Here is a 72,089-nt window from a genome sequence, read left to right as displayed (position 1 = left end):
TCCTACATCACTTAAAGGATATTGCATTTATATCCTCATATATACAGGATGAGGACATAGCTGGTGTAAACTGGATTAGGTCTCTGAATTCCAGGACTGCTAAATCAAATATTCTTCTTTGTGAATAATTCCTTCATTTCTGTCCTGATGGACTAAGGTACAATCAGAAAAGAGATTCTGGGGAAAAATCTAAAATACCTTTCAAGAAGAAAAAAAAATGCTTGATTTCATATTAAGGATTAGTTCTCATTTGAGGCAAGTTGTTTCACTATGTGTTCCTGACATACTTTCTGTCTAGACCGCACTGAAAGTCAAAGTAATTCACTCTAAGCTTGCAGTGAGTTGACATTCGCTGATGTCAGGTGCCCACCAAAGCCACTCTGTCACTGCCTCCTCAGATGTAAAATGGAGAGAAAATACAACAAAAGGCTTTTGGGTCAAGATAAGGATAAAGAGAGATCACTCGCCACAGGCAAAACAGACTTGACCTGGGGAAATTAATTGATTTTGTTGTCAATCACATCAGAGCAAAGTAATGAGAAGTAAAACCAAATTTTAAAAATACCTTTCTCTCACCCTTCCCTCCTTCTCAGGCTTAAATTTATTTCTGAATTTTACCTCCTCCCCACAATGATGCAGGTGGGTGGGAGATGGGGGTTACCATAGTTCATGACACTGTCTCTGCCTCTACTTTCTCCTCAGAAGCAGGAGTCCTCACAGTCTTCCACTGCTCCAGCAAGGGGTCCATTCCAGGAGGTCAGTCCTCCATAAACTTCTCCAATGTGAGTCCTTCCTACAGGCTACAGTCCTTCACAAAATGCTGCAGCCTTCCTCAGGGTGCAGTTTTTCAGGAACAGCTGCTCTGGTGTGGGTCTTCCATGGGTCACAAGTCCTGCCAGCAAATATTGAGCATGGGCTTCACTCTGCGTGGGTCAGGACCCTGCTCCAGCATGGTTTTCCCTAGTGGTCCCAGCCTCCTTTGGGCATCCATCTACTCTAGCATGTAGTTGCAGGCGGATCTCTGCTCCACACTGAAACAGCTTGGGCTCCAGTGGGACAACCTGCCTCACCACAATCTTCAGGACAGGCTGCAGGGGAACCTTCTGTGATGCCTAAAATATCTTCTCCCCCACTTCTTCAATGACCTTAGTGTATGCAGAGCTCTATCTCTCATATATATTCACTCCTGTCTTCTCTGGCTGCTATTTGCTTCTCTGAAATAACTTCATTTCCTTCTTGGTCATCTTGGTCATCAGAGATGGTACAGATGTCACTGATGACTTGACCTTGGCCAGCGGTAGATCCATCTTGGAGCCAGTTAGCACTGGCTCTCTCAGACATGGGGGAAGCTTTTGGTGTCTTCTCACAGCAGCCACATCTGTAGCCCCTCTGCTACCTAAACCTTGCAATGGAAAACTATTGCTAAGCTTTATATAATGAATCATAGAATTAAAGAACCACAGAATGGTCTGGGTTGTGAGGGAACTAAAAGAGCATGGCAGAGTGGCAACCCAGTAGACCAGGTTTCCCAGGATGTCATCCATCCTTCCCTTGAACTCCATGGATAGGGCACCCACAGCTTCTCTTGGAAACCTGTTCAGGGCCTCACTACCCTAATAGTAAGAAATTTTCCCCAATATCCCCTCTAAACTTTTTCTCTTGCTATTTAAAACCATTATCATTTGTCCTGTGATGCCCTTCAAAAAGTCCTCTCCAGCTTTCTTGAAGCCCGCTTTAGGTACTGGAAGGCTGCTCCAAAGTCTCCTCAGAGCCTTTTCTTCTCTGGGCTGAACAAATTCAACTTTTTCATTGTCTCCACAGAAGAGGTGCTCCAGCCCTCTGATCTTCATGGCACTTCTTTTGACTCAGCCCGACAGGTCCACATCTTTCTTGTGGTGGGCACCCCAGAGATGGATGTAATATTCCAGGTGGGTTCTAATGAGAACAGAGAGACAGGGAGAATCACGTCCCTCAACCTGCTGGCCACACTGCTTTGGGTGCAGCCCAGGATGCCGTTGCCTTTCTGCACTGCAATTGCCAGCTCATGTCCAGTCTCTCACCCACCAGCACCCCCAAGTCCTTCTTGGCAGGGCTGCTCTCAATTTGTTCTTCTCTCCATCTATGCTCCTATCTAGGATCACCATGACTCAGGTGCAGCACTTTGCCCTTGGACTTGTTGAAATTTATGACATTCTCATTGGCCCATTTCTCAATCTTGTCCAGGTCTGTCTAGATGCCAACCTGTCCTCTTGTGTCAAGTGCAGCACTCAGTTTTACGTCACCTGCAAACCTGCTGGGAGTGCACTAGATCTCACTGCCTATGTCATTGAAAAGGAGATTGAAGAGCCCCAGTTCCAAGTCAGAGCCCTGAGGGACACTACTTGTCTCATGTCTCCACTTGGACATCAAACCATTGACTGCAACTCTGAGAGTGTCCACACAACCAATTCCTTATCCACTGAATAGTCCACCTTTCAAATCCATGCATCTTCAACCTGGAAATAAGAATGTCATATGGAACCATGCCAAAGGCCTTACTGAAGTCTAGGTGAATGACATCAATCTGTCTTCCCTTGTTGACTGTTGCAGCCACTCCATCACAGGAAGAACATTGAAAGTTGGGGTGTGTAATTTCTATTATAGAGAACCCAGTTATATATATTGACTTCTCAAGGACAAGCACAATATACTTTGATGTATTTACAAATGGTAAAAGACTATTTGCCAGTCTTTATCCTACACCATTTGAAAGTAAGAATCCAAGAAGAAGAAAAACACACATTTTTCATAGTCAAAATACTAGCTTTGAGTGGGGAAAGTGGCTGCTGAAGAATAAGGTGATATGTTGCATGATGTATGAGTGTCTTAAACAACAAAAGATTCCTTAACAATCTTTCCAGGCTTTGGATCAAGACAAAGAGCATGTAATATATTTTTTATTTTCCTTTTTTCTCCTTTGTGCAGGCATTTAGACATGATGAAAGAAAGAAACTTGATGTCACAGGCTTGAGTAAGCCATTGTGTGGGTAGTTAAGAAAAGTTTTTCATTTCATTTCTGTAGAACTTTTTTTCTCTTCTCTATCAAACTGAGGCATTTAGTTTTCTATGTTCAAAGTGGGCAGCCTCAAAATAGTGTATTGTTATTTCTTTTACAGAGTATTGCAATAATATGGATCAAAAAGATTTAACTTTTATGAGGTAAAACATGGGAGAAAATCAGAAAAAAATGTCCTGTGCATATACATGTGAGGAAAGAGCCTATGGAGATGACTGAGGAAGGGAATGACAGAGTACAAGAAAGACATTGGGTCGAGGGCAAGATCAAACTATACATATCAGAGCAATATTAGACCAGGTATAAGTTATTTTGAAAATCCCACCGCTGACTTTTTTTTCTTTTCTTTTCCCCTGGAATCTAGAGAGACTCAATGCGCTGAGCAGATTTTTAACCACCAAAGTGACTAACTGACCATTTGACCAAGATCCAGGTATAAGCTGGAGTATGTCTCCTACCCTTGGGTTTTGTCTTTCCCTGACTGTAGGCTGAACTCACCTTTGGGCTGCCAGCATCAGAAGAAACATCCAGGGCTACCGGGTGCATCAGGTGAACGCATGGCATAAAGTGTCTGCCCAGGCCAGCTTAGAATAGATCTCCTGAGCGCTGCATCAGGGACTATGTTGCCATTTCTGCCTTGTGCCTCCAGACTTGTCAGGGTGTCAGTGACACCAGTGAAAACCAAACCACATTTTCTGACACTATGAAGACCAAAGCAAGGCAGTTAGAAAATTGGAGCTTCCCAGACCATGAGGAGAAATTGAAAAATTCTCAGCTTTTAGACACTGGGCTTTTGTGATACAAGCCAGTTCTGGTGTAAACAGCAGATTTGTACGCCTGCCAATCTTGAACTAAATCATACCCAATCTTATATTTTGTTACTGGGTGATATTCTAAACATTTATTTTAGTATTAAGGTTCCTTTAAAACATAGTCTGATGCCTAGTCTTTTGCTAGTCCTACTTTTACTGAAATCTAGAGCAAGTATTATAGGCAATTTATGAGGAAGGAACATAAAAAAGAATGTGTTATTATGTGTTCACTTATATGATTCTCCTTGTCACAGTTACAGCATTTTTAGGGGCATTTACAAAGAGTTTACTCCCAGATGTTACTAATGCCACAGGGAAGTGGATTATTTTTTAGTAATACCTTTCCCAAATACCAGTCCCAGTATTGGAATGGAGTATTGAGATTAGCCAGTAGGATTCATTTAACAAAGCAGAACTGCCATTAGGCTGTACGCCTGTGTCCAGCTTACCAGCACTTTGATTCACAGCTTCCTCAAGCCTTCCAGCCAATTAAGGAAGATGGAAAAGGCTAATCAACCTTAATTTGTGATCTTGTTTAGTGTCAGAAAAAAATATATTATTATTTTCTTCCTTTTTCTCCTCTTCAACAGCAGAATATGAGCTTTCCAGAGGAATTAAAGACATGTCTTGCTAACATACTGGCCCTGTATGACATTTCCAAGAAAACACAGTCTGTGGGTTGAGCTAGAATGATCCTGGCAGCTAGTGTATACAATTCAGCAGCAGTCACCATCCAAGAATAGGCAGGGCTGCTGTGTCCTGGGGTCTTGGAGTTGGCATGCTGCCACACTCACTCCTTTCCAAAGAGATAAGAGCATACACAGATGCTTCTGCTATCCTCCCTATCTATATCCAGTACCCCCCCATATTTTTCTTATTTAGTTACATTAAAATGCCAGGATTTGACATATTCATACAAACTCACACCACTTTACAGGGGCACTCCTAAGCCTGTAATTGAAAGTTATCTGAAACCTGCCAACAGCCCCTATTTTCAACCTCCATTTCAGCTATGGCATAGCCAAAGTGCATGTTTTACTAATCTGTTGTTTTTTACACCTTGCAAACAGGTTTGGCAATGCCTTTTGAATGCTTTTTTGAACATGATTTCATCTCTTGTAACCTTCTCCTGTACTCACTGCTTAGGTTTACAACCAGGCTCTGGACACCTCCTTGGTTTTTTGACAAGTTGCAGGAATAGCAAAAAATTTCAAGCCTCTGGCTTAAAAATGAAATGTCAGTCCACAAAGTTGCTGGTAGGGAGAGCTGGTGACAGAAAACCCCAGGGTGTGAGTGAAAGCAGCCTTGTACTTTGACAACTGCAGACTCCAGCCTATTAATTACATTGACCTTAACATCAAAGCACTTTCGGGTAAGAGAGTTAACAGCAGCAACAATGTAAACTTACTGCTTTTGGTGTTATTGTAACGGTTTATATAAATGATCAACTTAAAAAAAAAAGAAGAAAAAAACCCAAGAAAATACATTAATTTCTTCATTCATTCACAGTAGCTTGCATTTCTTCCCCTGCCCTCATCACAGCTACCAATTTCCCATGAAGACAGCAGGTACATGGCAGACTTTGTTAAAAACAGAACATATCTATGAGTTGCTTTGAGTATTTGCATTAGATATAAGTACCAGCCTACTTCTTGAAGGGTTCTGTGTGCTACAGCTGCACCCACCTGTACTGGCTGCTTACTGCAGGACTTCAGTTGTGTAAAGCTGTGTGGTAGGAAAGTGATTCAGGGGAGACAGATCATCATTTATTAGAACATTTTTTTATTAATTTTGTGATTTAACCCCAGTCAACAACTCATACCGCTGCTCGCTCACTCCCCTAGCAGGAGGATCAAGGAGGGAATTGGAAGGGTAAAAGGTGGAAAACTCATGGGTTCAGATGAAGAGAGTTTAATAGGGAATGCAAAAGTTGTGCACACAAGCAAAGCAAAGCAAAGCAAAAGCAAAGCAAAGCAAAGCAAAGCAAAGATATTCACTCCCTATGAGCAGGCAAGTGTACAACCATCCCTAGGAGAGCAGGGCCCCTTCACAGTGACTTGGGAAGACCAATGCCATCTCTCCAAATATTCTCTCCCTTCCTCCTTCTTCCCCCTACTTTATACACTGAGCATGGTCTGGAATATCCCTGGGGTCAGTTTGGGTTGCCTGTCCTGGCTGTGTCTCCCCCCAGCCTCCCATGCCCTCCAGTCCCTTCACCAGAGTGGCAGTACACAAAGCAGGAGACCTTGGCTCTGTGTAAGACCTGCTCAGCAATAACAAAAATATCTCTGTATTATGAGCCCTCTGTTCAGCTCAAATCCAAAATACAGCCCCAGGCCAGACACTATAAAGAAAATTAACTCTATCCCAGCCAAAACCAGTGCAGTTAACTATTTCTCTATTAAGATTTTATTATTAACAGCAGATCAGTATTGTCATGGTTCACTCAATTACTTCATCACACAAACTCATATGTATGCAGTTGCAGTAACAGCTGGAAAGTCAGCTCTTTGCCAAGAAGGGAAGCCATACTGATTTGCCAATATGTGATTGAGCTCCTCATCTAGACAAAGGAGAGAAAATGTGATAAAAAGCTTGTGGGTCAAGATAGGGACAGGGAAATATCACTCACTCATTACTATCATGGGAAAAGAAATTATAAACATATATTTAATATATTACCAATCAAATCAGAGTAGAAAAATGAGGACTAAAAACTAATTCTTATAACCACTTTGCCCTCAGCCATGCTTTCATCCTAGGCTCAACTTCACTCCTGATGTTTTTTACCTCCTCCCCCCAGCTGCACTGGTGGATAGGAAACAAGAATTATAGTCAGCTCATCACAAGTTTTCTGTGTTGCTTCTTCCTCCTCACACTCCTTCCTGGCTCCAGCCATGGGACCCTTCCATGGGAAACGATTCTCCATCAACATCTCCAGTGTGAGTCCTTCCCACAGGCTGGAGCTCTCCATGAACTGCTCCAGTGTACATGCCTCCCACAGGGTGCAGTACTTTTGGAACAGGCTGCTGCAGCCTGAGGCCCCCACAGGGTCACAAGTGCTGCCAGAAAGCCTGATTCAGTGTGGGCTTCACCCTGCATGGGTCCACAGGTCCTGCCAGAAGCCTGATCCAACACGGGCTTGCCACTGGGTAACAGCTTCCTTTAGGCATTCTCCTGCTCTGGCATGGAGTCCTACACAGGCTGCAGGTGGCTGGATCTCTGTACACCCATGGGCCTCCATGGGCTGCAGGAGCACAGCTGCTTCACCACAGTTTTCACCACGGGGTGCAGGGGAATCTCTGCTCTAGTGCCTGGAACACCCCCTGCCTCCCTTTTTCACTGATTGCTGTCTATAGAACTCTTTCTCTCGCACTTTTTCTCATTTCTCTCTCCTGGCAGCTTTTTCTGCTCTCCTATATGCATTATCCCAGAGACACTACTGCCATCACTGATGGGCTCAGCCTTGGCCAGTGGCAGGTCTGTTTTGGAGCCAGCAGCTCTGACTCTGTTGGACACGGCAAAAACATCTGGCAACTTCTCAGAGGGAGAAATCCTCTATCCCTGTTATCAAAAGCTTGCCACCCACACCCAAAACACTGTCCATTGGTAGTGGTGATACGACTGTAAAGCTGACTCAAAGTTTTGCTTTTTCAGATGTATATAGAAAATTCTGCAGGCTTGCATGTGACCTGAGTTATCCAATCTGTTGTTGGTGCTAGCGTGTGTGAATGGCCCCAGATGGACACTTGGTGTCCTGAGTTAAACAGTTCTTGTAGATTCAGCAGACCACTGCACTCTAAAACATCTCTGCTCTGGTGAGACATTTGAGCAACTGCTCCCAGCAAATGCTTTCACTCTAATTGTCCTGCTATTTTCTGATAAGTACTTCTGCATCCATACCTGTAGATTGCTTGTGAGTCTTATTCACAACCTCTCATACAGAAACAGGCCTTTGTGACATGTCCAAGCTAAGACACTTCTGAGAACACACTGTGCAATACTTCCACTGAGTGTACATTATTAAAAAGATTTCACAGCTTTTTCCAGTTTCCTGGCATATTCAGCTTCAGACACTTAAAACCCTTAAAAACCAAGGATAACCACCAATTAGAAGCAAGAAGATCTGCAATATTAGGCTGCTTTTATTTCCTCCTCAACAGTCCTCAGTTCCCAGTGCTCTATGTAACAATATCCACGTGTTATTCTGGGCAAAGTTTTGGTAATGATGAGTCCCAACTAGCTTGTTCTCAGAAGCAGTGATGTGTATAATTTTAAGTCCAACCTAATCTGACTATTATAAAAGACTAGATACTATCTTCTTTAGTAAATGCAAAGTGTTGGGTACCCATTTCAGATCAGAAAATAACTGCACTGTGGTAAAAATGCTGTATGCTGAAACTTGAACTGAAGGTCTCTCTATTGGTCACTTCATGGTCTGATGAAGATGGAGACCGTAATTTTGAAATATGATGATCCTTTTTACCTTCTGAAATTCTACTCATAGAGATTGTGTGTGATGCAGTTTAATTCCTGACACTAGCTTCTTCATTCTCCATTCAGTATTCTCACACTGTGCTCTATCCCTTCACAGAAACTGTCAAACAGCACAGCTGGAGTTAATAAACTGAGGAAGGATGCCCATTACCAGTTACAGACATCCCTGTTGTTTGATGCTTTCAGTATTTCATTATCTCTGCATCAGCACTGGTACTCCTGCAACTGAAAAGCCATCAAAATAACACAGCTTGAAATGATAAATGAAAGCAACAGAACAACTGCAGCACAGAACATGCACTTCTGTGGGCTTTTCTAGGTGAACAGATATTTGTGTCTGTGCTGTGGCAGTTTTTTACTAGCACAGCAAAGGTTTATCCAGATGTACTCATTGGCTTAAAGCCACTGGACTCATTTTACATAGCCAATTTTCTATGACTACTAGGACACTGAAGAAATTATATTTGATTGCTCTTCCTGAGAAATAGATTTTAGAAAGGTACAAGATTTCTTTTTTTTTTTTTCTCTTTCATTAAGGGAGTGAGAGGAAAATACAGTGAGATCCAGGAAAAGACCATATTGCCACAAATAGTTTTACTGAAAAATTACTGTCAGTTGGTTGGAATAAGTCAAATTAACGGTACATTCACTGCTGAACTAAGGTTAGGTATGTGACTCAAGAAGGTACTAAATTCTCAATCAAGAGTTAACATAATGGATCAGAATTCTCTGACCCAGTTTAACAATTAGCTGGAGGTGGCATCATATGAAATTTAAATGTACACTCCAGAGCAGGGAGTTCTTTCATCCTCTTCACAAAATTTCACATGAATTCTTTCATCCCTAATAAACATGGCTAAATTTAAAACAGGAGTGTATATTTCATTTTATTGTTATAAGCATTATCTGTTTAGTGCCAACAGCATATTTCCAGAAACTAAAAGTGTATTTCTCTCACCTTTTTTCAGATCTGCAATGCATTCATATAGATACTGTATATAATTAAACATGTAAAGCAGAGGACTGAAATTGGTAATTAGCCCTCAAGATTTTGTAGTAGTATCTGGGAATTAAGCCACACAGTTCCCATTATATTCCAGAGAAATCATTCAACTAAAATTCTTTCTCTGCTTAGGAAAACAGGGGCCAGCTCCTAAAGCATTCTTAGTCATGGGAGTGTAATTTGCACTTTTTGATTTCATGTATATAGCTTTTTGCTTCAATCTGTATGTTTTTCTATATAAATTAGAAGCTCTGTATTGTAATTTCAGGTGTCCATCCTTGAAGAGATGATTCATCACAGTCCTTCACTGATAAATAGAAAAAAAACCCACAAAAACAAACACAACCAAAAACAAAAGGACAAAACCCCACCACTTTAAAATAAATGCAAAGTGCAAAACAAGGAGACAGACAAATCCTCCAGACCAAAGAGTCCACCATTCTGATGTAAAAACCCCCTGTTCTCTTATTAGTTCAGGTAAATATTTTCTTTTGGTGTATTTTGTTATATACCAAGTGCAGCTTGATATATAGCAGCTAGTAAGAGGGTTTTTTAGTATTGTGGTTCAACACCAGGCAGCAGCTAAGCACTAGACAGCTGCTTGCTCACTCCCCTGGTAGGAAGGAGGAGAGAATCAGAAAAGTAAAAGTGAGGAAACACATGGGCTGACATAAAGGCAGTTTTAAAGGACAAGCAAAAGCTTTGTGCAAGAACAAAGTAAAACAATGAATTCATTTACCTCTTCTCATGGCCAGGAATGTATTCAGCCACACCTGGTAAAGCAGGTCTCCATCATGCCTAACAGTGACTTGGGAAGACAAACACCATCACTCCAAACATCCCCATTTCCTCCTTCTCCCCCCAGCTGTGTGTGCTGAGCATGCTGCCACAGGGCGTGGAACATCCCTTGGGTCAGTTGGGGTCAGCTGTGCTGGCTGTGTCCCCTCCAGCTCACTGTGCACCCCCATCCTCCTCACTGGCGGGTGGGGTGAGAAGAAAAGGCCCTGACTCTGTGGCAGTGCTGCTCAGCACTTTGTTATCAAAACATAAATCCAAAACATAGCCCCAAATAACAGTTAATATGAAGAAGATGAGCTGTGCTTCAGTCAAATTCTGCTCATCTAGTTTTTGGATGCCCATTAATACAAAGATAGGGAATTTCAGAAATTCTCAGAGCTTCATCAAGATTCATCAGAGAGGAAAGTATGGGGATGAAAGAATCTAGGGATGTGAGACAGGCTTGGCAGAATGGATCCTCTGGCTGCAGCTCTGTCAAGGGCTACTACAAGAAAGATGCAGAGGGACTTTTTACAAGGGCATGTAGTGATAGGACAAGGGGGTAATAGCTTAAAACTGAAAGAGGGTAGATTTAGACGAGACATTTGGATGAAATTCTTCACTGAGGGTGGTGAGACCCTGAAAAATATTGCTCAGAAAAGCTTTTGATGCCCCATCCCTAAAAGGAAATACTAAAAGTATCCAAGGTCAGGTTGTATGGTATTTTGAGCAACATGATGTAGTGGACAGTATTCCTGCCTGTGGCATGGAGGTTGGAACGAGATGACTTCTAAAGTCCCTTTCAGTTCAAACCATTCTGAGATTCTATGATTTCATGTATTTCCTTTAATAACTGCTTAATGTCAATGGCATTATCTGAAACTTCTGGTTTCATGGATAGTTTCCACAAGAAACCATCATAACATGGTTTTTACTGTTACTTAGGGACCAGATAAAAAACATCAGAATTAATTTTTAGCAAGAACAATAACAAATATAAATACAGAATACAAATATTATAAAAAGGAAAAAAAAAGGGAAAGGAAAAGGAAAAGGAAAAGGAAAAGGAAAAGGAAAAGGAAAAGGAAAAGGAAAAGGAAAAGGAAAAGGAAAAGGAAAAGGAAAAGGAGATAAATTCTTTCATACCATAGTCAGAATTCCAAAAACAGAAAAAGGACTATGCCCTTATGCACACTGACAAATAACTGGTTCTTCAGGTTTCCCTATTGGAAAGTCAATGAACTAACTCGTGTGAGACTGACTGCAAGCTGCACACAGACACCTTTTATTTTCTCTTTTCCAAAGTTATTTTGAGGTAATTATTTTCTTGTACCTGAACTGATTGCTGAAATACTTCTTCTTTCCCTACTCTGCCCTCAGTCTTTTTTTTTTTTTTTGTTAATCCCCTGCAGGTATTTAGAATTAGCTTTCATGTTGTGCCTTAGTCCTACTTTCCCCAGGCTTTGCAAATTCTTTTTTCTTAATAAACATTTTTTTTATCATTTTTGTTATCCTTTTTTGGAGTCTTTCCAATTCAGCAAAATCTTTTTTGTATTATGGAGCCCAAAACAGCGTAAAGCACTCAAATACAGTTTCACCAATTCTGCACTGAGATAAAAAATTAATTACCTGCCCCCCTTCTCCTGACCTAATTCCTCTCATTATACTGTACATGCTCAATATGGTATTTGCCATTCTGCAGCATGTCACTCTGTATTCTTCTGCAGAGTTTATGGTTTGCTCTGAGTCTGTTTTTTTTTCCTGTAGCCATGGAAATTTCTAAATTAGTCTTTCTCCATGTTACACATTAGAGTCTTTCACACTTCACATTTAGCATGATAAAAGGTCAATTTTGCAGTATTTAGACCCTGATCACAGTAGGGCATATTAGGGTCTTTGCTATATTCTAAGGCTGCAAAAAACAGAAGAAATGGTGTAGTTGGCTGCAGCAAATTCTTCCAACCCTACCATTATGCTGAAAATGCAAATCTCCCTTTTCTGTTAGAACATATTGCCAGGGCTATTTTGAAAAATTACCTGTGTTTTCCTAAGAAGTGGGGCTATAACTTATTTTTTTTTATTATTTCAATATCTACACTGGCCTACTTAGCTATATATATAATGCCATCCATTCACATTCTGTTTTCCTGCATTCTGGTAGTTATTCTTACTTCTTCACCTCCATTTTTATTTTACTTTTTCTTAATTGAAACAAGGAATTTTTTTGCAGAAATTGCCTTTTAATCACATGGATTACATCACCTTGGTCAAGAAAACAGAGTGACTGGCACTGTGCTCAGGGAATATAAGTATCCTTTCTTCCTTTACCAGCTAGGCAGACAGAGCTTAGGCAGCAGTATAAATGCTTTCTATTCCCATGCTGTTACTCCTACAGCCTCCAGGACTGTAACCAACATGCAAAGATCTTTTCACAGCATTGTGCAGCAGACAAAACTCTTTGTTTGTGCAGTTAGGAAAAATCAAATATTTGGCTTAATAGCAGTTATGAACTTGACTCAATGACTTGACTCAAGCATCAGATACAGGGAAACATGATTAAAATATTTCTATGTAGATCTTTCCATCACTGTTTTGTAGTCTCTAGTTAACATATTCTAGTCACATGTGTTAGCAGTACAAAAATGTCTAAATAGGTACACAGATTTAATTTTGGATAGGAAATAAAGCCAAGCAGTGTCACAGTCATTCCTATAGTGCAGAATTTGTTGCCCAAAATGCAGTTTATTTTTCAACTTCATAGCGTACAATGCAAACATCAAAGAGTGCCTGATGAATAGCATTGTATCAGAAATGGTGGGATGTTTAACCTGTAAAAGGTGCACAGCCACATCATTCCATTAGACTTGACAGATATCCAGCCACAAGCACTGCAGACAGGTACCAGGAGACATTACAGCCTACCAGTTTTATTAGTTCAGTTTTATATTGGTGCTGTTGCTCTTGGCCTTACAGTCATATCTCAAGTAACATAGGCTTCTGAAAGGTTGGTGAATAGCCACAGCTCTAAGTTATCTAGGCTTTATTGCTCTTTAGTCAACAGAAAGAGAGAAGCATCTCCCAAGGGGTAACTCATTTTTTCATACACCCTTACATTATTGTTGATTAAATATTTCTGAGAAGCAATTTTCTCTGATGATTCAAGTGGAAGAATAGGCTAATTTGAACCAGCTGACTAACTTTTAGAGAGTGAAAGAGACGTGCAACGAGTGACACCAAGAGTCACTCCAGCAAGCAGTGTGAGCTGTTGCTGTGGGGCTGGAATTCTGCTGTCTTACATCTGCTTAAGCCATGCAAAATACTGCATGATTTACCCTTGGTTGGGTGTTGGCTGAGCTGTGTTAACAATGTGACCACTACCAACTACAGAAGTAATCTGAGCAGATGATGACCCTGGCAGAACTGCTGCTAAGCTCTGATTAGTCAGCAGACACCTACAGTAATTCAGGTTTATGGCTGAAGATCAGCCCTGTGTTCAAGTGTCAGCCTCTCCAGCCACAGCTAATAAGTCTGTCACTGATGAAGCCCGGGACACTAAAACTCATCGGCAGTCTTCTGATCAGCAAAGTGCTCTTATTCACATCAGTTTTCTTCTGATGTGGTACTTTGTCACTTTGAAATCTTAGCACCAATGGACAGTGATTTTACCTCTTGCCTGTAATGAAGCACTAAGTCAGGATGATGTTGCTGTGAGTGCTTTCCCAATACAGAATGGAATATTTGCATAGATTAGCCGGCTAGCTGATGGTCCTTGACTGCTTTAATTTCAAACACACTACTTCCCATTGAAATGCCATACAGGTTTGTTTATTTATTTATTACTTTGCATCACTAGAAGATGCACAAATTCTTTGAACAGACTCCCGAGGCAATTTATTTCTTTCCAGATGAAAAATTCTGTCCTTCTTTGTTAGGAGGCAAGTGTATGTTGAACAATATAGAGGTATCTGAAAGCAGTGGAAGTTATGAAGCAAAGGAAAAACACTAATTTTTGACATTGCCATTGACTGACCTTGTGATACTGTTACTACTGTTTTAGGTTTTTAGCTCATCTCTGATAAAGTTCTGTGATAAGGTACCTGCAAGATAACAAGAATAACCTCTTCTTCATAACATATCTGGTAAAATGATGGATGACTGGACACATGCAGACTTGAGGTTGACCTCTTGATTTCTACTATTTGGTAAGATAAACTGGAACAAGAAAGAGTTAGCATTCAACTCTTAAAATCCCAAAGGTTTTCTAAGTGAAACAGAGGCATAGAGCTTCAATCTCCAAAAATTATTTGGAATTTCATAGATGAAGTTAAAATACCTCCCAGCTTCTACTTTGTGTATATCTTTTTGGTTATAGAGATTATAGACACACCTATTTAAATATATTGCAATAATAAAGTTCATATGTAAATGAATGCATGAAATAAACTTTATGAGCCAGAATCACTACTAATCACTGTTTAAGCTTGTCACTATGAGTAGTTATACCAATACCAGTGAGGTTTTCAGACTCTTTGAGAAATTTGCCGTACACCCACTCTAATCTTTCAAGTAGTCTCAGATAGAAGATATTTTACCCAATCTTCTTAGTCTATAAAGGTTCAGAGAATCAAAAAATCTAAAATCAGGAAAGGTAAAATTTGTCATTAGTCCAAATTTCTGCCAGAACAGAATACATCTCCATACTACATTTACAATCATATTAAATTATTTCATTATTTTATTGATTTGCTAGGTAATTTTCAATAAACCTTCTCCTTCTCTTTTTTATATGGCCTCATTTGGCATTGCTCCCTCAAATATTCATAGACCTGTCACTGTAAGTCCTTGTAAACTTTATTTGGTGAAGATGATGTGTGTTTAACTCTTTTAATGATTTTTTTTTCCAGAACTTAGTGGCTGAAGTTCTCCAATCAATTACCATATTAAAAAAAATCTCCTTCCTCTCTATCAGGCAAGAAATTTAGTCAGAAATAACCTGGAGTGAAAGTGTCATTTCACATCTTTACCTGCTGAAATCTGGTATTACAGAGAACAGAATCTGTTTCCTCCAGAGGGACAGAAATAAATAAAAAATATTATGTACAACATCTGGATGATGATATTTAAAGTTATGTTCCTCAAAAGGAAAGATATTTTACCTTTTACATAATTTACCAAGCTTTATTTTTGTTACCTTCTGCTGGTATGTTCATGAAGTTGTTCAATGAGATTTGGACAGCACTGGGATATGTGGATCATTATTAACACTACTGTGAAAGTAAAAATAATCTGATTGGAGATTAATCATAATGAAAGATAATGCCATTATTTATCTTTCAAGCTCTCATTCTACACATTGCTATATACACCACATTTCTTGTGATTTCTTGAAAAATATTTCAAATTCACCCTAGATTTAATAGGATAGATCTTTACTGAAGTCAGAAGAATTAAACAGTGCCTATTATGCTCACTGCATTAACCCTACCTTCTGTAGAAAACTGTTGAATTTTCTTTGATAGCAAGTTAATTCAACATGATTTCTTGCTTATGAACTCTTGCTGCTTGCAATTTTCCTCAAGGTGCTAAAGGATTTATTGAAGTATTTCTCTGATCTCATATACAGTACTTACTTAAGAGAGTTATAAAAACAAGTTCTATGAATTACCCAACCTACTTCCTGAATTCTCAAAGATGACATTTGCTAGTTCTATTTCTGATGTTAAGCATTTATACAATTCAGTATTACCTGAATTTACTATCCACTACCAGAAGTTTTACTTTCCTTCTCAAAAAAAAAAAAAAAAGCAAGATGTATGAAATACATTTACAAAAAAAAAAATTTGCAGTCAAAACTCCTGCTAGTGGCAGTTCATCTATCTGAAGCACAGTTATAGACTATGGAAACTGTGTAGGAGTCCAGTATCAGAGATTATGTATTAAACTTAAATTTACTGGAAACTAAAAGAAGAGAGAAAAAAAATCAATGTTCAATATTTAGAGACTAAGAAAATTCCAATCATGTTCTTAGACCCAGCCAAAGGGAATAACTAGGTGTGTTGATCATCCCTCCCAAGTCTATGAGGCAACAGTATTTTATAAACAATTTTATTCAATAACTACATACAGGGGAAAAAAGATACAGCAATAAAGCAAAAGTAATGTAATATGATCTCAGTTTCAACTGAAGTTATAATGTATTTAACATCTGACATAGCACAATAAAGGAAGAATCTTTTAGAGATTGTGTACTTCAGTTATAGCTTTCAAGTCTGTTTTATACTATTTCTGAGTGTTTCCTCCCTTCTGTGTGCCAGTTTGATCATACAAAAAACCAATTTGATCACAGCTGTCAACATACAAACATCAAAGTTAGATTCTACTGCTTCACAACAGTGTAATAAAGTGTTGGGGAATTAAGATGGTAGTAGGTGGCAGTAACAGATATTGATACAAGGCTTTACAATTCAAAATGTCTGTCTGAGGACTATACAAATCTTCTCAGTATGATATTTCAACATCTCAGATTTCTGGTGCTTTATCAGCTCCTGTAAAAGATTCCTAAAGAAACCACCGTGAGAGAATGCCTACAGTATGAAAATGCTTTGTACACTCAGGTTCCTGGCCCCTGGCACTCACCATCATTAATAGCACCAATTTTTCACTGAATTGAGAAATTCAAATTGCAATTAATCCTTTTCTTCACATTCGATTAACAGTTAAGGTGTGCAGAGACTTCTTTATAGCTTTCAAGTCAGTGGTGATGAGTAAATATAGTTTTATCTTTAGGAATTGAGTTATATCCAAAATGTAAAGCAGTTCAAAATCAAACAGAATCAAAATCCTTTATTCCATCCATGTCAGCCTGTATTATTCCCCAACTCAGTATTTCAAATGTGAGCCATATCCATTTTGAAGAGTCACATTGTGTTATGGTACTGTATGTAACACTATATGATGAGTGTAATAGGCATGAAGCATCAAAGAAATAGTGTATCTGCTGAAAGTTAATACAATTTTCATTTGACAATAAATGCAACGAATTTTAACCTGTTATTATGAGACTTATTGATACTTTCATATTATTAATGTGATGAAAAATGAATTACATTGTTATGTGCATATGAGTACAATTATAATGTGACTCAGTTCCAGTGGGAATGATGAAATTTCCTAAAAATAATCATGTAATTTCCTTTTCTTCCTGTGCTGTCTGTCCCTTCCCTGTCAGTGTGCCATTATGTTACAAGAACTTCAGGTGCTTGAGTTCAATATAAGCAGAAACAAATTAATGAAACTTCACCACAGTATGGGATTTGAAGATATTTATTATGGGTCCACTGTATTATTAAGTAACTCATCTGTCTACTACCTGGGAAAGAACCTTTTGATTAAAATACATACTGAAATGTGGTTTTAGTAAATTTTAATTCATTAATACTTACAAATCACATTGGTGACTTACAATTATAAATCTGGGTTATGTTCATATATATGTTAGGTCTGCATTATCAAAATATTTAATTTAAATAAATGTGTTTATATTATGAGGATATGAGTTTGTATAACACACAAAATGTAAAGGTTTGTATGTGTTTTTATAGGCACATGTAATACACACACACACACACACACACATATAGATATATATATATATATATGCAGAAAAGAGAGGGAGAAAGATGAGATGACTATTAATATGGCCACAATCTTATTAACATAGTGTGGATGGGTATTTTTAAGTCTAACCCCTCAGGAAACTGCTAAGTAAGAACAAAAGGTCCTTTTTGCATGAGTGTGGCCATGAATACTGTTGGATAGCTGGGAAAAAAATAATTAACTCCTGCATCTGTTTCCAAGTAGTCATTGAGCAACAGGAGTGAAAATGAACTGTAAAGAATCTGTGTTGATGGTCATATTTTCCCTAGGTAGTCCTGGCTATACCTAACTAGTTGAGGACATGACATTTAATAGAAGCCTGATGTGGTTCTTCAGAAATGCAGATTTTAAACATCTATAAACAAGGGATGATGATAAGGCTACTAAAAGAGTGAAAAAATTATTTTGAAACTAACACTCAGATCAATTCATATGCAAATGCTACCCTGCCTTGCCCACTGAAGTCCTGTTTAAGCAATTTTGTACTCTTAGATTTTATAGACATCTTTATTTAGTAGACCATTATGTTTCAATGCAATGTGGGAAATTTCTGATAGTATTAGACAAAATTCATTAAAACACTATAGTTCCTTCATCAGTAAATATTGCCAAAACCGCTTTGGGCTTTGGTAATTTCTCTATTGAGCTAGTTAGGATGATCTGATAGATTTACTCCTTTGAATTTTCAGAATGACAAAGACGCATATTTTATTCTTCCTGTCCAAGAGTTCTATTAGCAAATTATTTTGCAATTTTCCTCCCTCTTATTTTTGTTTTGCTTTGTATTTTGGTTTCGTTTGGGTTGGGTTTTAGTGCTAAAACAAGAATGCAGCAATATCTGTTTGCAGTGTCATCAATATTCAAAGTAATTTTTGTGTCTTGGCTAAAAGAATATAAAAAGTAAAGCCATTTCACCCTAGCAAGGAAGGTATGGGATTTCCTGATAATTGACTTCCCTACAGAACAGAAATGATACTGAGGACGAAAGACAGAATCTGCACAACTTTGTTGGTGATGTATATTTTACAGAGCAAATTTAACTGACCTCTGTCAATACATTTTACTGTCACAGTTTTGTAAGACTTCTTTAGCCTTTAGAATGGCAAATATGCCTTTTCTTTCTCCCTCTCCCTGTCATATTTCCCTGTACAGCTTGAGCATTCTTCTCTGAGATTGAACTGAAAGCAGGGACGCACACCCATGCAGCCCAAACTCAACTGAAGCATGTTATCCTACTGTGTTGGAGAAACACCTGGCAAGGAAACTTAATCTACTGCTAACAGGAGTAATTCATCTTTGGAGTCAACTGAGTCATTGTGAGGAACATATTTAATGATTGCTCTCTCCCCTGCAGCAGTTACATTTTTATTTCAGGGTACAATTCACTATGTTGTTTATTCTGCATACAGCCTCAAGTCATCTAAGGCTCTCAGATCAGGAACAGAGCTAGCATTGAACTCTCTAGGACAGAAAACCTTTTTCAATACAAGACTATGATTACTATTTGACCTATTTCACTTTGTTTTGAGAGGTGGTATGAAATATGCTCATTAGAGGAACCTGGATTTGGCTTTTTTCGATAGCTCCACAGCCAGCTTAAATCAAGCTAAATCAGGCAGCTATTAGAAAGGGTAATTCTGTCCATAATTACCCTCACCTTCTCACCAGGGCTTCCTTGCTATTTTCTTGCATTAACTTTGCTTATTTTGATCTATGGTATGAATCATATATATAAAAAACCCAAACAACTGCTGGGCTATATAACCACTCTAGCTGTCTGTCATGATTTAATATCAAGCAGAAACCAAGCCCCATGCCGCTGCTTGCTGAGTCCTGCACCAGCAGAATCAAGGAGGAAATCAGAAGGGAAAAAGCCAGAAAACTCATGGGTTGAGATAAAGACAGTTTATTAGGGAAAGTAAAAGCAGTGCACACAAAGTCAAACAATAAATTAATTCACTGCTTTCCATAGGCAGACAGGTGTTCAGCCATCTCCAGGAAAACAGGGCTCATTCACATGTAATGCTAACTTGGGAAGACAAGCACTACCACTCCAAGTGCCCCACTCTTCCTCCTTCTTTCCCCACTTTATTCGCTGTGCATGATGTGCTGGGGTCAGCTTGGGTTGCCTGTCCTGGCTTTGTCTCCTCCTTTGTCAGCATGGCAGTACAAAATGCAGAAAAGGCCTTGGCTCTGTGTAAGCCCTGCTCAGCAAGAGCAAAAACATTTCTACATTATCAACCCTCTGTTCAGCTCAAGTCTAACACACAGTCACATACCAGCCACTGTGAAGAAAATAAACTCTACCCCACCCAAATCAGCACACTGTCAAAAAATAGAAACAGAACATGCAAATAGGTATGAGAAGGAAAATTGACCTAAGGGCACATTTTTCACTAATCATAATCCTGTTCAAAAGTGATCTCCTACCCACAATTTTTTCCAGTGCCTGGTTATTATCAGATATAATATGTAAGGAACTGCAAAACAGGCTAGATCAGAAAGTTCAGTCTAACAAACAGACACAAAGATTTAAGAAGGGCAGGATCATATGAAGAAGGATAACAAGAAGGAGAGCAAAACCACCTGTGTTAAGTCCTCAATTATATTAGATCGAACATTACACAAAACTTCCCCCTTTGATCAGTCTAACTTGATTGTGAAGCCTCAAGGCTAAAAGTTTGATTATGTTTTGATTCAAAGCAGCTTTGAATTAAAGTCAGCTATGAAGACAGCAGTTCTAATGGATTAATTTATTTCCTATTAACACAATTTGCAGTGAGCACCAACAGAAGGTGTCATTCAAGTCATCAGTGATACACAGAGTCTCAGGTGATAGCAAGAAATAGATCCATTAGAGAAATGTGATGTAGGTAGAAGTGGAATAATGCCTTCTGACCCGTTTCCAAAAGGTCTTAATTTGGTCTCTGTTGGTCAACATAGCCTTAAATAATGGAGTATGAGATTTTTCCTAGCATTTTTACAGACACTGAGATGTGATGACAATGAGTTTTGAAGTTCATTTTTAGGAAATGTCTCCTATTACTGGGATATAGGCATAGAGAACAAATGTCCCTGATCACCTGTTTTTTTACTACTTGGGCATTTTTTGTGCTTTTACCATATAAACACCCGTGTAATCGTAGAAATTTTTCTCCATTCTACTAATAGGTGAGATTTCCCCCATATTCCCTTTTCATCTTTCATCGGTGATGAAATACTTTTCTTGAAATAGAGTGAATAATGTTACCCAGAGTATTTAGGACCATAATATAGCACTGACTTTCTAGAAGGCATTACTTTATTTCCTTATTTACAGATCCTTATGAATCGTCAGGATTTAAAGCATTTTTAAATGTAAGTGCCGATTCCGTGAAGGGTTTTTTTTGAAGGATCTACAGGAAAAACTCATCCAGCTCCAATTAGGCTCTCTACATAGACTTGTACTTTACAAGCATAATTTCTGATTTGGAATTGCACTTTAGACTTGGATTTTGGTTGGCAAGCAAACAATTTGTAATATCTGGTAAAGTGCTGTGGCAGTGCTGGTAAGTACTGAGAGTTTAACTCTGAAGTTAATGCCATTTATTTATAATAGAAATCACATTCAATATAGCCCAGGCTTCAAACAGGATATTCAGTGCAGCTAGAAAAAAAAGTTTCAAATTATGTAGCACATACACCATGTAATACATGGAAATTATATGCATTCTTCCAGTGCTGGATGTAAAAATCAATCCTTTTGTCAAGTGCTTCTATTGTAGACTGCCATGTTGGAGACCTACATTCAAACAAAGGACTCAGAGGGTTGGGCACTTAGCTTCCAGCGAGAGGAGCCTTCTGTCATTCAATAACTCTCCTGGTCGCAGACGACAAACGAGCTGCTGTAGATAAGACACTTCAGACAAGTTTCTGAAAACCCTTTTGATAAAGTCTCACATCTGAGGTTAATGACAATAGCTAAGGTGTGGGAGTCATGTAATAAGCGTAAATCTGACTTGGAAAATTAAAAACAAAGAGCATGAAACAAAGAAAAAAGTAACACTAGTTTGACGAGAATGGCATTATAGTCAGAAGGAGTAAATAATGAGGAACAATGCAGTATGATGCATGAGAACTTAGATGATTTAAATACTAAAAGATGAAAGCTAGTTCAAAGCAGCTAAATAGAGAGCAGTGACAGGTTCCTAGGGAAAAAAAGGATATCAAACAATTGGGTGTGTCATTAAATATAAGAAATCAAAAGGTAAAAAGAGTCTAAAAGATAATTCTGTGTGCAGCATTAAATATGAACGATAAGTAATAAGATGAGAAAAGAAAAATCTATGTCTAACATTAAAAACAAAGGAACATTACCGACTATGCCTAAGTAGGGCAAAAAGGAGTCAGGTACAATTTATTAATATAAACAAAATCTAGAAGAAACAGACTAACTAAGAAGCAAGCAAAGGAAAAGGAATCCATTTTCGGGTTAAAAATCTAGCAGGTTATTCAATCCTAGGAAATAGGAGTGTTAAATACTTCTTGCTGTACCGTTAAAAGCTCTTCTAGGCTGTAGCTTTTGCTCACTGTGTCCACAGCTCAGCTAAACTATCACCACTGTGAGCTCAACAGCCATGCCTAGGGCTTGCCTAGCCATGTACTTTTCTACAGGAGACATTTGAGGCCCAGATGATAATTCTGTAAGAAAAGTCAATGTAAGAGAGTCTGGATTTGAAAAAAATACTTGAGGCATCAAAAGTTACAGATTAGAAGCATCCCAGAATCTCATGATGAGGTCTCAGAAATACTTGTGAAACTCTGGACCCTAATTGATGTTAGCAGAAACCTTGGTGCTATGAATTCTTAAAGATGAAGTCCATTAATAGTAAATCCCATCAGTGTTAAATCCCACTGCTCCTGTTATTCCTAATTATAATATAACTTTAAGAAATTGATGTTTTATTTTTTTTCTTTGTCAACATGTATAATCTTCTTTCTTCATTAAACGAATGCCCCTATCACAGCTGGACATTCTTCTAAGTTTTTGAGCCCATGCTAGTTTGTCCATAATAAATATTTCGTGATATAACTTATTACCATAACAATTCACTCAGGAGTTAAATTTTGTCATAAATCATGGGTAATTAAGAAAAACAAGGTTGTGCTTAGGTTTATTTTTAAATTGAAAAGTTGGGATTTTTCTTGGCTTTCTCACTTTTCTATTTCTAAATTTAAAAATTTAAACATTCAAAAGTGGAGAAATTCTGGATGGAATAACTGAACTAACTGAACTGACTGTAATAACAGTAAATGCATGAAATACTACTAAAAGGGCAGTGTAGCTCAGAAACTGATTTGTTCCATTTTGTGGAGGATTCACTGCAGATTTTGTGTGGCACTTTAGTTCAGTGCAGCCAGCTCTGTGAGACTCCTGGTGCCCATCATTTAGCGTGCTTGGTCCAGATTGCTGTGCCAAGTTGAGATGCTCTGTGCCTACACTGATCATTCAGCCTAGCTTGGCTACACATCCATGGGTGTCCTGTGAGGCACACTGCTAATTGCTGGATTGTGTCTTGCCCCAGTCGAGTGTGGGAATATTATAAATTCTAACTTAAAAGAATATATTAATTTTTTACAGCAGTTTAGGCAATATTCTTTTTTCCAGAAGGAAAAAAAAAAAGTGGAACAATTTCTTTAAAGTTAAAAAGTAAACAAAATTCCCTCTACTTCCCCTCTCCCCCTGGAATAGCCTTTCAGACTTCTTTAACTGCTAAAACTGAAAATCCAGTGTTACAAAAATGAAGAATTAGAATTTTCAGGGTGGGTCTAGGGAGATCACTTCTGGTTTGTTTTTGGAGGTTTTTTAATCTGAAAAGCTTGTAAGTCAATAAAAATAAACCTGCCATAGAAAAATGTTTAATAACCTCACCAAAGGTCAGTTCTAACCAGGTGAAAGCTTTAAAATTAAAGTCTTGTATGAGGATGAGAGAAATAGACAACATATATTGCAGAAACACAAGAGAAACAATATCGAGCTGTTAAAGTGTCTAGGAGTACTGCTGTTGATCACACCTCCATCTTCCAATGCAGATGAAGGAGAGTGGTAGTTGGTCACCAATGCCATCTTGGATTAGCTTGGATCAACCAATTTACATTAGCTCCTTGACAATGGAGGAGTGGCTTACTGTGGAAAGGAGGAAGAAGCTCTTAGACTAAAAGTAAGACTTTTAAAAAAAAAAATCATTTTTGCTACATTATGTAGTGAATGGGGAGCAGAAGACGGCAAAGACTAAAAAGCAGAAGTTCACAAGGTCAGACTTTCTAGGACAATTGAGAGAGACATAGATATCTGACATCTTTACATTTTTTGCCATTTTAGTTCTTTTACAGGTCTGTAATCTGTTAAGAGTTCAGTAGAAGAGGTCCAATAAACATACTGCATAATGAGCAACAGCACAACAGACATTTTAGGCTTGAGAATGAAGGCTTTGTGGGATAAAAGCAAAAGAGGCGGTGTAATAATGGAATGGAAGAAAAGAGAACACATTTTTGATCAGACATGGAGTACACCAGACTTTTACCTCTGGGCTATCTGTACCTATGTATGGGTAGCACAGACCAGAATTCTTCAAAGTCGGGACATCTTTAGTTTTCACTAGAACAGGTGCTGGAACCTATGTGTGTTTCTATGCTAGCAAACTGAACTGTGCAATGCTATTCATTAGTATGGTGCCTGGCGCAGATTTTTGTCTTTGCTAATTGCATATTCTATTGAATATATGTGCTTCATTTATATTATCAAAGCATGTTTACAAACCTGTAGTAGCTGTCATGTCATTACAACCAGATTGACCTCATTATGTGTCACAAGGCTAGCTCAGTTATTGTCGCTTCCCTATACAGGTCTCACAGAACTGAATTTTCTTTACCTGGTCACATTAGTGGTACAAAATGTCAGACCAAATGATATCTTTTATACCTGGAATCTTCTCTTCTATTTTTAGTCATAAAAAAGGCATAACTGACTCACAACATTCATCTGCAATAATTTAGTTTAGCAAAAATCTTTTTAATGTCCTGTTTCTTTTGGTAGTCATGTCTCAAAAGCACAAAGGTGTTGAGGACCAATACCTGCATGTGTTTCACTTCATACTTTATGAGAAAAACTTTGCATTCTGAAATCTGAGTAAACTCCCCAGAAGAAGCAGTTGTAATTCCAGATCTCTATAGATTCCCTAAGTTCTGTTCAAATCCCTTAAAAAGACTACTATACTTAAGCACTTCAGTACATTTCATCTTCATATTTACATGATAACAGTTTCATTATTTCAGTTATTACCACTTTTTCTGCTCTCAGCAAAAATTTACTGCTTACCCTCCTCATCCTTCTAATTTTTCTTAGTTTTTCTAAAATTATGCAATTTTTCTACAACATAAGAAGTGCTGTGCTGATTTTTTATTTCTGAACATACATACCATCTAATTTTTTAACAATAACTTTTGTATTTTGAGAGACGATCTTTTTTTCTTAGTAGGTAAACAGAGCTGATAATTATGCATTATATATAGTCCTGCCCAGTGTCTGTTCTAAATTTAAATCAATCATTATATTCCCTCCACACAAACATCAAACCTCTCTCACTTCAAAGGAGGTAATTTTTAATATTATAAATCTACAGCTTCTGATGTAACAATCTAGATGTGATTTAACATTTTAGGAAAATCTGAAGAGCTCTAGACCTAGCATTTTCACAGAGAAGCATATATTATTCCTTGTTCATAAAATGATCCTGTGTCCCACTGTTTCTGTTTCGTATCTGAATTCAGCTTATTAATTTGACAACAATTTTTATACAATATGTATAACCTCTTCAGTATGATGCATGACAACATTTTGAGAGATCAGGAGGGAATGAGAACGGGCAAAAAGATATCCCAAGATCTTTTAATGAATAAGAATTATGTGGAACTCTCAAGATTTTGCATGCTTTTCCAGGTACAGGGAACTGGAGAGCAGCACAGCGGAAAGCAACCTGGGGCTCCTGGCTGGCAGAAAGTTGAAGATGAGCCAGCAGTGCCCTGGCAGCCAGGAGGGCCAATACTGTCCTGGGGTGCATCAGGCACAGCATGGCCAGCCAGGCAGGGCAGGGGATTGTCCTGCTCTGCTCTCAGCTGGGGCAGCCTCATCTTGAATATTGTGTGCAGTTTTGGGCACTGCAATATAGGATATTAAGGTATCAGAGAGTGTTCAAAGGAGGGCAACAAAGATGGTGGAAGAGCCTTGAGGGGAAACCGTATGAGGAGCAGATGATGTCTGTGAACATTGGTCTGTTCACTCTGGAGGAGACTGAGAGGAGACCTCATTGGAGTTACAACTTCTTTGTAGGGGAAGGGAAGGGGTAGGTACTGTTCTCTTCTCTGTGATCAGTAACAGGACCCAAGAGAATGGCATGAAGCTGTATCAGGGAGGTTTAGGTTGAATATCAGGAAAAGTTTCTTCACCCAGAGAGAGGTCAGACACTGGAACAAGCTCCCCAGGGAAGTGATCACAGCATCAAGCCTGACAGAGTTGAGACTGCTGTCCTTCACAGGACCAGGAGCTGGATTCAATGACCCTAATGGCTCCCTTCTAATTCAGTTTATTCTGTGAGTCTAATAGTTCAATTGCATACTTGGAAAAGTAAGTATCTCACATTTTAAATTAATTCTGTCTTTTAGGTATGTTTTTTAGAGAATTTTTTTGTTCCTCACTTCCTTTCTTTCTCAACTAAAATAGGGGAAGATCTTCACCACAAAATCACAGAATGTCTGAAGTGGGAAGGCTCCTCTGGAAATCACATAGTCCAGCTCCCGGGTTAAGGTGTGGTTAGTTAGAGTGGGTTGATCAGATCTGGGTCCAGCTGGGTTTAAAGTATCTCAAATGAACAGTTCATAGGCTTTCTGCGTAACCTGTGCCAGTGTCTTACCTTCTCACAGTAAGTGTCTTTTTCTGATGTTTAAATTAAATTGCCTGTATCTTAGTTTGTGGTTGTTGCCTCTTGTCCTTTCCATGGCTACTACTGAGAAAAGTCTAGCTCATATTTACACCATGCCAACAAATACACATTGATATTGTTCCCTCAGGGCATTCTCTTCTGGCAGAACAGTCATATCTCTCTCAACCTCTCCTCATACAACACACACTCCCATTCCTTGATGGCATTTGTGACCCTTTGCTGGGCTAGATCCAGAATGCCCATTTCTCTCTTACAAAGAAGACAGCATTTCAAATGTGCCTCAACAGTGCTTACTAGAGGAGAAGGGTGATCCCTTGGACAGCTGGTAGCCCTCCTACCTATGTGGCCCAGGACACTGCTGGCCTTCAGTGCAGCAAGGACACTAAGGTTAAAATATCTAAAGATACCTCCTCTCTGAATAACCATCACACAGACAGGAGACTGGGGCTGATGTCTTTTAAATATTCTTAGCTATAGATGACTGACTGATTTCAATGACAAATCGGCACTTAGATATTTCAGACAATGTGAACCAGCAGACATTTGTTTATTATCAGGCAGAAAGTTACAGCAAAGAAGAAAAAATGGGTCAGATCTCTAAAAATCCTTATTCCTAGACTTGTGTTCTTACTTTATTAGATTTATGTGACATTAATATAATAGATTTCAAGCTACTGACATTATAATAGATATCTAAAGCTGACATTAATTCAGATGTACTTTTAATCTTGGTAAATCTGAAAGCAGAGGCATGATCAATTCCAAATGAAATAAAATACAAAGAAAAACAACACCATTGTTTTTCTAGCAAACTGTTTACATTGAGAGCTATGCAGCAGCAGGAGCTCTGACCAAGGAAACACAAAATATAAAAGCTGTCACCTCCTCAAACATTTTTCTTTCATCTTGATTTCACAGAAGAAACTACATATGAATAAGGTAATACCTTTTTTATTAACTTGTAAGAATACCACTTTCAGAAACATTGCTTGTATGAAGAAATCTGGACAAAAATTAAAAGGTGGCACTACAAACATTGCAGTGAGAAAAATAATTAGCAAATTTTTGTGCTGCTTTATCTAAAGGAAGGTACAATAAAGTGAGAGAAAAAAACCAGTAAATTATAACCTGTATGAATTAGAAATCCTTTCTCTATATTGACCACAGTGTTAATACAGTAGTGAATTTTTATGTTTACTTGTAGAAAAGATCATTGTTAGCATAATTTGCAAGCATCAGAAGAGTCATTAGAATGATATGGCCACTCTAAGGAAGCATTCATATGTTACTCAAAGCAAAATAAATTGCTATAGAAATATTCATATGCTATAGTGAGTTTTCATAATGAGGATTGATTTCTTTGTTTCCAGACTCTTGTTGTCTGTACATGCAAGAAATATATATGTAGTATGTATATGTAAGATCATACATGCTTAACAATAATTGCAGGATTGCAAGCAATTTATACCATCACAATTTTTGTCCAAGGACTTGATCCACTGAGGATTTGATCTTCAACTCCCAGTGGAGAAGAAGGCGTTTTTCCCAAAGCAGAACACTGTGTTGAGACAACAAGATGCAAAGTCATGTACAATTCTTATATTTTAAAGAAAACAATTTCAGAAGTTACAACCTGAAGGATGAGTAATTCAAATATCATATTGTCATGACTTTAACTCAAGTAAGCAAATTCAAGATTCAGCAGCTTTTGTAAACCTACATTCCATCCAGGGGTCTCAAGTGACTTTGATGTGATATTGGAAGTGCATAAGTATAAAATAAACATCACATCCTGTTGTTATGATTATACATGCAACAAATTAAAGGGAGAGGTGAAACAAATTAGAAGGAAAAGGTGAGAAACAAGGGTCAGTAACAGTCAGAAGACCAGATGAGTTTTGTAACCTGAACAGTAGTAAAAGAAGGAAAGTAATACAGGTCTCATTTATATTATTTGCTACCTCTTTCATCTTTCCCTCCCTCCTGAAAGAAGCACTATCCACCTCACCTCTTCAGTCTCTAGAAACGGGTGGCAGTGCTGCAGTTCCATGGGAGATGGCAGGACAGGGTTTTCAGCCCTCTCTGCTCCTTGATCTTTTCTACTCCACTACAAATTCAGTCAGCAAGAGTACACCAGTTTTTCTGTAAATTTGGTTTGGGATATGAGAGCTAATTAGGTGAAAGAGGCACTAGGAATACTCATGTGACAAGAAGATTTCCAATACCTGCAGTGGCAAAGCTCAGCTGGAGCTACTCAGGTTCATTTTCAAGCTGAATGTATTAGTCTTGCATGTCAATGATGAGCAGCTGCCTCCCTCTGAGAGACCCTACTTTAAGAGACTGATGAAAATCTTAAAACTGAATCCATTACTAAGCTATTAATTAGTTTGGTCCAAAATATTAGTCTGTCTTAATTAAGCCAATTCCATATGGACCAAAATACGTTTGCTAACAGAATTCCAGCCTAAATGGAAGCATTTATATCTAGGAGTATGATATTAATGAGACTCATTTAACAAAGGTGGTGATTTTCTCAAAAGATAAAGAATGACACCCAATACCTAGAAACAGCTTCCTGTATGTTTCCTTTTTTTTTTTTTAATTATGTGGTCTTAGCTGTGAAAATGTTTTTCAAACATTTTTACCAATATGAGGCACTAACATTTATCTATTGTGCTATGATAGAAAATTGGGATTTATTAATACTATGCTTACTCAATCTTTCTCACAAAATTATCCCCTTATAAAGTAAAGATGTAGATAGGTAGGATGTTTTCTGATTGTATTTGCATTGTGGGATCTAGAGTTCCTGGTATATTACTACCACTAAAAAGTAATTGGCAAAAATCTGTACAAAATAACAATTTTCTCTCCAGCAAAAGTGGGGCAGTGAAATGCCACAGAATTTACAGGGTGCTGAGTCTCCATCTTTCTGTGTATTTTCTGATTAATAATAGAAAGTTCATGGGTACCTTCAGAGTACCCATCCAGGGCAGGAGCATAACCAAAATCCATTTCATTTGGGTGAAAATCTTCTGAATAGGATTTACAGTTCTTCTGACAGACTGAGGAGGCTGCATTAGGTCACAGTCTGAACTGATTCTCCATCTGAACATTTTCCTTACCTAAGAGAACACAATTGCATTTATGACTTACCAAGTTTTTGTTTTCTTAAGCAGAGCAGTTCGTTTGAGGAAAAGGGAGAAGGAATTTTCGTTTTGAAAAGAATGTCCTATGTTTGTTAAATCTTTGAAAATTCACCTTTGTTCAATTGAAAAGTTAATATAACAACCCTTGAGATACTATTAAAATCCAACACAAGGATGCGGTGCACCTAATTATTATGATATACATACTGTTTTAATAAGATACTTCCCCTTTTTTGTGTGTGTGTTTTGTTTAGTTGCAAAAAGAAATACACACATTTATAGTGTCAGCATGGGTTCTAATTTAGGATGATCTTGCAAGCACAAATTGTAAGCAAACAAGAAAAAGAAGAAGTCTTTCTAACCAAAACCTATGGACTTATGTGCAGAAAAATATTCAAAATGAAACTGGAAACCACTGGGAAGCAGGTTTAACATATCCTCTCTCCTCAGTCCTTGTAGATTTTAGGAAGAATACGCATTACTCTTTGGGACTGCCTGACCCAAACAATTTCCATCATTGTTCATCCTGGAGGAATATTCTGATCCATTGCATTAGCTGTTAAAATTGCTCACCTACATTGCAGACAACTCTGCACAACAGAGTATTGAAATAGCACAATTTTGTGTGATGATACTGGTCATATCAAATCTCTAAAGGACTTTTTTTTAATAGCTGTATGAGTTATTTATGTTTTAAACTGCAGAATATTTCTCATTTCCTAAAGCAAAAAGAAAAGAAAGAATAATAATATTTAAAGGTATTCTCATTCTGTCATTCATCAAATTTGTGATGAAAACTCTTTATCTTTGGGAAAAAAAAAGATTTTTTTGATTCACAGTCAAGGAGAAAAAAAGCACTAGCTCTGCTAATATGAAATAATTTTTGAAAGAATTACTAAAGGAAAAGGCTATGCGCTTGAAATTTCCAGCCAAGATGAATGGAATGGAAAGAGGAATCACAGATTGGTATGAAAATAAATTAACAATGATGACTAAATAGACTTATCTGAAAATAGTCATTTTTCCATATATAAACTGTCTTACTATTAAACAGTAAGAGAATCTAAAAATTACATAAATAAGTGGCTATCATAAAGGAAGTATTACAGTATATTATGGTGATAAACTATCTTCCATTTTTCCTGCTTCCTTGACATGGTTTTGTCTTTTTCGTGATAGATGAAGAAAAGGGCAGACAAAGAGATAATTTTTTCGCTCTTTCTTGCTGCTGATGCTCAAGTGAATGTTTTTCAAAAGAATGTAACTTTTTTTCAGAGAGGACATACCCATAGAAAGATGTAAAGACAAAAGCAAGGAAGTTTGTTAGAAGTGGATTCCTCTCCATTTCCAGAAAATATAGTTCATATTCTGCGTGTTCTGGCATCTAATTGTAAATGTCTATGAAGTACTTAGGAAGAGGCATTTTTATAGAACCCATGGAATGGTTTTTCTCTTGAAAATCATGGGTTCATTGGTTTTGTCTCTAAGTTCTGTGCTGTGTTCAGATTCAGTGACATAGTTCTTTTATCGTTTGTTTCCACTGGGCAATGTCCAGAGCAGTTTTTTTCTTCTGTCTTTTTCTTTTTTCTAATTATTTTCCTCTCTCTCTGGTTGTTTAAGCCATAAGTTATATCATTTATTTTTAGATTTTAAGTGACTGGTTCCAGGACTGTTATCTCTGTATGAAGCTTGTCAAGTAGGTAGCACAGCAGGACATCAACTAAGTAAGTTTCCAAATACTGTAAGTAAAAATTTAAGAAAAACCCATTTTGGAATAAAAATACATGTATACACCCTGCAGCTAGTCAACCCTTTTTCCCAGTGTATTAGGGTCATTTTTGAAAACAGGAATTGACCACTTTTTAAAATAAAACAGTTTTGAATTGAAGATTACAATAAAGTATACCACTGACTGTTATTAAGCAGCATTTGCAATAATTAACATCCAACATAGTTACATATTTAGCTTTTCTCACTATTTCCATAACAACAAACATTGTACTTCTAGAGAGTGAAGAAAAGCACTGGAAAACCATCACCTACGTTCATGATAAGAAGCTCAGGGGCGCAGTTTTGTTCTTTCCTCCTACTGCTCCCCCGGAAAAATCCAGTATGATACATAAGCACAAGGATTTTGGTGGCTGAGAACTTCATGATAAGGATGTAGCAACAGGTCTTTGACCAAAAAAATACATTCTATCACTAATTAGTTCACGATTGCAGGAGTAGCCTTTGGATTTCTGTCCAGCTAATATCTCTTTTACATTCATATTAATAAATATTATCATTTTGGTGTATTTTTTTCCTTTTTTTCTTATTTTTTCTTAAATTTCATGCTTTATTTGCATAGACTTCTCCACAAGTGTGCAACCTTCACAAAGGCTGCATACGTGGTGGCTGTGTTACAGCTTTAATTGTGACTGATGCATCAGAATGCACACCTTTATTCTTGGCTTAATAAATGTTTGCAAATTTCAGATAAGAATATTCACTGCACATATTTAAGACAATAGATTTTTACTTGTATGGAGTGAAACATATTTTCTGATGAAAATTCATGCAATGAAATGTCACCTTCAGAAAGCTTGTGAAAAATGACCCGCAGTGTGAATCTTTCTGTCAGAATTCAACTTTACATTGTTCCACTGGTGTACCCAGCCCATTTCCAGTGACAAGGAATGTACAGTGATATGTGTACCTTTCCTGAACCTATTACATGCTGCATCTCTGCACTGGCTTTTTTTCTGCTGGGAATAAGGGCTTGGAGCGCTGAAAACAGTGAAGTGCCTGGATACTGTATTTGTTACTTTAAAAATATGTATTTGTAGCTTTTGTATGATATCTGAGTTCATGATTTTAAGTGCTGCTTCTCAGAAATAAGAAATCCCTGAGGTGCTGTTTATGGCAATGTCTAGAAATATTTTTTATTTTATTTTAGAGGACACCAACTCTTAAAATGGATATTAGGTTTTTATTCTAATGGCAACTGTATTGATGCACTTGGTTTCATATATTAATGACAAAAAAATTCGAGGTGTTGCAGGAGAACAGACTGTAAAACACAACAGACACATCACCTTGGTAGATTTGTTTGGGAATTCCAAATGCAGAAATGCTGTGGAGTTTGCTAGATCTTTTGTTTCTGATGGCCTTTGAATTACATTGTTCATGTCAGATCAAGAAAGGACATATATGCTGGAATTTTGAATGTTCACTTTTGTTTTTCCATTTCTTTCATGAAGAAAAAAGTACTTTTTTTTGAGACAGACAACAACATTAAGAGCTTTATTGGTTCTTTATCTGTCTCATATAAAAAAATGTATTGATTACCTTCTAATGGCGTGTCTTTTCAGAAAAAAAACCAGTATTTCTTATACAAGAACAAAGCTTATTCTGGTATTCCAGCTTTCTTGGAACTCCTGTTTGCAGTTTACATTTGCCTGCAACAGCTCAGTCAAACACCTAGCATTGCTCTTTCTTCAAAGGTATGAGTTGAGAAGTTGCCACTGCTTTCTCAGTTAAAGTCCAAGAAAGTCTATAATAGGAATCTGGGCCAGGAAAGGGAAGTAGTAATGTTCTAACTTGAAATGTTTTGTAGTTTGTTGGTTTGGAGTTTTTTATGATAGACATCTATTTTTTAATTTTTACAATGTTGCTGTATTTTGCAGACAAACACAACAGAAACAAAACTGATTTTTTCATCACTATACACATGCAAACACAGTCAACACTATACACACACACAAACACACTCATGTAAGTGTGCATTTACAATAGGCACATGTAAATGTATCTAATGCCATAGATAAGGAAATTAAGATGTGGTTTCCTAAATCAAATACTTAATTTTGTGATATCTAACAATTCTAAGAAACATTCTTAGTACATATTCTTCTGCAGAATTCTTCAGCAAACGCTATGATTTACCATAGCAAGCATTCAAAAAAAAGCAGGAAATAAATTAATTGGTGCTAATTTTATTGTATGCAATGATAATAGTCTTACTCCACTTGAAGACTGCCAGGTTCCTTCCTTCCCTAATAAAACCATGTGGCTTTATTCAGTAAAAAACCTTATTTCTGCATTCCTTTAACAGGAAACTTGAGTATCCTTTAGAGCATACAGTAGGAAGATTTCTCAACAGATAAGGAAAGTCTAACATATTCTGTATGTGTGGATTTCAGCATATTTGTATTCATACAGACTCATGTGATGGATTCTTTTATTTTATTTGAAATCTTTTCCTTAAAGCAAGCATTTGTATTTTTAACTTTAGGTAAGGTTCTAAACATTAGCATTTGTGTGCATTTCATTCAGCCTACCTCATCATTTTCTTGTTTCGTGCCCAGGGCTTAGCAGTTGGAGTTTAAAAACAGCCAGCTTTAATGTCTATGACTGACATGTAATTTCTGCTTACTTTAAAGCTTTTTTTTTTTGCTAACTTTGCCTTTTTTAAAATTCTTTCCTGTCCATAATCACAAAGCTACATAAGCTCTTTTGTGGCTTAATAAATATTGTCAGTTTTTTAAAGCTCAGTGTGCTGTGTATTCTTCTTCAAAGATAGTTATTAAGCATATAAAAAGAAGCTTGTTAAATTTGTAGATTCATTTTTTTATTATTCCTACTTCTTATATTTAAATGAGGGAAGATAATCCATTAAAGATGTTGAACTGTCAAAAACACTGCCATATCTATAATTAAGTATAACCTTCCTGAGTTTAAATAACATTATCAACAAAAGCCTCTAAATTTGAAATTAAATGCTCTACCTTCCATTAACATTACTGTTTTTCTAGGAAACTCAGAGATGTGAATGCAAAGGAGGTATTTAGCTCACAGCTATGACATATCTCCCATTTTTAAAAGTAAACAATAACGAGAGGCATTCCATTTTGGAATATATATGCCTTAGATTACATGTTTAGTGACAAGCATATATCTTAGTTCTGCAGAATTATTACTGAGAATGGGAGTTAAAGGACACAGCAACACATCTATGCACTCAACTTTGCTTCTCATTTTGTGATCAAGAAAACAATTCTGAAAAATACAGTGGAAGCAGAATTCCATGTCATAGATCTTAAAAAGAATCTTATCATTACAGCTGGAGAGATTTGCCTCACTCCCAGAAGTTTGTTCTTTTTTTAAGAAAAATGTTTCTCATAGCACTTTAGAAGTTTCTGTAAAATAGAAGACACACATAACTGAATTATTTATTGCATAGATTTTGCCATTATTCATTTGGAGTGTCTGGCAGAGCTCATTCATTATTTGCAATGTATCTGAGTTTTAGATTAATATGAACATGATTTTAATGAATCTGTTTTAATTTTTCCTGCCATGACCCTTACCACCTCACTGCATGACAGAATGTCATGCTGCTGAGACATACACATCTCAAGGAAAACAAAATACAAAAGCCAGCACCTGTGATCTTCCTAACTCATCCTTCCCACACTGCAGATAGCTGATAATGGATCTTCATGGGGTAACCTGAAACTATTTGATTTGAGGACTTCATACATCCTTTCTTCTCTTTTTTTTCCTACACAATTCATTTGCTTAATATATGTTTATAATTTGGCGGTTTTGTTCCACATTTGTAAATTATTTCACATAGAGTAAAAGTCACTAATATTGACTTGTTTTATGACTGGTAAGAGATCATTTAATCTGAAAACTTGAGAAAATATTTCAAACAAGAAAATTATGGAGGACAAAAAATAAGTTAGTTGTAAAGTATTTCAACTGAGGCTTGAAAAGAAACTTATTAGAAAACACTCACTGTCTATCAAGATTTTCCTCAAAGCCCATCATGCCTTCATGAGTATTTAAATGAGGTTGTTCAAGTCAGAGAAATAGTGATGCAAGACCTGCTAACACAGTAAATTGCCCCTTCCAATTTGAATTTCCCTTACTGCTTGAGGAGTTCCATGTCCTTTCTGATTTACTTACTATCTTAAAAGAAAGAGTGGAAATGAACCTTCGGAAATTTAACTTTCATTTTATGTTTAAGGCCAGTTAAAATGTATTTCATGGGTAGTACCATGCACTTGTCTGACTAGATATCCTTTGAAATTCTTGGTTGTGTTGTGCTTTGCTTTTCTTTTATAGTAGCTGTAGGGCTTATAATGGTGTATATTGAGAACATATTGATTATTTGTTAGAACACAGTAGAATACAGTGCTATAAGTAGTTGGTGTAAAAAATTAATTTCCATAAGCCTTTATACTATCAGTCTAGTTAATATATTGTATTCATGTCAAATTGTAGCACATTTTGAATTAAAATAAGAATGTTCAGGAGTAGGAAAAAATAAACAATTTAATTTAAAGTCAGTCTTAAATTAAACCATCTACTAAAACACTAGATATTTAATACTTAATTCTAAGTACTAAAACACCATCAACTATACTTCTCACAACTTAAAGAGCCCAGCTGCCTGTCTCAAATGCTGTCAAGGCCACAGAAGGGTCTAGTCACAAGATAAGCCACCACAGCAGGTATTTGAGATAAGCACAGAAGGGAGGCATAAAGGCGCTAATTCCAGGCCTGGCAGAGGCAATTTGCTTAGCATATCCTGCTTAATGCATCCCAACAAAAATTCCCACTGTGACAAACTGTGAGAAAGGAAGCAATTGTCCAGACGTATATCATCCCAAGTTATGAGAATGGCATCTGTGACCACCCCATGGATACCAAAACCTGGGCTGTATAAAGGTGATACCCACAGAAGAATGGCTCTGGAACTCCCACCACTGAGAAATCCAGGGTGAAGAAGGACCAAAGGACATTGCTGAACCCACAGCTGTTCTTCTGCTTGGTCTCTCTCTCCCCCTTGCCCCCTTTCCTATTTCTTTCTATTGGTCTACCTCACACTCATTGTTAAATAAAATCCATATTATTGTCTGTGGCATATGGTCTGTCTGGACTTAGTTTGTGCAGAGGCAGTCTCACTAATCGGATTGTAATAGAACTGAAAATAAAATATGTTTTAAATCCAGGAAAAACCTTCAAACTCACACTTCAGAGCACATCTTCATACTACAAACTGAGAAAGTACAGAAAGAGCTTTTTTCCTTACTACACTGATTCGTCACTTCTAAGGACACTGCTACTGTGGGGTTTTTATCTAGATTGAGAATTTAAGCTGCTTCTACAGCTCTTAATAATCTGTTTAACTGGCTTTTTGGCAGTGACATTAAACTCAGGCACAATGCTGCTCTCTCCATCCTGCAAAGGTGAATAGGATGGTTCATCTTTAGGCACATGCATAATAATACTTACTCTAGGCTGTTCATGCAGATCAAGATAAAATAATCTACTTTTTTTTTTGTATATTTGGATTGTTAAAACATAAAGAAAACTTTCCTCTGTGAATTCTAATGCTCTGACTTAGGGCAAAAAATAAACTGGGATGTTATTGCTGTACAAAACCTTTCACAAGCACACAGCTGGGTGAGGGCACATGTACATGTGTGTTTCAGATGAAGGTCAGCCTGCCAAAGCACCTTGCTCTCAAGGATCTTCTGAAGTCCATCCAGCAGTCAGGCTTATCTAGTACATCTAACTTGACTCTGAAGTTTTGATAATGATCTCTAAAGTCCTGAATCATTAGTCTTGATCATTTGAGATAACATTCCTTTTTATTTCGAGGTTACAATTTAAATATATTGAGACTCTTTTGCTCATGTTTTTAAGTGACTTTTGCCAAACTGATAGCATACTAGCTAAAAAAATGAACTTATTCCTTACTACAAGTTTTGAAACTCTACTGATAAGGAGCTTGCAAGTATTTTGAAAAGTCAAGATAAGCTGGAAAACAGAAATACAAATATAGATGTTGCAATCTTCAAAAAAGGTTATGAAAACAGCTTCTGTCAGTTACTAGTCAGTAGCAGAATGGCTGTATAACTAATCCCACAGCATGACCTACAGCATGAGGCAGGAAAATCACAGCACATCAAAACGAATAAGAGCAAATATAATAAGAAGCTCTGATTTCATACAGTAAAATTATTTATGGAGAAGTCAAACATATTGTACTGAAGACTTTTTATGCAGTGTATTCCTAAGAATTGGACGCTTCTTATGTTTCAAAAAAGAAAAAATATGTTGAAATTAGTCTTTGATGGACAAAAATTTTTTAAAAATTGATGAATGATGGATGAAGTCCCGGACAAAAACCTGATGCAGCTTTGAGTAAGGGAGAAGGCTCCACCTTTTCTCATTTCCCAGTGTCTGTACTTCAGCCTGTTTTAATCCTTTGGAAAAAAACAAAGAAAAATGCTTCACTTACTATATTGCATTAATAATGTAATTCTAGCAAAACTAGATCTTTTTCCTTCCACTAAAATGCAAGGGATAACTACTACTTATTCATGCAATGAAGATGAAATCAAATAAATAATGCCTGTTATTGCTCTCCCAAAAAATAAAACAGTTTTAATATCTGGTGTTAGAGTTCCTGCTGTGTTTCTCTGAGGCTTTTTCATAGCAGAAAATGAACAAAACTCTATTATGGAATCAAAGTAAATAACATCCCAGATATTACTTGTTGTCCCCCCAAAACAAGAAGTTATTGTAGCACAAAATAATACAATTTATTTTAAATAACAGAAGATATAAGTGAGGGAGAAGTGGAATAAAGTTCACTGACCTTTTTCCACAATTTTCATCATTCTTCTGATTTATGGTAAAGAGCAATGGTAAACCACATGTGGTTTAGTTACACCCTCTGAAATTGTTTGAATCTGTAGGAGATAAATAAAATAAAATATCAAGCTCAGAACTGTGAAGTGTTCACTTTGTCTAAAGACCATTTCCATATTTAATCAGACTGCAGGGATTATTTTTAAAATGTCATGGATTTTTCAGGCTGAAAAGTTTCTTCACATTAGAATGTCTTCACTTTTAGAGTGAAAAATCTGTTGTTTTCTATTCTTCAGCTTATCTCCTATAAATTGATTTATTATTCAGCATTAGCTGTCAAAGCTAGCTATTTGGAAGGGAGCTGAGTATGGAGTTTTGCCTGGAGAAGTCCTGAAAAGTTCCAATTTCTTCTCTGTGCATCGGCTCTTGAGGCACCAAAACCACACACACAGATGGGAAGAAAAGCCCTTGTATCTACTGAAAACAAAGAAATGAAAGACATTTGAAAAAGCAACCACACTTCCACTGACAGGATGAGCATCCCCACTTACAGGTTATTCTAAGTGGGGACGGTTTAACTTCTGAGGAAGTGCTTCTCTTTCCCTCTTTTTCAAATAAGGAAAGGAAATTTTTCCAGTAAGTTAATGGAAAATGTCTGGAAGCCAACTGTAATGGTTGATTTCTCAAATCTTGACTTTCAGAAGGTGAGGAAGAGGGTAAATAGCTATTACATTCCTGAGTCCCCGTAAATTAATCAATTTAATTTAAACATTGGTTATGTGATAAAAATCATATAACCTTTGTTTAAATTATACTCTAAGTAATTTCAGTCTGAGCATTAGTGGCTTTAAGAATTAACTACTTACATGCTGGTTTTCATCCTCTACAGTTTGATAACAAACTTTATGGTTTCCAAAAGTATGTAACAGAAAGAGGGAAGATGACAGTAACAAGTCATACATGAACAGAAGTGTGATGTTTTTGCCATCATCAATAATGGGCCCCTGTTGATATTTTAAGCAATGATTTAATTGGTGAAATGAAGCATTTGAAACATAAGAAAATGTTAATTCTAATGAAACGTGCCAACATGAAAATGGTGATGAACATAAAACAAAATAGTCTAGGAAATTTCATGGTTAGATTCATATTTGCCCTTGTGTTCAAGTGTCTTCAATCTGAAATTATCCAAGGCTTTCAGCTTCAAGCTCTTCATTTTCTGTCCAGCTTTAGAAGCTTCCAAAATTTTGTTGCATCTGGAACCAGCAAAGGTTTTTATTTTTTTTTCCCATAAGAAAAGTTGTCTGCATTAAAACATTTAATGGAATTTATCAACTGCTCTAGCCTATAAAACCCAAGTGTGTGTTCTTTTATTAGAGAATCATAAATGTTGATACCATTCACCTACAGAATAATATGAAAGCAATAAACTGCAGTTATTCTTTCCCCTTTCAGCTATTTCCAGGAGACCATAATAAACAGAAAAACAGCATTAGTAAGTTCTAATGCCCTGCTTTATTTTTTATTCAAATCAAATTTATCTTAATATAGAAATATTTTATTTACCTTTTTTTTCCCAGATACATTGAGTGAAGAAAAAGTTTTTGAACTAGACCTCTCATGAGTTCCCCAGAATTAGTTTAAGAAATGGGAAGCTGGATAAAAGTGAGGGTTTCTCCCATTCACAGTATTTTTAATATGCAATTCTTCTCAAACTGTCTGAAGAATGATCTATCAAATTGAATAGCTGATGCACTTTGAACATTTAGCTCCAAAAGATAGATGACATTTTTTTCATTAGTTTAAAATTTATATGCTACAGTATCTGTCACAATAATAATAGAATCTGACAGTGCAGATCATATGGGTATTCCACACAGCAGAGGTAATGTGTTCTTTGGTAGATAAAATGACAATTTGTTCAATCATAGATTTTTAAATTTTAGACAAACAAGGTAGCTCTCACTCTATGTAAGTCGTTCTTTTAGAATAATTTCTTTGATAACAATACTGTGGCAGAATCCAGACCACCCACATTTTGTCTCTGTGGGAATTTAACAGACTGTAGATGTCCAGGAGCATCATCAAGAAAACCTGCTCCACAGTGCTGTTTACCTCAGAGACACAGAAGCCTCTCTAGGGGCTGCTCTGAGCAGCCCTTGAGTTCCCATGATCTCTAAACATCAGCTTTAGCCTATGCCCAAAATCACCCTCTGTCACCAAAGGAAGGCCCCTGGCTCCTTCATCCTTATCCAGAGGGTCCAGCATGATATGAATGCTAAATACCTTCATCTCCTTCTTAGAGACAGGGTGGTGCTCAATGCAAAGCCCAGCAGTCATAACTCCGTTATTTTTCAAAGGCCCCAACATATTGATGGAAGAAGAGCAAGGTGGTTTTCCTTTGAATAACAAGTAAAAGGAAGGTCAGGCTGCCAGGAACTGTAAGAACTATTATCTCTGCCTGAAGGACCTTAACTATAACTCCTGTTTCCACTTGCTGCCTCATCAAATTAATATTATTACTATTGTGTAGCCAGGAGCACAAAAATCCCTGAGACAGTACAAAAAACAAAAATAAAAGAGTTTCTTTTTCTCCATTATGTAGAATTTAAGACATTTGGTTATTAAATTCTGACAGGCTGATTAGCTCTACTGCTATACCTTAATGCAGCATATTCCCTCTGCAACCTGAGCTGAAATCCGTGTATAACATTTGCATCCATTTTCAAAAGCTGTCTTGTTGGGACACACCCAAACATAATTTCCTCATTTCCTATACTTCCAAAATTATGCGTGTTCTCCACCCAGCTATGTCTTTAAAAACACAGTGAAACAATAAACTAAATTTATGTTCTTAAAACTGTTAAAGGAGAGAAGAATAAAGGTTTTTGCAGACTAAACTCAAATCTCTGTTCTTGTTATTTTTTTTCATAGGACTTACACTGTTTGTGTCAGTATGCACTGTGAGCAGTGACACAAGTGTCCAAGAACACACCCTCAGGTAAAGAACCATTCTCCTAGCATGAGCAAAATTAATCACAGATCAATCTGAGACTAATCATTAGTATTTATGACACATTTTAACTTTCACAAAAGACACACAAACCCAGGAACTTTTGGGAAGGAAATACAACCAGCTGAACCGTGCTTGCATTTGCAGAAACCTCTGAGATCATCTCTTAAAGCCTTTAAATTCAGAGCATCCACCACCCTTTTCTGTTTGTGTTAGATCTAAGTGGGTGTTTGCAACCATTCTTATATCTATTTCAACCTTCATAATGAAAGACCACTGTAACAAACTATTTTCTTTTCACAATTTTTGCCTCCTATCCAAGCTTTTAGAGTAAGGAGCTAAAATTCAAAAACAATAGGACCCCTGAATATCAGAATAGTATTTTCTTTCAGATTCTAACCTATTTCTTTATTCAAAATTATTTGTATGAAATACAAACCTTCACCTATGTTGGCCCTTCAGCTTCAGAGTTATGAAAGTAATTACAGATAATGATTCAATAATTTATTAATGCACCGTTTGACTATCTGGTATTGCATGGATAATATTTTGAACTCTTTTAAAAACCAATTCCACCAAAAGAAAAAAAATTTAAAAAGAGGAATAAAATTGCATCTTGGGCCTTTCTCAGGCAATATCTTTGGAAGTTTTCAAGCAAGTTGTCTATTAAAGGAAGGATATTATAAGGTTTATAAGAAAAGAGTTTTTCCTTACATTGGCAGTTTATCAGTCAGCAATTACTGTAGAATACCTGTTAGGGTTTCCATACTCTATACTCTCTTATCTAAAATCTCCATGCCTGCAAATATTATTCTAATAATTTTAAAATAAAAATCTCATTTGGTTGTTATTCTTCCTTCTGTATCTGTCACATCTACCCCCAGCTAGATACCTTGAGCTTGGTAAGAACCAGGTCTGACTGTGAAAGGATCTTCTCTGAAGGTCTGCACCATTTCCTCCACAAACAAAATGGTACCCATGGCAGCCCTTAATGCGAATATATAAAGGCAACTTCTGATTCAACAGTGATTGAAATTAAATAAAACCTTGAATTTCAACAGAGGATTTCTCTAGTTACCCGGGAGTTTTGAAAAACTGTACTATGCTGCATCATAGTCTCTGGTTGCTACTAATTTAATTTGGACTTGTGCTATTGCAAATTTCGAGAAAGAACAATTGCTCTACTTAAATCAAAATATCTTCCCCAACTGGACATTTTTCCCTGACATTTTGAAAAATTTATTTTTGATAAACTTGTGGTCATGAGCCAAATGGTTGATACGACTCTTTTTTTAAAAATGCATGTGATTGTCAGGCAATAATTTTAACTTCACAGCAGGGTATTTTATGGATACGAAATAAGCCCCTGCTGTGCTCTAAAATTCACAGGGTGAGAGTCTCAGCTTCTGTAAGCCCAGATGTACTTTTGAAAATGATGGATCTTTACTATCTTAAATTACTTACAGATCTATCCCAATACAACAAAGACAGAGAAATCTTCAAGGAAGCTGTACTTGCCAACTCTGTTTGAAAGACTTTTCCAAATATTTATAAATACCTCTTTTCTTTGCTTTCCAGCTAAGACTGGCATGTGACTTTAATCAATTGGACTTCAGTAAACTTCACACCTCTGTTCTGTAGTGGTCTGTTAAGCTGTTAAGACTTGTGAAGCTTTGTAGGTTTTCAGATAGGCTGTTTTTACTGACAGCAGCTGTTTCCAGTGTGCAGTAGCTCCATATAAAGGAATAACTCAGGCCTGAGGGATTTAAGCAGACGAGTAGATTTTAATAATGCTGTGCACAGTCTTAAAGAGACTTGAATTTTTCAAATATGAACACAGCTTAATATTTAGCAAAGGGTCCAAATATTTCCATGGCTAATGTTATACAACACCTTACAGGAGGTTTTGGTGATCTGAATTGCCCTCTAGATCCCTAAATCACTTGAATGGGAGGAATTGTCCATGTTTAGACAATCTAAACAACTAGATAGTAGTGCAAAGGACAGCTAAGCCAAACCTCACTCTATGCAAAAGAAAAGGGAGTGGGTGATATCCTGCCCTTGTCTGGGCTTAAAACTAAATGAGACTGAGATTCACAGTCCAATATTGCTCCATTATTTACAAATCAGTCTTGATGGCAGCAAGAACCCTTTTTTTAAATTAATTTTTTTTTCACTTATTTCATTGTACCTTTGGGTGTTCCTCCAGGATGTAAACAATGTCTATTCTAGCCCCCCATCAGTTTCAAAATATCAACTCAAAATATATTCTCAAAATATCAACTCAAATACCCCAGGAAAGATGTTCTGTCCACAAAATCATGGCCTATTTGAACAGCAGTAACTCACATGACAGGGAGATTTTTCTCAACCTATGTAGCTGAGACTGTACCACCAGTTAGAAAGGATTTATAAGGATATCTAAAGCAGAAAGTCTACATAACGATATATAAGCCAAGCAGTCAGCAGATGTGCAAGATAAAATTGAATATTGCCAGACATTAAGCTGTTCTCAGAAAGGAAGGGGAAACAAGGTTCTATTGTTCTTTTGGGGATGGCTTATTTATCCTTCTGCAATAAGAATCAATAAATAAAATCACAAGTGGTCCAGAACTTGGGATTCCTTGTCCCCCGGGAATATCAGACACTCAGAGTAGAAGGTTTCTAATCTCACAACTCTATTTTATGTCCAAAAGATAGATGTCTGGAGCTTTGTTAGACTACAGCTGCTTTAGCAAACTGATCAGGTCTTGGAGACAAGATGTAGGGCTGGCTTTATTTACTGTATAGACAAATGTATGTATGGACGAACAACAATCTTCCCAAAAATGCCAGTGAAATGCTCAGGAAACAGCATGGACCGAAGACTGTTCCTAGCAGAGGGAATTTTCCCAGTATGAATGATGGCTACCCTGTTTTGGAGAGTGATTTGGACAGCATTTATTGACATTATTATAACCTGAGTCATATAAGTTTTAAGGAGGAAAAGGAGTTCTGTGTCATCACTTTCTATGTCAAAGTGCATAAAGCAAGGTGGTGGAGGTAGTGGTAATGCACACAGTCATCTAATTTTCACATAAATTGTCCTTCAATTACATAAGTGTCTCAAAAGTACCTAGCATTGTGTCTCAAAAGCACATTTATGAGCCCACAATTAATAAAACTTCTTCAGTAGGAAAGAGGAGACTTTTATACACCCTGTTATAAAGTGTCTGTAGTTTGAAAGTTTTCATGAATTATGACCTTATTCTCAAAATATTTTAAAACAGTATGCCCATCCAATAAGTTTTCCTAGTAAGCACATTTTTATACATATTTTACAGATAATAAGTTCAGCTTGAATTTTTCGGCAACTGTTTTGAAAATACAAGTAGTCACGCAGGTCATGACCTCTGGGTTTAATTAGGTGACCATACTGAAAACATTTTATAAAAAGATGTAGATAAATAAAACAAGGTCAAAACACTAACTCATTTTCCAGAGGAGAAATGTCCTCTGTGTAATTTTTGCTAGCAAGGCACTAAGGTTACAATAACTTTTACCAAAAGGAGTTACAACAGAAGACTATGATATGGAAAAAAGATCTTACAAATGTGATATACAATTCTAAAGAGAAAAATCTAAATTGCTTGTAATTTGGCTATCTGGAAATGTTTGTATATGATTTATCTTTTTGTTGCAGCTGGAATCAACTGTGAAGGTAAATTGCTGAAGAAGCAGGTTACTAACCTAGTTTATTCTCATTGGACAACACTGCCTTATAATGAGTAATGGGAAAACAAGTATCATTTTTTATGCATGATGTATCCATTTATGTAGCCTATACAAATCCAAAAATATATATTTTCATCTATGAATGCTGTACAGACAGCTCTGTTTTAATTTTTTTTAAAGCTTCTATGTTTAAAATAAGTGTTACTGATAGTTTTTATAGTAGATCCTTGAAATATGGCCTAAATTTACTAAACCTGACATTAAAATACCCTCTTTAAAAATTAAATTTTATGCTTTCTTTGTTGGACAAGTCTTAAGTAAACACCTCATCATGCAAAATATTGCAAAATTTTCTATTAAGCTATCAGGTGAAAAAAGGAACAGCAGAAACCTCAGAACGAACTGTCCCTCGGAACAACTTGGCTTTTGCAATTGTTCAAAAGTTTGAAGACTTCCTAAACTAGAAACTGTGCCTCTGCCTTGTTTATTAGCTACATGTGTACTATCCTCCCTAAATATGTCTAATCTTTTTCCTAATACAAGTTCCTTTTGACATTCACAATATCCCACCATAATGAGTTCTACAATTTCAACACTAGAGATAAAAATTGTACAGAAATGTGCACAACTTGTTAAATATGAAAACTTTTTTTTTCATTTTGAAGTACAAGAACTGTGCAAAAGGTCTACACAAGGCTTAGTGCACTTTCTGTGATAAAGCACAGGATGCTCAGACAGACCTGGAAAAGGAAAGCAGAACAGAGAGACCAGCAATAAATATTTAGATACAGAGGGTGATCTGGAAAAAGATAAAATCTTGTAGGATGATACAAAAGCTTTACTTGCATTTAAAGAGACTTGTTGAACCAGTCTGTCAAGCAGGCTGTCTAAATGTCCTTGTCATAATCCCAGCCTGGAGGCTGGAATATCGCCCACAGGGCATGTGTTTGCACCTCTTACCTCCCCCCAGGCTCTTACACAAGAGACTTATGTAAAGATTTAAGGGAAAGTCTGTTTATGCTCTTTTTCATACCATTCTTCTTCGCAAGTGAGAATATTTTGTTACACAAGATAGAGTTACAGAGCTGGGTGATAGCAGGATGAGGAATGTAACAGCAAAATATGGGCTGTTGAGAATGGTTCAGCTGAGATCCAATAAATGCAGGCAATGAATAGAGTATATGTCAGAAGGCTGCCAAAAATGGCAGAATTTTAGAGAGGAAAGGTCTGTCTCACACAATCTGCCTAGGGGACATGTCAAGCAGCAAAAAAATTGTGAAGGAAGGGGCAGTGTGATAAGTTCACATGGCTTCTTCTGTTCTAAAATAGAATGGTGTTCCCTGAGAGATAAATGCATTATTCAGAAGCCATTTCAGGTCTTGGCCAAGGCTGGACTTGAGGATGCTTACAGAAGTCTGCGCACAGAAGTAACCATTTCATTGTTAGTTGTTGCATTTGCAGAAGGCATTAATGGCAGTTAGGGAGGTTTTTCAGCATTGTTAATTTCAGTGGCACTTTTTGAAAAGGAAATGTGGGAGCTATGATTGAGCCTGAGCCCTTTTAGAGCTTGAGTCCTTTTAGTGAGGGCGTGGGTAGATGTTAAAGCAAAAGGGAAAAAAACTCTTTTTCATCCCCACATGTAGAGAAGGCAAAAGAAAACTGAAATTGGAGACTGAATCAGAAAATACCAATGCACAATGCTACCTCTTCATTTGGTTTTCAGGCCAAAAATAAACTGAAATACAGATCCTGAGTTGCAATTGAAAAATAGAAAAGCATTGTGGCTTACAATGGTAAGCTTAATTGTAGACAATAAAGTGAAGATGTAAAGCAGATGGTGAGCAGTGTGCAGTGGGGAGGTCAAATTTTTGCAGATACTAACATTTTAGGGTTTGTTAGTATTTAATTTACATGTTAAGAAAACAGCTGAGTGGTGGAGCCTATATACATTATAAGGAAAAATATTTTGCACACTATGTAAAATCCACAATCCTGAAAGTTTAGTTCAGTCTTCTGAACTGTACAGCTCTTGTTTCTTCTAGATATTTTGCACCTTATCTCAAGTTTTCTTCAGCTTGTTTACTGAATTTTCAGTCTGCTTGCTCAGGAGATTCTTAAGCCAGAGCAAGCAGACTAAAAATTCTGTAAATAAACTGAAGAAAATGCAAGATAAGGGCTAGTGTGCTCAAAAAGAAAGACAAGCTGCAAATACCTTGGCAAGGAATTAACTCTTCACAATATCTACACACATGCACAATATGCTGTGTGTGTGTGTGCTTGCATCATGTGCATTAAGCAGATTTTATGCACAGTGGCAGGTGTGGTTTGTCCTACATACCATGCATAGCAGTGCATCAGCCATTCACTGTTTCCCATTTAATTAATTAGGAAAGACATAAGTAAACTGCTGACAAAGACACAATATCACAGACAGGCTTAGTGGCCTGCCACTGCACTTAATTGATTTAAAAATAATACAACTAGCTGAGAAGAGAGAGCAAAATCTGTGTAATTTTGAACACATTTATTCTCATATATGTACAAACATAATAACATCCTCATAAAGTCAGATAAAGAAAATACAGACAGAGTTGTAGAGGAATACATTTTAAATGTTCTGTTACTATTCTTTTAGAAGGTTCATTCACTGAAATTGGTTTCTGTGAGGTCTTAAGGAATAAAAAGCTCCCTCATGCACTGCTTTCAATTCTCTCTTCATCTGTAAAAACAAGCCACGTAGTGGTTTAATTTACTGTTGATCACTGGGGAGAAAAAAAAAAGGAATGCAAAATTTAAATGACATTCACATACAAAGTTAATAGCTTTTATCACTCTCAGAAGGCAAGTGTAGAGGAAGTATTACTCCACATAATATACGACCTGGTTTCAGCTTTATTGTCTTTAGTACTTAAAGCACTGCTGCAAATGTGCATGGACTTAAGACATAGAGTTGTCTTACCAAAGCAATAGCAGTGGGTGGATTTTACTATTACAGTAAATATAAATATATATATATACAGTATATATATACATATATATATATATACAACGTACTGGATTTTACAATTATCACGGAGTCACTTAGTACTTTGCATTCATAGATTTCAAGTTCCTGGACTGAACGACTTACCAACATAACATCCAACAAGGGAAAAGTGCAGAAATGTTGGGAGTGAGGCAGGGAGTTAGGAATCTTAGACATTGAAAGTCTCACAAAAGCTAGGGGACTGATATCCAGAGTCCTAGTCTAGTGTACCTACTTACACACTTCTTCCTTCAAGGAAAAAAGGAAGAGAAAAACAAAAACCAGCAAGCTGAAGTAACAGACAGAGGCAAAATAAAATAAAACCTTCACATTTCTATCACAACCTGACTGATAACACAAAAAAGAGGGTTTTTTCTACATTTCAATTCCTACCAAGGTAAAACCTGGGCAATTACTTGTCAGAGTTCATGAACAGTGCAAGAAGTTGCACGGGTGAAAGACCCATGTTAGAGTACAGTTTTTCTCCATAATTAGAGCACTCTTTTCTGCAAGTTAAGAGGACTTTATATCCCTCTGATGCATCAAATACAGGAGTTTGGCTTTGGTCAGCTCTAGAAAGAAGATAAGGAAAAGTTACAACAGCTATGATGATCATTAATATATTTTGAAACACTTGTGCAGTAACTTCTTATATTAATGCATTTTACTTAGAAAGTGAACTATCTAGTATCTGCCAGCATAAATTCTATGTAGGTATTCATAGTTTCTCCTGCATATGGTACTATTTTTTTTATACTTCTGTTGTGTGTTCCAGAAGGTAGGTTTTGCTTTAAATTAAATGTTTCACTCAGTTTCATTGAACTGTAAATATAAGTCTGCAGCTACACTAACTTGATTTCAAGGAGGTTTTTCCCTCGTCATCATCTCAGGATAGAAGATGCCATTAATACAATGGGACCATAGCAGATATCCAGTAATGCTGTTACCAATTGGCTAGGTCAGCAGGATGTTTTCAGCATTTTTATGGCACAGCAAACATGGGAGAGATCCCTTTCTGTCAGACCAAATCAGCTGCATAATGCAAAGAACAGCAGTAAGAACACACAAAGCACCAGCAGAGTTAATGCTGCTATCAATATGCTTTTCAGTTATCCCATCAAACTGCACACAGTTCCCTCCATATCCAAAAAATCTTCCCCTGCTTTCATTTATTATTGTAGGAAATTAAAAATAATTTTTCCACTGATGCTTTCCTCTAGTAAAAAAAAGATTATCTCTTAGCGAAGGATGAGTAGTAGGACATCATCATTAATACCAGCTGAATCAATTAAATCCAGTGAATATCAGATGTAGTAGTGACAATGTGTGAATAGCAAATAGAGTTGATGGTTACTTACACCAAATAGTGCTTATTTATATAAGTTTCTATAAAACAGCCTCATCAGAGTATGACCCAAAAGGATGAATTTATGCCTTCCAGCCCATCAGCACCATCTACTGTGACTTGACATAACAACAGTCTTTGCCAAAATAAGCACAAGTTTCACTTGTTTTTTTTTTCTTTACATTTGTCTTTCTTGGGATTTCCTTTTTTTCCTACTTATTGCTCCAGAACAGCCTATCAAAAAGGTTTTTCAAAAATTTGACATTTCTGAAAATTTTTCTGAAAATGTGACTCTTTCTTCTTCAGAAGAAATCAACCTGCAGACTTCAACTGGTTGAATAATTGTAGAGTTCTGGAAATGTGTAAGGTGAAAACATATGTTAAGTTTTCCTTGCTTTTAACTGCCAAAGTGGAGGGAAATAAGGGAAAGAATAATATTTTAAAAAATTAAATTCAGCATAAACTAAGTCCCTAGAATCCATTCCTGAAAATGAAACTATAGTCCTCTCATGCCTGGTCAGTATTGAATGGGACAGATCTGGCAGAATTTCATGAGGTTATCAAGTAGATGCCAGACTTTCCGCATAATCCTCCCACACAATGCATTTATAATTTTGTTCCTAAGGCAGAGAGTTTTCTTTTTAGCCGAAATACCATCAGGAAAGAAGTTTAAACTGTTTGATAAAGGCTAGAGATTTGCTATCTGTCATCATATCTAATTTTAGCTATATAACTTTCTCTTTTGTCTGCTTCCTTTCTTCCTTTAATTCAAAGACAGATGAATCTGCAAATCTCTCTGCAGATTTGTGTTAGACTAATGGACTCAATGCCTTAAAAAACCTTCAGTTAAATCTTATCATTTTATTCAGATTCATTCTGGCACAATACCAATGGCTGCAGTGGCTGTTCTGACTCCAGAATACTGCTTGGGCAAATGAAAAGAAACAAGCTCTCTGACAGGTTTCATCAGGGCCTGTCCCATTCTTGGTTACATAGTGCATAACATTTATGAACTCATGATAAGAAAAAGAGACACTGATGAAACTAAACAAAAATTAGTTATAAGGAAAAAAGGATCTTACTGTTTCTCATAGAAACTGATGCAAATCCTAAATTTCCCTCTTTAATTCTCTCCAAAATGAATACTCTAGCACAAGTGACATTGGTCCCACAGACAACCTTGTCAATCAGCTTATTTGTGCCATTTATGAAAGATATGCTTACACATGCTTGCCTTCATGGGTGTAATAAATTTTATATGCTTTATTTTTCAGACATTAAATCATTTAAAACTGATTTGCCATACCTGGTACATAAGACATAGATTAGAAAAAAAAAGATGTTAAGTAATGAGGTATAGAAAGAAATTAGGTCCTCAGCATGATGCATGTAAGAGAACAGCAACCTTCCAGAGAGAAGGGAGTGAAAAACCCCTCAATTGTAAATTGGCCATGTTCCTTCCTTTTCCCTCTCATTCAGGGATAAGGTGATTTCTAAAACTCTTTCCTTACTTTCTTTTAGTGATTTGAAATGACAAATTTCTAACATTATGTGACTTGCTGTGTGCCATTCTGGGTTATAGGATGACTACTTCTTTCTCAGGCAGGCAGGCAAATCTAGGAGAACTCAGGAAACAGAAATATATAATTGCATCCTTCAAATATATAAGCAAAACAAACTAATATTTTATATGACCTCTTCATTCTTAAAAGCCATATATTTATTTTTGTTACAATCACAAAGTATTGGTGCAGGAACATTTTCTTTTCAGTATGTCCTTCACATTCTCCCCTGCAGTCTCTTGATACTTAATATATTCTTTTCTTTTAGCTTCCAACTCCTCTTTTACCTGTCCATCAACTCTCCATTCCATAGATCCAAGCATGCTTTTCAGTCTTTTTTACTTTTTTTTCCTACACAAAAGGAGGTTGTGTTTTTGATTCTTTTCACTGCAGTAAGAGGAGATGGAACTTTAACGGCTTTAATAAAACTTCTCTTCTGTACTCCAATGTTAAGTTACCCTTTCCACATACCGTATTTTGCTGTGCAAAAATTATTTTCTACTAAAGGTAAAGCTTTCCTACTTCAGTAATTGATTACATTTTTAATATTCACTAGTTTGTTCATATTGGATATTTTCAGTGTAGCACAGACATTAAATTACCATTATGAGGCAGGAGTTTAAATGAGCTAGTCATAATCTTGAGATTAAGGACATCCACACAATAAAAACTCAGAACACAATAGTGCAACACTTACTCAAGCACTGACTGTTTTACATAGCTAAAAATGGCAAGCATAAATGTATTCATATTACATTTATACTGAATCTTTTATAATACTGAATTTGTGGTATATATTATGAACAAAAGCTCAAATCATTGTCTCTTTTGAAATCAGTGGACTTATTACAATACATTTAATTCAATGGATTATGTCTAATTTAAATCACTGTGGGATAATATTTTAAGCAAGACTACAGCTGGTGAGGTGGGCAGGATCTGGAGCAGGTAATGCTTTGAAAAGCATTAGCCATTTAAAAACTGACAGAGGGTTGGATTTTCATTCAGATAGTCTCTGATGAGTTTAAATAATAAATTCTAAAAATGTTATCATGTGATGTCATGAAGGAAGAGTCCTTCAATATTTGAAAGAATCACTCAGTCAGCACTGGTTGAGTAATAGAATAAAAAAGGTTTGTCAGCATTAGTTCATGGATTAAAATACCTCAGATATAATTGACAAAGGCATTTGAAGTGACAGCTGATATGTAAAAGCTGCAGACAAGAATGCTCAAAGATATCATTCAGTTTCTGTGCAAGAAATTACTAAACAGACTAAGGACTCTTCAATCTGAAAAAAGATATTAATTACAATATGGATTGAAGAGAAAACAGAGTATGGTATATGCTGACATCTGACTTTCATGTGCTGACTGGATAGGTTGCTCCCCAGCTTCTACAATAAAAGAACTATGAAGAATCAAAGAAAGGTAGCAGATTCAACAACAATAACAAAAATAACAATTAATTAAAACTAAAACTAATCATTCATACAGCAGGTAGCCTAGGAGATTGTTGTCAAAGGTTCTTATTTGTGCTGGAAATCTATATGAGATCCAGGGGGAAAAAATCAAAGAAAAAAATCCACTGGGAAATAATAAATATTTCAAAGTCCCCTGTGTTGCAAAGTGGAAACTGAAAAATAGAAGGAAGATACTCTTTTCCAGGAATCCTCTTACAGAAATTCTTGGAAAGGGTAAGGATTAAAGATAACTGTGAGAAATGAGTGACATGAAATTGTGCTGAAAATTTGAATGTTCACAAAACTCAATATAATAACGCAAGGTCTTGCATTAATCTTGGGTGTGATGCATTCCTGGTGTTCCTATGTTCAAAGTCTGAGTCCTTTATTTCTCCCTGATGTTTTGGGGATTATCTCTTTTACCACCAGCTTTTATCTGCTGTCAAGAGATCTGTTTGGTGCAGCCAAGTTCATTTAAGCTTTCACTGCAGATAAAATTGACCCACGTGAATTCCTGAAAGCCAAACACATTCCCTTGTGCCCCAATCAGATTCTACATGAATGATTACCTATCTTGTAATACATGCTTTTGTTTAAAGTATTAAAGTGATTTAGTATTCATGAAAAATGATAACTTTTGAGTAATTGATCATGAACATACAACCTTGGGTCACTTAATACCTTATTACTGGTTTTCATAAGTCAGTATTGCTGAACTTCATGTCTGGAAATGGGGATAGTTACAATTAAATGAGACTAATTTCAGATTAGCAGAGATTTCTGGTGTATTTTTTTTTAATCTAGTGAAAAAGAATGCCTTTTTGTAGGATAAGACTTTATATATACATGTAATCTTGTTTTGATATTCCTCCAACTATTTAAAGTAAATTATGTTGAAATATGCTTTGCTTTTCCCAGATTCACTATGCTGGGTTTGTGACTATGAGCTTGCAGAGATGTCCATAAGTGAAAGTAAAGGCATATCCCAAGATCTTTCTGGTTGTACTACAGGGCACTCACTCCAGAAAACAAAGTGAACAAAAAGCCTAACAATTTTTCTACCATGTCCTTGGGAAGGTTTTTCCTGTGAATGGCTGCTCTCACTACAAGAAAAAATTCATTTTTATGTCAAGATGGAACCTCTCCAGTGCAAATTATATCTGCTGCCCCTTGTCATCCCCATGTGGCTCTTCTAAAGAGATTACCTCCATCCTCTTTATAGCCACCATTTAGGTACTGGAATACTGTAAAGAGAATCCCCATTGAGCCTTTTCTTCTCCAGTCAGAAAAGGTCTAACTCTTTCAGCCTTTCCTCACAGGGCAGATTTCCAAATCTTTGATCATCTTTGTGGCCTTTCTTTGGATTCTCTTGTTTTCTCCCTGTCTTTCTTGGATTGTGGGGACCAGCCCTGCGCACATTACTCCAGATGCAGCCCAACCAGCGCTGAGTGGAATGACCATGTCTGTACCTCTGCTAGTAGTGCTCCAGGGTCTGATCTGCCTTTGTCACTGCAGCAGTGCTCTGCTGACTGCTGCTCAGCTCGTTGCCCACCAGGGCCCCCAGGTTCCTTTCAGCAAGGCTGCTCCCCAGCCACACAGAGCTGAGCCAGTACTGGGCTGTTTGTCTCCGGCGCAGGACCCTGCTCTTGTCTTTGCTAAACTTCATGCTGCTGCTTCTAGCCCACGCTACCAGCCTGTCCAGGTCTCTAAGAGGGCTGTCTCTTCAGACACATTGTCATGGATTGAGACTGGCCAGATGTCAGGCACCCACAGAAGCTGCTCACTCTCTGCTGCAACCAAAGGAGAGAAAATTTAATGAAGGGTTCATGGGTAGAGATAAGGACAGAGAGAGTTCACTCATCAAATATCATCAAGGGCAAAGCAAGCTCAACATAGAGATAGGAAGTGAATTATTACTAAGAAAATCAGAGCAGGATAATGACTCAAAACACCTTTTTATGCCCCTGTCCTTTCCAGCTCTACCTCCTACCCCAGTGGTGCAAGGAGGCAGGGGATGGGGGTTATGGTCAGTTCATCACCTGTGATTTCTCCCACTGCTCGGGGAGAGAAGTTGCTCCCCTGCTGTACTGTGGGGTCCCTCCCATGGAACACAGCTCTCTGTGAACTTCTCCAGCACAGGTCCACTCTCACGAGCAGCAGCAGCCTGTGAACTGCTGCAGTGTGAGTCCTTCCCACAGGCAACAGTCCCCCTCAAGCTGTTGCTGCTGTTTCACAGGGTGCAGTCCTTCAGGGACAGGCTGTTCCAGTCTGGAAGCAGCGCTTCTCTCTCCATGGGTCTCCCACAGGACCACAGCCTCCTCCGGGTACCCACCCGCTCCAGTGTGTGCAGCCCTCCCATGGGCTGCAGTGGATCTCTGCATCCCCTGTGGATCCATGGGCAGCAGGGACACAGCTGCCTCGCCACGGGCTGCAGAGGAATCTTGGCTCTGGTGCCTGGAGCACCTCCTCCCCCTCCTCCTCCACTGACCTTGGTGTCTGCAGAGTTGTTTCTCTCACGTGTTCTCACTCCAGTTCTTCTCTGGTTGAAATTAAAACTGTGTAACAACTTTTTGTTTGATTTTTTTCTTAAATATGTGATCACAGAGCCATCCACCATTTCTAATTGGCCCAGACTTGGCCATCAGCACATCCATCTGTTGGAGCCATGAGGCATTGTCTCTGCCAGACATCCTGCAGCTTCTCACAGAATCCACAGAATCCACAGAATCCACTCCCTGCTGAGAAAACCATTCCACGCAAAACCAATACTCACATCCACCTTACCACCCAGTGTGCTGTTATCAGCAAACTTGGTAAGGGCTCTTCAAATCCCATCATACAAATTATTTATGAAGATGCTGAACAGCACAGGGCCCCGGGAACCCCCTGGTGCCAGGCTGCCAGCCTGAGTAAAGCCCATTCTTTGAGTGCAGCCTGACAGTCAATTTCCTATCCACCTTTCAGATTGCCTATCCAGTCTCATCTCAGGTTGTGGGAAACAATGGCAGATGCTTTGCTGAAGTCCAGGTAAACAACATCTACAGTTCTCCTCTCCAAACAGATTTTATGTTTTTTTTCATTTGTGCTCGGTAAATCCATCCTGTTTTTTCCCAGTCACCTGCTTCATTTGTTTTTCAACAGTTTCCAAGAGGACTCACTATTATTTTTCCAGGGACTTACATAATACTAATGGGCCTGTATATTCCTCAGTACTCTTCTTGTAAGTGGGTATGACTTCTGCTTTCTCCCACTCATCAGTGATATCCCCTGGATAAAGTTTGGAACTAGACATTTAATGTCCCTTCCAAACCGTTCTGTAATTGTGTGATCCTATGAAATAGTCTGTGCTACAACAAAGTTATACAGCTGTTTATACAATGCAAAGTACATATATCACTAAACTGCAGAGTAGGAAGGAATATGCATCTGTCAGTCTTTATCTGACGAGCTTATTGCATATTAGACTGCAGATTTGTGCAAGCGATAGGCAGTGAGCTATAGTGAAGAGCTTCAAAGAATACCTGATAAAATTACAAAGTCATTCTAGAAACTTTCAAACCTAAGAACCTGCACAGCAGGAAAGTAATCAAAGTATGCATGCCCCCTGTAAGCCTGATCTACCGGCACTCAGCTGGGTTATAGTATTCCATTTCACCACAAAATTTCAAGGTCTTAAAAGCTGTAATTAAGTGGATAATTACAAGTATTGTGTAACCAGAAGAAACATGGCGTCTTGTAAGCATGCCAAAATTCCAGTGGAAGCTGGCTTCACTGTATTTCTGCAAAATGGTTATTTACACATTTGCAGTATATAACTACTTACAGTTAAATATGGTAGTAAATACTTTCAGAATTTACAGGCTTTGGCAGTTCTACTGGGTACATGGCCAGTCAATAAGGACAAAAAAATAACTTCAGTAAGCATCTGAGCAAATATTTTGGTTTACTTTTGTTCACTATGCTCTAAGAATTCATTCATCTGTCTTTTAGAAAATAAAATAAAGGGCTGCAGTAAGTACTTGTGGATACCAAGTCTTAACAGTTGAAAAGTCTAAAACACTATGATGCACACATTGGAGCACATCTAATATAATATCACATATTTAATATAGTCTTTTTCCATTCTACATTATAATCTGCCATTATTCTACTCAAGCAATGATGGAGAACATTGCTTGTATCACAAAAGAGAAAGCTACGTAAAAAATAAAACAAACATCAAAAAGCCTATTTCAGATACTCTTCCACCATGAAAGAATTTAAGTTTTTTCTAAGGAACTACAAGAAAACATTTGATAAATTTTACTATGTTTCAACTAGAAGAACTTTATTTCTTCTCATCTTTTACAAAGTATTTCTGTACTGCATGGATTCAGGAATATCTTGGAAAAAATTTGAAAGCTTTACAAAATGTGAGGCTCATGGAAAAGTTCAATTTATAATGCATATTTGGAAAAAAAATCCTGATATTAAAAGTAAAATTGTGGGTGATATTTTCTTTGGAAATACAAAAGTTCTACATGCTTCTGCCTGGAAAAGAAACAAACACCTAGAACCAGTCAAGCAATTGTAATTCTTAATTGCATTGTAGAATTTTTTCATGTTGTTCTGTTTAGGCTTAATAGAACTCATTTAGCGTAGTTTCAACATTCATCCTCTAGCAAATTTAGTTTGTACCCATTAATTATGACTATCATTGAAGAAATACAGCCATTAACAAAGCCAAAATCCCAATACATGTATATGCACAAGCTTGGGATGTGACACTAATTGCTATGAAAGCTCTAACACAATCCTCTCTTGAACCCATGAAAATTATTACCTGAAAATATTGTTACTGGAAAAAGACTTTATAGCTACTTTCACCAAGTGAGCAGTAGGAGACCAAATGATTTCAAAACAGGCTAAGGAGTTGTAATGATTACTGAACAGCTATTATCTCACAAACTGGAAGAAATTTTCCCCAGGGTAATTTCCTTCTTACACTATGAACTTTGAAATTGGAGCTGGGCTTGAAAAAATTGGGTAAAACTAATGCAACTGATATAAGCATCAAAGTTTAGTTCATTAGATCTAGATTTAAGAGAAAAATACAGAACGGTTTACAATGGCCTACATATTTATTTTTCATTACATAAATGCAAAATAGCTGCAAGCATGCTTAACCTAAGATGGTGACAGGCAGTATTTGATAGTGAAAAAGAAGATGAAAGGGCAAAAAGAAACCCTGTGGCAGGCAGTGTATTTTTATTCATATGTATTGGCATAAGAAACAGATGTTAAAAGAGGTTAATTCAATATTTATATCAACCTCCAGGAGCAGCAAAACAGTAGAACTGATAGTCACTAAAAGGAGAAGTGCTTTAAAACCAGCTAAAGCCAGACTAAAAGTTTTACCTTAGTCAAGACAGCACCTAGTGGTCAGATAAATGGCACCAAATTGTCAGACTAGGCTTCCTAGAGTAGATGTGAGATGTAAGAGGGAGAAAAGCAACAACTACCCAGAGACATCATGTGAAAAGCCACGGTATTCAAATCAATGAGAGAACACCAAGCAAGATGCAAGAAATCCTGCAAATTAATAAGCATTTTTCTTGACAATTTCTCCCTACACTTGTTCAGGTAAACAAATTCCTAAAGATGGTGCTCATTTTGTATTGTAGTGAATAGAAGTCCCTCCATGCCTATTGACAGGATGTAGACCTCTAGTTCAGGTACAGCAATCACAGAATCATAGAACCGTTTATGTTGGAAAAGACCTTTTAGATCATCCAGTCATTATCCCAGCACTGACAAGTCTGCCACTGAATCATGTCCATAAATTCCACACCTACGCATCTTTTAGACACCACCAGGCGTAGTAATTCCATCACTTCCTTGGGCAGCCTGGTCCAATGCTTGACAACTCTTTCCATGAAGAAATTTTTCTTAATATCCAGTCTAAACCACCTCTGGCACTGCTTGAGGCCATTTCCTCTTGTCCCATTTCTTGCTGCTTGGGAGGAGAGACTGAGACCACATCACTACAACCTCCTTTCAGGTAGTTATAAAGGGAAAAGAGGTCTTTCCTCAGCCTCCTTTACTCCAGACCACATAATGGAGAACAAGCTGAAAGGACATGAAGCCATGTGAAGGTAGTAGAAGGTTAGTGCTCAGTGATTTAGGCATCGGACATGAGACTCTCCCTGTCATATATTGAGGTAAACACTGCGGCTCTCAGTCTTATAGAATGGTGAAGAAAAGCCTCTCAGGCTGAAGCAGTGATTAGGAAGCCAGCTTCTACCTAATTAAAGAGATACTATGCAAAATATAGGTAGTTTTGTACCAACATTTCTATCTATACTTCTGTGGATGGACTGAATTTTTTAAATATCATTATGCTATTATTCCTCACTTTATTATCAAAACCATCCTCAAGATTGGGTCATTCTTAATTTACAAGCAGTGGGAAGGCACTTCAGTACTTTCAAGTTACCAGTGAAATAGCTGGTGAACACAGGTTTCTCAGGAATTAGGAAATTATGAATACTAGGCTGTTTTATATAATTCTACAAGGGCCTGGTTCAGGTTCCATTAAAATTAATGGAAAGCTGTCCACACCTTTCAGAAGTGCAATGAATCACTGGGAAGTGCTGTCCTGCCTAATAAGTATTTTGATCTTCACAGTCAACACCCATTTATGTAGGTTTTTAGTTGTCATTGATACTAGTGCATATATACTAATTTCAGCTTGTCTGGTTAATTCTAAATGGAAAGAAAAATACAATTAAATTGCACATTCAAGTTCAAATAAAAATGTTTCTTTGTATTATTTAAATCTAATTAGCTTTAATTACTTCAGCATCGTAATACTCAATTTAGACTAAAGAATTTTTTAAATACTTTTTCAAAGGGGATACTAGCTATCATGAAAGGTACCAAGTATCAAGGCTTAGTTTTGGGTAAATAATTCATTAAGAGAAGATTTCATGGAAACAATCTGAAATGCTTCATTAACCAGAAGAATTTGTACCTCACATACCACTCTCTTGTTCATACCTTATGACCATGCAGGCCAGTTAAAGTCCCTATGGAAGAAGCTAAAGGTACTAAAGAAAACAATACATTTAGTGACTTTCAAACAAAAATTGTACTTTAAATAAATGCCTTGAGTTAATTATATTTTATTGTGTGTTAAACTGACAGATGTTCAAGAATTTTATAATCTATGAAGAATAACTTCTTTTCATCTGACCTCATCTGCTGGATCTGTAGTGCTAAGCTAGCTCTGTGGATCAGTTCATGATATACTCAGAGTCAGACTGCAGTTCCATTCACCTTTTCTTGGTGGTGAAGCTGATTTAAGAAGCCTGTGATACATTGCCATCATCCCACTGATCAGTTACAATCTGCCACTAGTTCAATTGTCCAGGTATTGCCACAGTGAATACATATAAATATATACAGTATTTATATATTATCATTATATTTCTATATGTTATTTACATAATTTATGTTATGTAAATAGCATATAGAAATGTAATTGTGTGTATGTTTGTGTCTATATGTTATAAAAACATTGTATACCAAGTAAAAGCCATGATCTTGGTTTAAGAAAAAAAAAACAGGAAGGGGAGGGAGAGGGACGTGAGGAGGAATGAATAGCCAAAACAGAGAATGTCTCCTGCTATCTGTCAGAAAGACAAGGTATGTGAAACCTTGTATGCCTCTACATTACCTAGCTGTTGATAAACATAACTTGACAACTAACCCAGATATAGGAAGAGATTTAGGGCCCAGCCCCAGGAAAGAATATCCTATAACAGCAGCAGTCACTCTCAGACCCTTTTTAATCTTTCCCCAGCTCTGAATCTTTCTCTCATTTCCGCAATCATTTTTTGTATAAATTCCATTCTTGTTTCACTACTTCCCATACTTTTTCCTTAGATTTAACAGCCCATTTTTAGGGATTTTGAGCCATTATACCTAGAGTGTGTTAGCACTGCAGAACCCAAAGTAGCAGAAAAATATTCAAGCTCTTCATTAACAACCTATAATACCTTTACAGGAACTTACCTAGTCTGTGCTACCATGCCCAAACTGTGCCAGGGAGCTGAGTTAACTCGTTAGCAACACCAGTTAAGTCAGAGAAATAAAGTTGTCTTTTGATCTAAAGGTTAGAGTAGCATATGTTTTTAAACCCCTCAGTCAATCCTGATATCATTTATTTGGAATAACATCAATATGATAACCTAATATTCCTCCTGGATATCTATCCGTATAAATAAACCTCTTTATGGAAACACCCTACAGCTAGATCAGAACTCAGTTAGATTCTCTAGTTTCAGAGTGAACGAATGGCTGTTGCCTTATGGAAGGGAGAATATTTCTAATGGATAAATCAAGAATATTTTGACAGAAATGATCTGCTTGTTGTGTGCAGCTGTTCCATGTAAGTTTCCAGATGAATAAAACTTGGGTGCTATTTTTGTAGACTCAGTATGATCTGTAAGGTGACAGGAAACAATATGCATACCTTTAATATGCAACAACAGATTAAATCCCTCTGAGCTTTCAGAAAACATTATTGGGGCTAATGTGTTATTGTTAATGATCCCATGGCTTACCATATGTCCAGACAGTAAAGTTAGCTAATGCATTCTTGGTTTTTTCAACTTCAATTCCTTCATAAAACAAGCTGATAATGGTATTAACACAAAAGAATGGAACTACAGAGGAGAACACATTTGGTTTTGTTCCAGGGTTATCAGTATTCAGACTGCATTACATTCGTTACTATACGCAAAATTTACTTCCTGACAGTAGCTGTTTGTATAAATTCTGACCTCGATTGACCCACATGAATATGCTAGAAGGTGACATTGGAGATTGCTCATTTCCTATAACAACAGGACGTGGGATTAATAAATCGTCAAATACTGTGTAATATATTCAATTAAATTTTCACAAGTAGCAAAGAAAATAAAAAAAGCCCAAACATGCTGAATGCAAGAAAATGTGGAAGACAAGCACAAACAAATAATGATGAATATGCCCAGTAGCCGCTTCACAGTAATTTCTGAGCAGTAGCAAATGTCACACAATTTTTGTTCTAGAAACAATAACTTCAGGGAAAAAGTCTAGAGACAAAATTTCACTCATTTTCACTAGTTCAAAGACAGAAGAACACCAGTGTCAGTGGAATTATCCTAGAAATACCTTGGGTAAAACTGGGCTCAATATCTGAGTTCAGAAAATGAAAAATATAGAAAACATTTTTCAGAAAATGTTTGGATTACTTATTTGGTTTGGGATTTCTGTGTTCTGTATTTTCAGATCAAATTTCTTTTCTTATTTTTCCTTATTTCATAATTCAGAGAGTAAGGGAATATATGTACATGTGAGCAGGCCCACAACCAATCACACGCATACAAAAGTTAGTTGTGAATATTCCAAAGGAAAAATGGCAGCTTCAGAAAAGCAATCACCATTTTCTACCTTGCAAGTCACAATTAGAAATTCCTCAGAGCTGTTTTGGAAAAACATATGAATTTTAAAATGTTGACTCTTTCTGTTAAAGTGAATTAAAGGAACTAGTAAAATTTTATTTTTACTTTTGCCTGAATGTTCTATTGATATAAACAAAATAAAAAATAATTCTTTCTGGCCTGAGTTAACTAAAACCTCTTCTGGGTTACAGAAAACCCCGACAATTTATAGGTATTTGTATAATAACACCATGCAGTTAAGTTTATAACTAATTATTTCTCTCATGGTCTAATTGCCTACTTTGCCTTCCTGACAACAAAACATTAAATTAATATGGTTTTCACTGTAGTGGAGCAGTTAAGGAGGTCATGTAAAGAGGTATCCATCTCTCCTGATAGCCTTAGGTAGTTCTCTTGCTCTTTACAGCTGTTGGGCAGCACCTTAAAGCTGAGACTGGTGCTAAACTGGAGAGTTATTCCTCTGCTTAATTCTACTGTAACAATGAATAGTTTCATTTAGCCCTTTCATAGCTTTTGCTGGAAGAAAATACTCACATTTTCAGGCACCTTTATTACAGAAGGAGATAATTTTAAAGCTAAGCAAGGAAGTCTGCTTAGATAAAACTCAGCACAGCTCCATTCAGAGCAAACAGCTGGAAGCTTAGGCTTCAATATTGCACTGACATACAGTCAAGAAGCTTTTTTCAGTCAGGCATTGCGCTGACAAGAGGGACATCTCACAGTAGTTTCACAGCTGTTGGTGCCTGCTCTCCAGCTGAGATCATGGCTCAAGGTGTGAGTGTTTTTTCCTTCTGTTCCCTATTCCAGCAAAGTCAAATTGCATAGCTAGTACAAGGAACAGTCACCACAAAAGGGTTGCTACTGTCTTTGAGTTCAAATACATCAAATGTAGATGAATTTTGCATGTTAGCAGGGGTGCTATGTATGAGTTTGGGATGAGAAGGCAGTTCCTAACCATCAAGACTTACAAAATATTTTTCACGGGAAGATAGACTGATCTTGAATACCAGGCTTGTTTGCCAAACTCCATCTTATTTTCTCAGGATTTTTCTCTCTAGTTTTAAACAGCAATTTTTATAAAAGGAGGGGGACATAGTGTAATAGGAGTGAGAAAGTCTTTTCTACAGCATCCATGCATGCAACGATTATAAGTTCATCTTCAGTCAACTACTTGTCAGCCAAGAAGGAAAACTTTACTGGTTTTACCCATAACCCAGCAAGTAATTCTACCCATTTCAAATATTATGACAAACAACTTTTTTTTTTCATATGGAGCTTTCCTTACACCTTTTGGAAAAGAGTTTAAAGAGATACTACTATACAATTATTTTAATTAAAATTTATTAGAAAAGTAGCCCATTCACAAATTTAATCACAATATTAAGATAGCTTTAAAACTTTGTAATAATTATCTCTTTAGGAGGATCTCATCACACAGGCCCTTTATTGAGCCATCTGCTTTGTCCAATAACATTTACTACAGCCTGGGAATGCTCATGCCTTCTAAATTCATGCAAAATGCCATTATGGCTAGTACAGAGTCTTCAAGAGATGCAGAAAAATATATAGAGATTAAGTACTCAGAAAGCCTCTGTAATGAACTAAAGCACCACAAGAAATATATTGTTCCACACCTGTCAATAAGCAGCTTTGCATTCCTGTGCATTCAGATAACTAAACTAGAAATATCATTCCTCTTTTTTGCAATTAGTTATAGATCTTATTTATTTTATTTTCTCTCCATATGATTAGTTTTTTATTCACAAGGCTGGAGTCTACATTTGTTCATTTCATGCACTGCAGCATGTCGTGGTGTCAGTGTACACTATTTTTAGTTCCCACACACATTAAATTATATATTTTGTTCTGACTCAGAGGTGATTTATGGCCATATCTTCTTTTTCCACTCCTTATCAGACAATATGGATAATACAGATATGTCAGTTTGTTTGAATTTATGCCCAACACTCCCTTCTACAGCTTCTTGTTTTAATGCCATATACCAGTGGGCAAAGTAGTACTACACCTAATCCAAATGTGTATGGAAGAGCTACTTGTCAAATCAGCAGCTTTTCTCCTGCTGTTCATGCAAACTTCTTCTTGCTCACTTCAACACTTTATTACACATTTCTTCCATCAAGGACAGCAAATCACTCTATTTATAATTCAGATATTAAAAAAAAAAAAAGAGCGAGCACAACTAGAGGACTGAGCATTCAGGTTTAATAGACTTACATTGCTTATCTGGTACTCAGATTGCAGAATCCTCAGAATGAAAGGCAGGGTGTAGGAAATGTATTTTTCTTCCTCTTGGTACAGCTCTGGCATAGTCTAATTTATGATAGCTGCAGATAAATTCAGAACTTTAAGCCTTTTTATTTAGGTCTCTAGTGTTAGCTCACAATCTGGTTACTACTTTTCACTCACAGTGAACATAATTTTGGTTTATTTTTAGTTCTCCTCAGCTTTTGCAGAATGCTGATGTGTGTATTTACCTACAGATACCATCTTGAGACTGACAAAGTTATCTTTAAGTAACTTTTTAATTAATATTTTCATTACTATTTTCCTTTTAACATCTTCATAATCATTAATCATGTTGAATATCAGATTTAAATTCTGGACTGGATTTGGCAATGTATTTGTAGTGCTGTATTATTTTTAAGTTTAATGTTTATATTGTATATTTGAGTAAATTTTATAAACCCACATATGTACTTTTGAAACAAAGTTTATGATTCACTGATAAAATGTATCCATGACCTGGAAATCTATAGGGGATCTTCAGTTTTGTGATCTGCAAGGCTATGTATTTAAACATGTATTTTTTCAGTAAATTTCATTGATATGTCTATCAAAATCTCATGTCATAATGAATGGACTAAGTTTCCTCCTATATTTGTAGAATGTCCAAGAAAAGTAAAAGTTTTGCTGTAAAATCAGAAGTTTGATCTTTTTGCATTTAAATGGAAGTGCAGGTCATGGTTCTACACTTTACTAAACCCATATCAAAAACAAACAAAACCACAAAAAGCTGGAAAAGGAGTGACAGCAAAGCTTTGTTCAAGAAGAGAAAAAAATGACTTTTGTAATTTATCTTTTATTTCCACAAAAAGAAATATTTTATTGTTCTCTAAACTTTGATATTTCCACATTTAGGTATTCTGGAATTTTACATGGCAAAAATCTTTTTTCTTTAGTGTAAGAACCAAAGCACATCTTTAATTATCTGAATGTCCAGCTGAAGAAAAGTATTATTTTATATTGAGTTCTAGGAAATATCAGAGTCATTTAAAGAAAAGCATTTCAGTGATTTCCTATATTTTTATGAAGCTCTATCAGGAACAAAATCAAAATGTATAAGATGCCAAATTTTGTAACTGCAATGCTGTAGTATCTTACAGGAATATTTATGATCCTTCTAAAGCAATATGGATCTGAAATGTCACAAAATACGATTCAAAAAATTAATTGTCTATTTCTCATGTTGCATTTATTCAGTTACTTTTACAGCTTTGCCTGAGAGAATGTTTTTATTTACTTTTAAAATCTGATTGTTTTGTTTACACTAAATATATTGAGTATGATCTGAGCTCATCTCTTGGTGGTGCTAAATATTTAATGCTTTTCCTTAGAGCAATTATTAGTTTCTCATTAATCAATGCTTTTAAATATCTGTCTTCATTATAACACTTAAGAACTTTACAGCATGAGCTGCTTTTTCCCTGACTGTTTTACAAATCTGTGTCTCAATTATCTCATGCTGACAACATGCTCTGTTCCCTTCAACTTCTACAGAAATTGGAAATACTCAGAAGCTCAGAAAAGATATCTAGAAAACTGTAAAATCGAGCCCAGCTTCCTCCTGCTCATGAGATGCTCATGTATAAATCACTCAGTACACCCTCTTTGGAAGAACACATTTTATTTGGCTCTCTCTTCTGGTGATAAAAGATGGGACACAAAAAATAACACAAAGAAGGTGTGACAAAAAGGGAAATTTGCTTCTCAAGGAGCTCTCCATGGTAGCATACATGTGCTAATTAACATGCATCAATATGGTGCAACCCTAGTTTTCCAGTCTGATTCCTATCATGTTTCCGTTTAGATTTAAGAGCTGCATTGATCTAAAAATAGAAGATGTAAATCCTTCTTACTCTGAAAAGTAACCATTTCCCTTTTTTTTTTCTTCCTAATTTAAATATACATAGATACCTTTTAAGGCCTCCAGAATTTCCTGGAATGTCCTGAAAGACACACACTAAAAATATTTCAGGGGCAAATATAAGGGGTTTCATTACTACATAAAAACATTAATTTCTCTTCACCTCTTTTCATTTTTTTTTCTGGAATCCTATCATGTCTCTTCTGATTCCCTTTCTGAACACATTTTTATTCATTCCATGTGTTTTGTTTTTTTTTCTTTCACTGAGAACTGTGTCTCTTGAAACTTTTAAACAGCTTTGCAGTTCAGGAGGTAATTATTGCCTCTATTTTACACACAGAAAACAAAAATAAGACAATGTGCTTACCTGAAGCCACCAGAGAGTGGTTCCAGGACATGAAAAGACTTCTCTTAATTTGAAGTCTAACCTTCTAACTAAAAGATGATTTCTCAATTGGCTTATGATTTAGCATTAAGGGAAACATTCAAAGCAGAAAAGATGATTCCAGTATCCAAATGAGCTCTAAGTGTGTCTATATTTTATCTTGGTGAGGGTGCATACCTTCAAACCGCAGCATCCATACAGGTTTGTTTACAAGTTCTCCTTGGATTTCCCACTTCCTTTAGTAGATCTCCCACTGAAAGGACTTGATCCACATAAGGATGCTCATTGCTGCTCAGGCAGATATCCACCTCATAGTGTCATGAATGCTTCAAACACCCACAGATTCAAATTTTTTGAGCGTTTTTATTTATTCCTGATCACCATATGCAAAGTAGCTCTGATGGACTTAGTTCATGTACTTTCTTCAGCTGGTTCCCTTTCTGCTAAGTCCAGCTGTTAGACTCAGTCAAAACATGTTCCAAAAAGGCATCCCCTCCTAATTTAAATTATCATCATTCTTTTCAGATCTGGTTTTAGAAATATATTAGATTGTTGGCCTATATTTACTGTGCTGTTACCATGAGAAAACTCTTCATATGGTTATTTACAACAAATTTTCAGGCTGGTCACTTCATTTGAAAGTTAAATCTATTGCGTTTATAACTTCAAAATATAATTTAAAATTTTTAAAGTATTCTTTAATTTCTTTTTGTCCCTTTTTTCCCAAATTTACTCATCAATTTTGCACCCCAGCACTAGCATAATATGTTGCTATTGGTCTCAGAAATCCTGTGTGTATAACAACATTATTCTCCTACATTTATTGACTACTCTTTTTCTTATTTCTGTTTAGTCTTTAGATCAAAAGAAAAGTGTCATTTTAATGAAATAATAAAAGTGTCATTATAATGAAAAAATAAAATTATATTTTTTATTATATGTTTTTGAAGGGTTAAAATTAGAGGGTTATCAATGTTTAGAGAAAGAGACTCCTACAAACAGCATAAAGTATTATGCTTTTTTTTGCAGCAGTATAATGCAACACACATTTCTCTATAATATTCTAAGAAACTATCTGCATTTAGATATTTGTCACTGAATTACTCCACATCACATAGGCTTTTTCTAAGAATGATGCTACATAAATGACCATAATTTGCTGTATCAGTTTGAAATAGAGTACTCTTGCTGGCACGGGAAAAAAAAATCACACCTATAGCCAAACATCTTTTAGAGATTTATTCTCAAATTTGCCTTCAAATATAATTATTAAGTAGAGCCATATCTCCAAATGGGCAATACATACAACAGGATCTGCAGTCTAGCTGAGAAGCTGACAGTGAGTTCTTAAAGGCATTACTGCAATGTGTTGCCTTTCTTGTCTTTGCTGTACTTGCAGTTTTGCAGCCACGCTCAATGTAAATTGATGAGTTTCATATAAGATATTATAAAAATACCCATTCCGATGTTTGGACTGCTGGCCAAGAAATTCCTTCCAGTTCAGCATCACTCATGCAATGTTCTTTCTCTTATGAATTCCTATTTTTATCAGTTTTTGAAGGAAACTTGCCTGGAAAATACAATATGGGGCTGCTCAAACAAGTCTGATAACACTGGGAGTTTTGATTTGATCAGAGGAGTTCATGCTGATACAAAAGAAGTTGGCATAGTCTCCTCAGCACAATGCCCCATCAGCTTTTGTTGTGTAGGCAGAAAAACTATGGGGAAAAGAAAACTGAGTTTTCAAGATATTAGCTGCTTCTTTCACTCACCAGACAAAAAAAGCTTTGAACAAAAGCCCCCATGTATAAAATGCCCACTTGCCTAACAACCAAAACACAAATAAAAATATAATAGAAAGGTTTAATCAACAGTTTTTATCCTCCTTATAAATGCATATGATTGCTCTGTGATTATCTTCACATACAGACTGCTTAGAATTATAATTAAGGCTGAGAAATGAAAATAATATAGCAGAATAAAATCCTGCAAACCTGCAGGCAAACTACTTGCCAGTTTTAAGTATCCCCGAAGAAAGAATAGTATACAATACAAAATGATAAAGAGAGGACATGAGAAACACCCTGAAAAGTAGTATTTCATTCTGCTAGGCAATGACTGCAGACATAACCCCTAATCAAACACTTTGGAGGAGTGCCAGCAACAGGGTGAGAGAAAGCAGAAAATTCCTTCACAGAAGACTGTGAGGCTGAAATCACCACTAAATAAATTCTGAGAGTACTAAGGGAAAGTAGCTTCGTGTTACAAACCTCCCTCATTCTTGGTCCAGTTCAAAGATAAAGTTTAAAGGTAGTTCACGTCACGCAGAAACAGCTTGGTGGTTGATAGCCAGGCTAACTGATCAGTGACAGAGTTTGATGGTGGCCAGAGTGGAGGCACATGGAAGCTCAAGCACAGGGCAGGCACAGAAGCCATTTTGGCCAAACATCCTTTCAGTATCCAGCTAAGGCACCTTTGTCTACTCCTTTTTGACTCTGGGTTAACAGCTAACAAGTGAAATACCTAGGTGTTATCCATTGCTCTTCAGGGCAGCAAGGGCAATGGCTTTCTGCCACACTGAGAACAGATTTTATCCCTAACATAGAATTTCGAAGGCATAAAAGGAGAAACAATGGTTCAAATAGTAATAAAAATGAAGAGTAGTCAAGAGGCCATTCAGAGACCAAGCAGAACAACAAAGGTGTCAGAAACAGGTGTGGATCAGAGAACTAGTAACACAGCTGGATAAAGCCCAGCAGCTCCTGTGAAAAGAAATGCTCTCACTAAGGCAAGGCATTGAAGGAATTCAGCTCACAACATGCCCATGGTGACCTGAGTGAACCATGGGCTGGAGGAGAAGAAAAGCACGTTCTTTCCAATATTCACCTGAGAAGGATCACCATATCAGCTTCTGCTCTATCAGAGTCTTTGAACAATCCTGACTAATACTGAATGCTTTGCCCATTCCCAAACTGTGATACAATATTATACAATGGTGTTCTAATGGTTTCCCAACTTCAAATGCAATGTTTGGTTCATCAGTAAGATTAATTTTAAAAATAACAAATGCAAAACGGTCAGATGTATGGGAGGGAGAATGGTCATTGTCATGAGAGGTTGGCAAGAAAATTTTTTATTCATTTATTTCACAGACAGTAAGAAAGCCTGACACAATTCATTTAAATCTGTGATGATTTCAAAGACAGAACTCATACCTCTAGACTCTGAAATTCCTGATTTTTTTAAATCATTATATTATTATCCCCAGAGTAGCTTCTGAATTGAGTATTGTTCTTTAAAGAGAAAGAAGTAAAAAAATCAGGACCTGACTAGAAGGCCAAATAGCAGACTTTGAAAAGTTTCCCTCTTGTTTTAATGAGCTTTAGACAATTTCTTTATTGTCTAAGCAATTTATATTTATAAGCACTTTACTATTCAAATATTTTTAAATATTTAAAAAATTATTATATACCTACGCCATTTCCAAAATGAAAGCACATCCAGCATAAAACAGAGTGAAAGTTAAGTGGGAAGCAGTACACAGCCACATGGAAAAGAAAATTAATTTCTAGAAAACTGAAATATCTTCCAAATTTTATTCATTCTCTCTCTTTTATTCTCTCCTCAGCAAGGAAATGGAAATGGACAATAATGTCTTCATTCTCAGTACTTCTCAGAATGACAATACAAAACCACAAAGAGACTGAGCTTATTGAAATTAGAATTGTCAACTTCAGAAAAAGAATCAATCAAATCAATAATGTGTGAATCTGACCTTCCAGGAATCTTGCGAGATTAGATCTGATAATTATATCTCAGCCCATCCCTTTTATGGCTTGCAAATGTTATTTTAAAATACTGAGATATTTCTTCACCATAGCAGTGTTAGACAGCAGCAATCCCTCTTTTCAGGTAGTTGAAAGAAAAAAAAAAGTGAAATTACTGGTTTTGTATAGATGGAAAACTATAGATTTGCACAAACTGAGACATAAACTAAACACACCAGCACATTCCCTGAGGCAGAATGCAGCAGAGCTTTTTGGCATATTTCTCTGCGTTAAACAACTGCAATGCTTAACATTTAGGAAAGCTAGACCTAGTCAATATTTATTACACATTTCAGATTTAAAACACATAAAAAATAAAGCTTTAATTTAGCAGTGCCAAGAAAACAAATGAACTCTGTTTCTACCACCATGATATCTGCAGCAAACATTTGAACTGAACTTACCATCCCCACCATCTACACAAAAGGTAGATTTAGAGTAAAAGAACCAATAAACACTTCTTTTTTCCCCCTGCCTTTAAGGTAGATTAAAAATGAATTTTTTATAGTTATTTTTCTTCTGAGAAACCAAATAATTTGTTATTTTTGTTGCCCAAGATCCAATCTCATAATCTCAGTTTATTGGATACATGGAAAAAAGGAATTCACAAGCAAAACAAAGTTTTTTTGCTACAAAACTGGCTCATAGTAGTGGAAAATACAGTGTTAAAACAGTCTCTTTTCCTTACTTTTCACACTTCCAACTACAGCTGATCTCATGGCTCCTTTGCTGTCAAATAAATTGCAGGAAAACCTTACAAGCATGGTAATGAATGTTAAGGTGAGCATTGTGTGATCCTGAGTGATACTTGCCAGCTCTGCAGCAGCAGGGTATGGATGTCTGGATGAAAACAGGTTAGGAGTCAGAAAGCCAAGACTTACTCCTTTCTCTGAATTCCCTGAAATGAAAGCAGAGAGATTAAGGCTGAGATGTCCTCATTCTTTCACAGAACTTCCAATGTAATTCTGACCTATGTCTGATCATACAGAAAACAGTGAGAGAAAATAAACAGTTTTGGAATTTCTGTTAGTAACTCTAGTTTATTTAAAATTTCATGTTCTCTTTAGGGAACTATTATTTTAATTACACTTTTGGCCAAGAAAATCTATAAAGTTTGTGGGCAATATACTTTCAAACACACCATTCCCATCTGTTTCCAGTAAGCTAACCAGTCAAGGTAAAATAGAAACATAGCAGAATATTCATTAAGGTTTCTGCTTTAAATAATTTTTTTATTTAATACAATTTTATATATTTTCAATATAGTATATTTTGAAATATTATGTAGTAAATTATTAAATTATTCAATTTTCTTTTTGTTGCCCAAGTTTCCTAGATGTTTTTCTAGGAGCTTGCTATTCTTAACTACTTGCTTAGATTGCCTTTCAAGGAAAACTTCAAGCGGCGTGTAATTATAATATAGTATAAAAACACCTACATAATCACATTTAAAGAATCATATCCAAAATAAAAAAGGCAGGCATGTGGAAAGAGAATTTTGTCTTGAAGTTTCTGTGTTCCAGT

At 36.6% G+C, this 72,089-nt stretch overlaps 1 long non-coding RNA gene across 1 annotated transcript; it reads right to left on the bottom strand.

Moving 5' to 3' along the window:
• Positions 1 to 38,178: 38,178 nt before the first annotated feature.
• On the bottom strand, positions 38,179 to 43,191 carry LOC115902985. The gene is made up of 3 exons (XR_004060673.1): positions 43,151 to 43,191; positions 38,587 to 38,680; positions 38,179 to 38,191 (listed from the first exon to the last, which is right to left on the bottom strand). It is a non-coding gene; the product is annotated as an uncharacterized LOC115902985 (long non-coding RNA).
• Between the last annotated feature and the right edge of the window lie 28,898 nt (positions 43,192 to 72,089).

The sequence above is a fragment of the Camarhynchus parvulus genome, chromosome 4 (assembly GCF_901933205.1).
Source record: "Camarhynchus parvulus chromosome 4, STF_HiC, whole genome shotgun sequence".
NCBI lineage: Eukaryota > Metazoa > Chordata > Aves > Passeriformes > Thraupidae > Camarhynchus > Camarhynchus parvulus.
Note: the sequence above shows the minus strand (reverse complement) of the source record. Positions and strands in the feature narration are given on the sequence as shown.